The sequence below is a fragment of the Cucurbita pepo genome, chromosome 16 (genome assembly GCF_057944985.1).
Source record: "Cucurbita pepo subsp. pepo isolate OVF chromosome 16, ASM5794498v1, whole genome shotgun sequence".
Classification (NCBI taxonomy): Eukaryota; Viridiplantae; Streptophyta; class Magnoliopsida; order Cucurbitales; family Cucurbitaceae; genus Cucurbita; species Cucurbita pepo.
In genome coordinates this window covers 1,540,372-1,611,604 of record NC_141813.1, presented here as the reverse complement: position 1 = coordinate 1,611,604, position 71,233 = coordinate 1,540,372, and the positions used below count along the sequence as shown (strand labels likewise).

General features: G+C 36.2%; 7 protein-coding genes and 2 non-coding genes across 10 annotated transcripts; 6 read left to right on the top strand and 3 right to left on the bottom strand.

Annotated features, from left to right (window-relative positions):
• The first annotated feature begins 17,015 nt into the window (after positions 1-17,015).
• LOC111786347 (RING-H2 finger protein ATL78-like) lies at positions 17,016-17,839 on the top strand. Its single transcript, XM_023666648.2, has one exon. It carries the CDS (start codon positions 17,082-17,084, stop codon positions 17,727-17,729), a length of 648 nt encoding a protein of 215 aa, XP_023522416.1. The 5' UTR covers positions 17,016-17,081; the 3' UTR covers positions 17,730-17,839.
• An 8,819-nt stretch (positions 17,840-26,658) lies between these two features.
• LOC111777130 (actin-7) lies at positions 26,659-29,815 on the top strand. Of its 2 annotated transcripts, XM_023656591.2 has the most exons (5): positions 26,659-26,819; positions 27,861-27,932; positions 28,034-28,427; positions 28,513-29,126; positions 29,223-29,815. In XM_023656591.2, exons 2-5 carry the CDS (start codon positions 27,873-27,875, stop codon positions 29,286-29,288), a joined length of 1,134 nt encoding a protein of 377 aa, XP_023512359.1. In that variant the 5' UTR covers positions 26,659-26,819; positions 27,861-27,872; the 3' UTR covers positions 29,289-29,815. The 2 variants fall into 2 exon arrangements, with proteins under 2 accessions (XP_023512359.1, XP_086974644.1); XM_087118518.1 differs by having other exon boundaries at positions 28,513-29,815.
• A 2,561-nt stretch (positions 29,816-32,376) lies between these two features.
• On the bottom strand, positions 32,377-34,842 carry LOC111777166 (BolA-like family protein). The gene is made up of 3 exons (XM_023656633.2): positions 34,729-34,842; positions 32,797-32,819; positions 32,377-32,707 (listed from the first exon to the last, which is right to left on the bottom strand). The coding sequence occupies exons 1-3, from the start codon at positions 34,789-34,791 to the stop codon at positions 32,509-32,511; spliced, it is 285 nt and encodes a 94-aa protein (XP_023512401.1). The 5' UTR covers positions 34,792-34,842; the 3' UTR covers positions 32,377-32,508.
• A 1,315-nt stretch (positions 34,843-36,157) lies between these two features.
• LOC111777925 (small nucleolar RNA Z247) lies at positions 36,158-36,297 on the top strand. The gene has a single exon (XR_002812448.2). It is a non-coding gene; the product is annotated as a small nucleolar RNA Z247 (small nucleolar RNA).
• Positions 36,298-44,295: 7,998 nt separating this feature from the next.
• Positions 44,296-46,863, top strand: LOC111777121 (trihelix transcription factor DF1). Its single transcript, XM_023656577.2, has 3 exons — positions 44,296-44,355; positions 44,458-44,707; positions 45,336-46,863. The coding sequence occupies exons 2-3, from the start codon at positions 44,478-44,480 to the stop codon at positions 46,588-46,590; spliced, it is 1,485 nt and encodes a 494-aa protein (XP_023512345.2). The 5' UTR covers positions 44,296-44,355; positions 44,458-44,477; the 3' UTR covers positions 46,591-46,863.
• A 6,402-nt stretch (positions 46,864-53,265) lies between these two features.
• Positions 53,266-56,146, top strand: LOC111777153 (uncharacterized). The gene is made up of 2 exons (XM_023656617.2): positions 53,266-53,684; positions 55,261-56,146. Exons 1-2 carry the CDS (start codon positions 53,439-53,441, stop codon positions 55,849-55,851), a joined length of 837 nt encoding a protein of 278 aa, XP_023512385.2. The 5' UTR covers positions 53,266-53,438; the 3' UTR covers positions 55,852-56,146.
• Positions 56,147-59,257: 3,111 nt separating this feature from the next.
• On the bottom strand, positions 59,258-63,520 carry LOC147787713 (uncharacterized). The gene is made up of 5 exons (XM_087118736.1): positions 62,672-63,520; positions 62,481-62,576; positions 62,266-62,343; positions 61,921-62,169; positions 59,258-60,301 (listed from the first exon to the last, which is right to left on the bottom strand). The coding sequence occupies exons 1-5, from the start codon at positions 63,518-63,520 to the stop codon at positions 59,258-59,260; spliced, it is 2,316 nt and encodes a 771-aa protein (XP_086974862.1).
• Positions 63,521-66,314: 2,794 nt separating this feature from the next.
• TRNAK-CUU (transfer RNA lysine (anticodon CUU)) lies at positions 66,315-66,389 on the top strand. The gene has a single exon. It is a non-coding gene; the product is annotated as a tRNA-Lys (tRNA).
• A 790-nt stretch (positions 66,390-67,179) lies between these two features.
• Positions 67,180-70,851, bottom strand: LOC111777152 (WAT1-related protein At5g64700-like). The gene is made up of 5 exons (XM_087118734.1): positions 70,742-70,851; positions 68,565-68,811; positions 68,315-68,473; positions 67,467-67,618; positions 67,180-67,341 (listed from the first exon to the last, which is right to left on the bottom strand). Exons 2-5 carry the CDS (start codon positions 68,607-68,609, stop codon positions 67,197-67,199), a joined length of 501 nt encoding a protein of 166 aa, XP_086974860.1. The 5' UTR covers positions 68,610-68,811; positions 70,742-70,851; the 3' UTR covers positions 67,180-67,196.
• Between the last annotated feature and the right edge of the window lie 382 nt (positions 70,852-71,233).

Sequence of the window (71,233 nt, the reverse complement as noted above, 5' to 3'; positions counted from 1 at the left end):
CGTACTGAAGGTCATGAAACTAGTGTTGGACAGTTGCATTTTGCCTATTTTGTAGTCTTAGGTTAGACTGTGGGTTATTTTATTTTTCTTATGTCGTTACAAATGTTACATTATTTATTTTAGTTTTATATATTTTTGTGTTAACTTATTTTACTTCGAACATTTAAGTTTATGATATTGTTTAGAAACTATTTTAACGGAATGTTTCCGCACTTAATAGTTATGTCACAGTTTTATTTTGTATAATAGCGTGTTACAGTTTGTTTCGAAAATACACGGGAACCTGTAATAATATTTTGAAAATACTCTTAAACTTACACGGTTAACGAGAAGAACAAAGAAACCAGATTTTATTAATTTCTTAGTAAATGTAATACGATACACCGAGGTGAGGTCGGGAACTGTAATACGACACGCGGCGGCAAGAGCACGCCACCGAGTTACTTCGCATTGCGCTGTAGCTAATTTAGCGCCTCATCGTCGCCAGAATGGGGCGGCTGATCTGCCATGGCATCGAAGTTCGACACTAACTGGTTAGTTTGGGTTGGATTAGGCTGTCGGGTAGGGTTGGATCCATTTTTCTGAACCCGAACTCAATCGGTTCGATTTCGGGTTCGTGGGACAAAACCTTTGAGTTGGCCCAAGCCAAATAAAAATATATAAAATATATTAAGAACATTTTGATATTAATAGGTTTGATCAAGGTACTTCGGCCCGTCTAAGCCCGAGTTGGATGCCACGCAAATACATATTTCTTTTATAGATTTTGTTATTAAACTAAATAACTAATTCTAAATTCTAATGTATTTATTATTTATTTGTTTCAACATTATTATATCATAATGTATTTATTATCTATTTGTTGCAACATTATTATATGGCCGTTTATTTATATCTATATATATATATTTATTATTATTTTTTTTTTAATATTTTAGGGCTATTCGGTTAACCTTATGTATTTCATATTTTTTTTTATTTTAACCAATTCTCAAGAATGTTGCTATTTAGCTGTCTTTATTTTTATTTTTATGACAATGTTGAGATATGTTAATATATTATAATTTTCGTTTGTTGTTTTTTTTTTACTGATTTTTTTTTTTTGAATAATTATAGATTGATTTGTGTTTGTTTGTGAATTTTTAATATTTTTTATCTAATATTGTATCCGAATAATTAATTTTTTTTACAAACAACCCAACCCGAACCCAACTAAAAAATAGAGGTTTGGGTTGTGAAAATTTTCGGTTCGGTTGTGTTACCGAACCAACCTCAACTTTTGTGTTGGGTCAAACAAATCCCTTAACCCAACCCAACTCTGACCATGTACATCCCTAAACTATAGTTTTCATTTAAAATATTTTTTTAAGTTTAGGATATTAATAAAAATTTGCAAAATTTAAAAATATTCTTGGAATTACAAAAACAACAAATTTATTAATTCAAATGTTAACATAAAAAACATATTCAAGAGATTAACAAATTCAACCTAATTAGATTATTTTTAAATTTAAATATATTGATAATTTGATATATCCTCTCAATTCTCAACTTTGACTTAAATTTTAAAAATATTCGTAATAAATAATTAATTTGAATTACATAACTTTAAAAAAATTAAATAATTACATGTCTAATTAACTCTATGATTAAAATTCACCCTATTTTTCAAATAATTTGATGTCTAAATTACTAGTTCAAAATAAAAATATGGTAAAAATAGGTTTTTTTTTCATTATTAATAAAATATGGTAAAAATAGATTAATTACTGGGAAAATAAGTAATTTTATGGGTCTATTTTTTTTAAATTTAATTTGATTTAAAATTGAAAAGGATAATTTTTTCTTAATTTAATTTTGAAGTTAAAAAAAATTAACTTCTAAATTTTGTTTTAAATAAACATTAAATTTATATTTTTTAATCATTTAATTATTTTTGAAATTTTTAATAATTTAATCTATGACTTTTTGTACGTAATAATTTAATTTTTTTAAATTACATTAAAATCAAGTATCAATTTTTAAGATCTAAATATTTAATTAAATTTTAATAATTTTTTTCTAAATTTAAAATATTAAAAAAGAATGTGAGTTTAAATACTAAATTTATAATTTAATATTTTATTCCTCAACTCTGTTTTATTTCAAATAATAGAGTTAAATAATACTTTTTAAAAATTTTAAATAATTATTGAACTTTTTTTTTTCATAAATTCTTTTAATATTAAAATATATTTCATAAATTAGGTTTTGTATATAACCTTTTGAATTTCTGACGCTTATTCTTTGATCCTGATACAATTTATTTTAAAAGATTATTATGTTAGAATTATTTTAAAAAAAATTAGATATATTTGGATCTAATATAATGGTTTTATTTTTTTAAAAAAGAATGGGATATAAATTTGAAAATGATAATTTTTTTCTAATTTAATTTTGAAGTTAAAAAATACTCTTTTAACTTCTAAGTCTGCGAACAAAAATGTTGTATTTTCCGATACATCGATATGGATTGGATTAGTTTTTCAGGTGGGTATCCTTAATTCTCTCTCAACGAAAATTTTTAGAAAATGATGCAATTTACGAATTAATCGTATCTCTGTAACCTCTTCGTTTTTTATACAAAAATGAAACGATTCTCTCCTAATTCTTTCCAATTTTGAGACATCAAATTAAAATGCAAAATTCAAATAAAAAAATAGAGGGTGAATTCATTGATCAATAGGTCTTCGTTCATTTGAAAAAATTGAAACACTTCTCATTCTATGATCATGATACTTCCCAAAAATCGAAATTATTCATGAATACAGGGTTGACCTTTCTTTTTCATATCTTTGTTTTATCATTTTCGGGACGGAAAAAATACGAATCCCCATTAAACAAAAAGAGTTTTTATTGATTTTTTATTTTATTATATATTTTCTATATTCGAATGAGATAAAATAGTAAACTCAAATTATTTATTAAAAATTTAATGAGACCCTAAAATGATCCCATCAACCGGTTTTAATTCTATGAATTTTATTTCTTTTTTTGAAATCATTATTAAATTTTAATAACAGTTTACTAATTTTAAATATTAAAAATGGTAAAACATAAAACTCGTTACATTAGGACAGATTAGGAGAGGACAAAATTTCAAAATCTAAAAGCTAAATTTATAGTTTAATCTCTCATTTCTTTATTATTTTAATTATAAATTTGGTTATAAAATTTTTTCATAAATTTTTTAAATATTAAAATTATTATAAAATATATCTTATATAAAATTGAAAAAACATAAAATTTAATTTAATAAAGGCTATTGGGATTAATTTAATCAATTTTTTAGGAATCTATGTTTATTATTGTTTGCGGACAAATTTATGTCTCAACCTTATCACAATACCTCGCACAACTTTATTTGACGACTTTGTTTTCGAGTTTTATTTTTATTTATTTATTTGTATAAGCGAATTTTCAATTTCGGAAACCTTCTCCAATAATTCCTCCATTTTCGCCTCCTACCATTGCTTTCATTTGAATGACTCTTTTTTATGTTATATCGTATCAAGAACACATTTAACAACATTCTTACTAAATTTTTTTCATACAAAAATTTGTTGAGGTATCAAATTTCTGTTAGCTATTTTTATTGTTATTAGTTCAGTCATGTCCTTTTTCGTCAGTTTCATATATTTTTTCTATAAAAGATATTGGACCCTATAAATAAAAGATGATCATTTTTGGTATATTTGTCAAGTCTCTCAAATTTACAGATCTCATTTGGTATTAGCCAGAGCAAAACAAAGTGATCCAAGAAAGAAAATGAGCAGCGACAAAACACTCACCAAGATTCCACAGTTTGATGGTTACTATGACCATTGGAGTGAACGGATGGAAAACCTCTTGCGTGCCAAGGGTTTGTGGAGTCTAGTAGAAGAGGGTTACACCGAACCGGCAGAGGAATCGAAGTGACTGCAGCGCAGAAAAGGAATCTTGAGGAGTTCAAGATGAAGGATCATCAAGTGAAGCACTACATGTTCCAAGCAATTGATCGGGTTGTGTTTGAACAGATCTTGAATTGCAAAACATTCAAGAACATTTGGGATTCGATGAAGAAAAAGTTTGGAGGCAACGAAAGGGTGAAGCGGTCTCTTCTCCCAACTTTAAGAAGAGATTTTGAGGTTCTTGAAATGAAGAACGAAGAAAACATCGATGAATATTTTGGAAGAGTAATGGTTGTCTCCAACAAGATGAGAAGCAACAGAGAAGACATGTCAGATTCAAAGATTGTTGAGAAAATACTTCGAACTCTGACTGACAAATTCACATATGTGGTGATAGCCATCGAGGAGTCAAAAGACACAAGAAAGATGACGATTGACGAACTGCAAAGCTCTCTGTCTGTACATGAAAAGAAATTCAAGAAGATCAGTCATGAAGAAGGTGATCAAGCTCTCAATGTCAAAGGCAGAGGTAGAGGATCATACAGAGGTCGAGGCAGGGGCAGAGGACGCTCATTCAACAAAGCAACAATCGAGTGTTACAATTGCCATCAACTTGAACATTTCCAATATGAATGTCCAATTAGGTACAACGGAGCACATTTTGCAGAGATCGAAGAAAAGGATGAAGTTATTCTCATGACGTATGTGGAGCTTCAAGGCACTAAAAGAGGAGATGTGTGGTTCGTGGATTCTGGGTGTTCAAACCATATGTGTGGAGAAAGAAGTATGTTTTCAAGCTTGGACACTAGCTTCACACATAATGTCAAGCTTGGGAACAATCACAAACTGATGGTTGGTGGAAAAGGAGCAGTGAAAATAATACTTAAGGGAATAAGCTATGTGATCAACGATATGTATTATATTCCGGAACTGAAGAACAACCTGCTTAGTGTTGGACAACTTCAAGAAAGGGATTTAGACGTGCTATTCAAAGGAGGAGATCGAAACACATGCAACATTTTTCATCCCTCAAGAGGAAAAATAGCAGAATCTGTTATGAGTGCTAATAGGATGTTTATCGTGCCGGGTGAATCAAATAACAAAACAAAGGAGGAGAGATGTCTGCAGGTTGATATCTCAGACAAGGCAGAGTTGTGGCACCATCGATATGGGCATCTCAGCTACAAGGGACTTCACACATTATGCAGTAAAGAGATGGTTGTGGGTTTACCTGAAATTGAAGATGTGAAAACTATCTGCGAGGCATGTGTCAAAGGGAAATACCACCGTGTTCCATTTCCGAAGCAGAGCAAGTGGAGAGCCACTGAAAGATTGCAGCTTATCCACTCTGATCTCTGTGGTCCGATCAATCCACCATCCAGTCAAATAAGGTACTTTATAAGCTTTATTGATGATTTCTCGAGAAAAAACATGGATATATTTTGTTCTAGAAAAATCAGAAGCATTTCATCAGTTCAAGACATTCAAAGCGTTTGTAGAAAAGCAAACTAGATTGTTCATCAAATGTCTAAGAACAGATAGAGGAGAAGAATACAACTCAATTGCGTTCAAGGAATTTTGTAAAGCGCATGGAATCAAAAGACAGCTGACCACCGCCTTCAAGCCTCAGCAAAATGGCGTGGCTGAACGCAAAAACCGTACAATCATGAACATGGTGAGAGCAGCGTTATTAGAGAATGAGGTACCAAAGGTTTTCTAGCCAGATGCTGTGCGCAATGGGTGAATCACATTCTTAACCGATCTCCTACACTCATTGTAAAAGATATGACTCCGGGAGAGGCATGGAGTGAAAGAAAGCCATCAGTCGAACACTTTAGGATTTTTGGATGTATCGAATATGTTCATATCCCTGATGTTAAAAGAAGCAAGTTCGATGATAAAAGCGTGAAGTGTGTTCTGTTAGGTTTCAGCAGTGAATCCAAGGCCTTTAAGATGTTTGATCCAGTGGAAAAAAAAGTTCACATCAGCCGAGATGTGATATTTGAGGAAGATAAGAAGTGGAATTGGGAAGATGTTGGTTATTCTGGTGAAGAAAGCATTGAATTTGAGTGAGAAAATGATTATGAAAATGTTGAGAATGCAGAGGAAGCGGAAGAAGCAGAAAAAATACATTGATGACGTTCCTTCACCAAATGATCCACCAACGGGAGAAACAATAGCAATAACGGGCAGGGTGAGAAAAGCACCAATCTGGTCTGCAGATTATATCACAGGAGAAGGGCTATCAGATACAGAGGCAAAAGCAAATATGGCTAGAGTCGAGATTGAAACTCTAGCTTTTATGGCCATATCAGATTCGACCAGTTTTCAAGAAGCCGCAGGACATCAGAAATGGAAACAAGCGATGGATGCTGAGATACAATCCATCGAACGGAACCACACGTGGTCGCTGACTGCACTTCCCGTTGGAGCCAAGGCTATTGGGGTTAAGTGGATTTACAAGACCAAATTAAATGAACTTGGAGAGGTAGACAAGTACAAAGCTCGGCTGGTTGTAAAAGGGTATGCTCAAGAGTACGGAGTAGATTACACAGAGGTATTCGCACCAGTGGCTCGAATGGATACAATGAGGATGATCATTGCTGTAGCAGCACAAAAAGGATGGAAAATCTATCAGCTCGATGTCAAATCTGCTTTTCTACATGGTGAGCTGAAGGAAGATGTATTTGTTGAACAACCACAAGGTTATGAAGTAGCAGGGAAGAAGGACATGGTTTATAAGCTGCAAAAGGCTCTTTATGGACTAAAACAAGCGCCTAGAGCTTGGTTCAGTCGCATTGAGGCTTATATCGTCAAGGAAGGTTTGTAAGTAGCTCTAGTGAACAATCATTATTCATCAAACAAAAGGGAGGTAAAATTCTAATTGTGAGCATTTATGTTGATGTTCACTAGTAATGATGAGAAGTTGTTGAATGAGTTTAAGCGCTCCATGATGGATGAATTCGACATGACTGATTTGGTGAAGATGAGATACTTTCTTGGCATTAAAGTGATGCAGAAGGCTGATGACATCTTTATATGTCAAAGAAAATATGCTGCTGAGTTGATTGAGAGGTTTGAGATGCAAAATTACAACTCCGTTTGCAATCCGATGGTCCATGGACAGCAGATTGGCCGAGATGAAGCTGGTGTGAAGGTCGATTCAACACTATATAAGCAAATGGTGGGCAGCTTAATGTATCTCACAACCATGCGACCTGACTTAATGTTTGTGGTAAGTCTTATTAGTCGTTTTATGGCAAATCCTACTGAGTTGCACTTTGCTATTGCAAAAAGAATTATGAGGTACTTGAAGGGAACTCTGGAATTTGGGATATGATATCAACATGAAGGGAAGAGTGAACTCTTAAGCTACACCGACAGTAACTATGCGGGAGATGTGGATGACAGTAGGAGCACTTCAGGCTATGTTTTCTTAATGAGTGGAGGAGTTGTGGCATGGTCCTCAAGGAAGCAATCAATCGTCACATTGTCAACTACTGAAGCAGAGTATGTAGCAGCAGCTACATGTGCCTGTCAAGCCATTTGGATGAAAAGGATATTGAAAGAAATCCGGTATGAACAAGATGAAGAGATGATTCTGTTTTGTGACAACACGTCCACTATCAAGTTATCAAAAAATGCAATCATGCACGGAAAGTCAAAGCACATAAGGGTTCGATACCATTTTCTCAGAGAATTAACAAAGGAAGGTGTAATTAAATTGGTCTATTGCAGCACTAAGGAGCAGCTGGCCGACATAATGACAAAGCCTTTGAAGATGGCATCATTTCAAAGGATCAGAGAAGCGTTTGGGATGAGTGCTGTGAACTAAACTCTTGATCGATTATATTATTTAAGTTCAATTATAAATCAAATATATGTTTTTTAAAATTGAAGGATATATCAAAACAAAAAAAAAAATGAAGAAACAGAGTTTTTTTGGAAGATAAAATTCGATTTTGTATTTAATTGGTCTATAATTTTTTCGAAAAAATTGTGTAAAACATCTCGACAATATGTATGTGTCACACCATGCAATAACACACTTGCATCGAGTATTATTAGTGTTTCGTTTGTACCATCGAAACACTACAATTTGTATGCGTGTGATTAAGGTACCGACAACGTCTCAATATTGTGTTTTGTTCTCAATTTTGGAACATTAATGTCTAAATTCTTTCTTGTCTACCCTCTTTTTAACAAAAAAAAAAAAAAAAAAAAAAAAAACGTCATTAGAGATTTAACATTTTGGATGGTCAATAGAAATTCCATTTGCTACCCCTCTACTATTCGATTTTCTCTAGCCAACGCTAGTTGACTCCATCATCCGTACATGGGACGTTCTTTGAGTATTTAAAAACGGTCTACTATTGGATCAAAAAATGCAATCACATACAATTATACGGTTCATAGTGGGACCTAACTTTTCTTGACTATTCCTGAGTTCTACTTTCGCTTCCAGGTAGGGTTGGATGCGTAGTACTTCTTTATACACGTTCACGCATGCACACATGAACCCACTTGACAGACTCGTATACATACACTCTATGCTTGATTATGAGCTAGCACATGCTCATGCGGCTAGAAACCAAAAGAAAAAAAAGGAGAGCATATCATATCATAGGGTATGTGTCTGTACAAAACATATTGAAGAAGTATCGTGTGCTTGTGACCTACCATATGCATGAAGTCTAGATTTTCTAATCTTGGTATTGTGTTATGAAGCACATCATACTTCAATTTTTTTCATGACATAACTTTCCTACGAGACATGTATACATGTACCTGACATATCTTTTATTATTAATATATATGGCTCATTAGTGTCTCAGAGGCATAACGTGAATATGGTACCATAACATATATGGGTTTACATGCTTGAATTACATGCTATCACATAATGTTCAGAAATATAATATAACATATCATAACATCAAAAAAATAAAGGACATTGAATACCCCTCATTTATACAACAGTCAATTCATCTAAGCTAACTTGAAGGCGTTCCAACAATAAGTCTACTTGTTTGGCTAAGCTTAAGTCACTAAATACCCTTAGTCGGTGTTATTATGCTTTGCTCCTTAAATTCTAACTCCAACTATGAAGTCCGATAGCGTCATATTTAGGACATCTTTAAGAAAATTAATTCACATAACTAGTTCAAATTTGGCTCCAAATATTTTAAATTGGTCAAACAATGGTCATACTAACCATAAACGCCCCCATTTACTTAAACACAAAAAAAGAAAACTCCAAAATAATCCAAAATGGTAATACAAGGTCAAATTCTCCGATCCGAGCTAATTAAGCCAACTGAGTCGAGAGGAAGCTAGTGGAACCAAGTGCAAGCCGACTGTAGGGCGTGAGCTGAAATGTGAACCGTGACTGGGAGAGGCGGCTGGACTGAGTTGCTTGCATTGGGAGTCTGCTCGAGTCACGGATAGGTCAGCGCACGAGTCATAGATCGAGCATAGGTTGCTGGCAGGCTGACATGTTGGGTTGGGTTGGGTTGTCGTCGGGGATGTTGGGCGTCCGAGCCTAGCTGTTGGAATAAACTTAAATTAAGAAAAAAAAAAAGAAGGTAGTTTTTATTTTTTTGGGTTTTAAAATTTAGTGAAAAAGACAATATTTATTTCAGTAAGTTATGGTTTTATGGGTCAGAAAACGTGTGATTTTGATGACCATTTTTAGCTTAAAAAACTTATAAATACGTTTTGTTTGTCATGATAATAGCGGAGCAAGAGTCATGGAGTTAAAAAGAAGTACAGAGCAATAAAAAAAGGGTTTTGAGAATTCTTTGTCTTCTCATCTCTCCTCTCTCGACATCTCCTTCAAAGCTTCGTGAGAGTTATCTAAACGAGTTAGTTTCAGAGCAAGCGTTTATTTTCAACAAGTTGGTATCAGAGCGGCTTTTAATTTCAACAAATTGGTATCAAACCGAATTTTATTTCAACACAAGCATGATTCAATCTCAAGCGTGTGATTTAGATGGTTAGCCTACTTAGGCTGAGGTTCAAACTTAAGTTCGGTTTTTGAGGTTGAGGATTGGATCTAATGCTAACTTTTTACTTGATCGGTACAAATTGTGGAGGGGTGCTATGTCGCTATTGGAAAAGAGGAGCATAGATGTAACAATCCAAGTCCACCGATAGTTGATATTATCCGCTTTTAGTTTGTTACATATCATTGTCAGCCTCACAGTTTTAAAACGCGTCCACTAAAGAGATGTTTCCATACCTCTAGCTGATATTATCTGTTTATTAACTAGTTTGAGCGTTCTAATTCTGAATATGGTTCGTTACATAAAATGTTAGTGGTCAAAGAAGGCAAATAAAATAACCCAATCCACCAAAGGTTGAAGGTTATGTATAGATGAAGTTGTAAATAAAATATATGGGTGTATCCTTATCCTATTTGGTACCATTATCCATTTGTATCCTATTCTAAAATTAAAATATTAGTTTAATCCATAGGATCATCCTGTTTTAACATTTTAAATCATATTTAATGTTCTTTAAACAACAAACAAAAGGGGTTAACTTTTTAAAATAACTTCACTTAAATCTCTTACTTTCTAGTAAAGCTTGTAACACATTTTCGCTACAAAACGAGTATAGGTGCTACTCGGTGGAAATTAAATTATCGACTTTTGTGATGGTGATTGGTATCTTATCTATATTCAGACGGAACAGTATTGTGAGAGTCCCACATCGGTTGAGGAGGAGAACGAAACACCCCTATAAGGGTGTGGAAACCTTCCCTTAATGCGATTTAAAGCCTTGACGGAAAGCCCGAAAGAAGATAATATAGGCTAAAGGTGGTCTTGAGCTGTTACAAATATAGAGTTCATCTCGAATAATTTGTGTACTAAACATAAATTTTAAACATTTTAAAACTGTGAGGCCGACGACAATACGTAACCGGCCTAAACGGGCAATATCTGCTCGTTTTAAAAATCGTGAGGGTGACAACAATACGTAACAGGCCAAAACAGACAATATCTACTGGCGGTTGGCTGGGATTGTTACAAATATCTTTATAAAGGTGAAATCGTGAAGCTAATGACAATACATAACGAGCCGGCAATATCTGCTCGTTTTAAAAATCGTGAGGGTGACAACAATACGTAACAGACCAAAACAGACAATATCTACTGGCGGTTGGCTTGGATTGTTACAAATATCTTTATAAAGGTGAAAATCGTGAAGCTAATGACAATACATAACGAGCCGGCAATATCTGCTCGTTTTAAAAATCGTGAGGGTGACAACAATACGTAACAGGCCAAAACAGACAATATCTACTAGCGGTTGGCTTGGACTGTTACAAATATCTTTATAAAGGTGAAAATCGTGAAGCTAATGACAATACATAACGAGCCAAAACGGACAATATTTGCTAGCAGTGGGCTTGAGCCGTTACATATGAGCTAAACATATATTTCGATTAAGAAAATAATACATTTATTTTATGGAACTTTATGGTAAACTTAAAAATTAAAAAATAGTAGTACATAGAAGTACCAAATTGAATTATAATATAAAGTTTTTAAAGTGTTACCAAAGATCTTATAAATCTTCCTTTAAATATCATCCACATCAATATTTTTTCTTTATACAATCTTCCTTGATTGCAATCTCCTTACTTTGCATTCATTCAATTCAAAAATATATCTTCTCTTTTCATTTTTTTTTTAATAGATTCTTTTCCAATTAAATTATTACTTTCTTTTCCGCGTAAACTCAGCAAATTCGACACTCAAATCAACCGATCGAATGTAATACCAATTGAGTTGGGAAATTTTTATTAGACCCATTCGAAATTTCGGATTGATCTGATCGGTGACATCAGCACCTAAATATAGTTCATTATCCAACTCAACCCAACTCCATGTAGTAAGAGGAGTAGTTATGAACCCGCTAGACCATCCCCATGGGAGGGCCCCAATTGGTAGAAAAAACCCGCAACCGAGCGGAATGCTTAAAATGGAGTTCTCTCGAGAATGAACTCCGAGAAGGTAAAGTAGAAATTAGTATGATAAAATATGATAAAGTGGTCAAAACGAGCAAATATGTCCAAAAGAAAAAAAAATTCTTCTTCTCTTTCTTTTTTACGACACAGTGTCAAATCAAAATACCCGACAAGCATTAGTCAGTTGGGTTCGGTTCGGTTGTTTTTTTAACTAGTTAAGAAAATCATATTTACCCACCGTATATTATATTAATAACTAAAATCTCATAAACCTTAAATATCAAATGTTCACAAGTTACAATGCATTACTAACATCAGTTACAAACCTCAAATATTCTTAATATCCATAATAACTTTAAAAAGTAGGGTACGGTTCGGTTGAGTTGGATTGTAACTCTATGTCTGGGTTGGTCAGGTCGACTCGACTAAACAATGTTAATTTGTAAACTGGCTTAAATTTTTTCAGTTTTACAAAAATTTAACCCAACCTAAATCGAGAAAAAAAAAAAAAAAACAACATAGCTCAAAGTTTGAGTTGAATAATCCTCAGTGGTCGAGTTCTCGAGTCCTATGGACACCCCTAGGTAGATAATAAAATATTATTTATTATAAATACAAATCTAATCCCAACATCAAAATATGAACAAATAAATAAATAAAAGTTACAAAATCCATTACCTATAAAAATATATATTTTTAAATTATAGAAATTTTATGATTCAACAACATTTAATCTAATATATTCATAAAAGTAAAATAATAATAATAATAAATAAATAAAATAATAAGGAAAGGTATAGATATTAATTATTATCATATGAACTTTTAAATTGAAAAAGAAAAAGAAAAAAAACAAAGGTTATTGGGATATGCCGACAAGTGCTTTGTTAAAAGCTAATCCAACGAGACATGAACAAAATGTGGTATGTACTATTAAGCTTAGATCTTGCTTTCATTTTCAAATCAATTTAAAGCATAATCACTTATTTAGTCATAGTTTCATATATAATTGGTCGATTATTATGTTTAACATTTTTACTGGACAGAGCGTCGTGTATGGATGACAACATCAACACAGGAAGCCATAAAATGAACTCATTGATAGATAGTTTTCGACATTCCTATCTATAAGAACCCTAGTTTCTACTAACTTAAAGTTGCTATCATATGCATGGCACACTTCTTATGCCGAAACATTTTTATAAAACAATGTCATGGGCTTACATGTAGGATTAGGGTTAGGGTTAGGGTTAGGTAGGAACCTATCATTTAAAACCCTCGTAAACATGACTTCGCGTCTAAACAAAATGAATGTAAGGGTTAGCAATTAAAAAAAAATTGCGCAATCATTGGAAAATGCGAGAATTCCGATTTGACGTTGGAATTCTCGTATCCTCAACCAACCCACACTTCTCTCACTCTTCACACCGTTCACCAACATCAACTCTGCAGACCAAACACTATTTGAGAACGTGAGAGACAGAGAGAGAACGATGAACATTTGCGAAGCCTCTATGTACGACGTTGGCGAGAATCGAAAATACAACCAACATCCAATCGAGAACGAATCACGACCTAGGAGGAAACCATCGCCAACACAAAGTGAGTAATGATGAGTTTTGACGAGTTATATGTGATTTCGAGTATGTTGTTGACGTCGTCGAGATTGGGTTTTGAGAAGGAACCGTAAATAATAATTAACAAAAAAAAAAAAAAAAAGTAAATCGTCCCTCCCTCACCCTTCACCATCACAACTCTTTTTCCAAATATCTCTCCCCGGACATCTCCTCCAACCCTAATAGTGTGCAAAAGAAACAGAACATAAAGAAAAATGTCAGAGTTTGGGAAGAAAAATGGTAAATGTCCTTGCTTCCGCACATTGAATTGGGAAAAGGAAAGACATGGTTATATTTGATGTTGACAAGTGCCCTGTGGCTCTATACGTGTCATATATATATTGATGTGTGAATTGTTTATAAATCGATATGATTATGATATGATGTGTATACGTTATGATATGTGAATTGTATGATGATACTTACGGTACGATGTGTTTAATGATATGTTTGAGATAAGATACGAGAAGGAAGCGATAAACATATTGTAACGATAGGTCTAAGGATATGCATAAGGAAACGATATGATTAGGATAGATTGATAGAGCAATATGGTTAGGATACGTTCATGAAACGATATGATTTAGGATATGTTGGGAAACGATATGACTAAGGTATGTTCATGAAATGATACGACTCTGAGATGTATAAGGACGATAAGACTATGACAAGTTTAGAAATTGATATGGCTAGGATATGCATATGGAAACGATATGACTAAGATATGTTCATGAAATGATACGACTATGAGATGTATAAGGACGATAAGACTGTGACAAGTTTAGGAAACGGTATGGCTAAAACATGCATATGAAAACAACATGACTACCAACGAAAGGTTATGATTATGATACAAGTGAATGAGGTGTGTGTGCGGAGCTAGAAGAACGACCAATGTCAAAATGACACGTGGAGATAATCTAAATAATTAAAAGATTGGGAGATCTAATAATGTAATTTATGTGGTTAATATTTTCTTTGCTTTTTCCATTGGTTTACATTCAAATTAATATATGGTTTAAATTAACAACAAAACTTCGTTGAAATTAGTGAGCAACCTATTAATGCATTTAATATTCTCATTTAATTCTCTAAGATTTTAAGAAAAATCAAAATTAATGGAAAATAAGTAAACAAATTCTAATTATTACCACCATTAATTAATGAACCATTTAGAAATTAATCATTTTCGGAGTGTCTTAAAAGCTTGAGTGGAAGCCAAGAAAAAGTCAAAGAGAACAATATCGGCTAGCGGTGGGTTTGAGTTGTTACAATGGTATTAGAGTCAGACACTTGGTGATGTGCCAGTGAGGACGCTAGACCCCAAGAAGGGTGTATTATGAAATCCCCATATTAGTTGAAGAAGGGAACGAAACATTCTTTACAAGGGTGTAGAAACCTCTTCCTAGCATACAATATCTACTAGCAGTAGACTTGGGCTGTTGCACATCTCCTACGACATGATCACGTTCTTTAGTTTTCGCGCTTCGAAGAACGAAAACAATCCCCACAAACTAACACGAGTTATTCCAGCAAGTTTTGTCATCATTCACCGGCATCCTAGGAAAATTCCTAGGCAAAGCATGCTTAATTATGAAGATTGTCCCCCTAAGACCAACACAAGTACTTCTAACATGTTTTGTCGTCATTCACATACATCTTACGAAACTTTTTAGGAGATCAGCTAACATAAAATTGTTCCAAGCAAATCACGTTAGCTATAGAATTCTTATAATTAAGCTACCAAAAAAAGAACGTTCACTTTATTGGTACACGTAATAACTTTCATTTCTTTTAAATCTTTCTTAGTCATACTATCATTAAAACCGCTCTCATTCAGATATGGTATCAGTTAATTCATATACCCATCTTTCACCCGAGCGTTACACTTACGTCTCAAAATCAAATTCTCCTTACTAAATAGTGTACGGTAAGTTGGTAAGTTTTAAAAATTTGAGTACATTTAAATAAATAAATGATTATTAATATTTGGAGGTTGGAAAGGAAGCTTCGTAGTAGTGTGGGCCCCACAAAAAGTAGGTGGGCCCATCTTGATTTGAAAGCCCATTTAAAGCCTTTTCAGTGGAGGATCCATATAGATTGTCTACAAACCCTATCTCTTCCAAAACCCTCCACGTCACCATTTCTTTAATTTAATTCCATTTAATTAATTATTCATTTTCATTAATTCATTTTAATTAATAAATCTCTCCCTATTTCTTCCTTCCCGTACTTATATATACCGTGCGTGTAAAATACACGTATGCCTATAATTTTAATAATATGTTGTATGTAATTATGTACCATTATATATCAATAAATGTCGTTTTGAAGTACAAAAAAAATATCTTAATTTCTTATTCAACGATGTGTATTAGTTCTAATTTATTTTCTTTTTGAATTAGCTATGTAGTCCACGCTCGTTTGTCGAGTGATTAACTAATGTGCAACCTTAGTTTCTAGCGTGTTATAAGAAGGTTTAGTTATCGTTTTGGGATTTGAAAAGTCTAATGTTTCTGGGTCTCAAGTAATCTTATGATCCTTTTGGATAAACTCGAAATTTTAGGTTGGTTAGGTTGGTGACCCGAGCAACCTGAAGAGGGTAACAATCCATCTCAAGCTAACCCAACCCTCTATTTTTGGGTTGGATTGTCGGGTTATTTTTTAATTATTTAAAAAAATTACTGATCCATAATAATCTCATAAATATCAAATATCAAGCTTGTACAAGTTATAACACATCACTAACATCGATTACAAACGTCAAATATTCTTAATTTTCGCAATAATCTTAAAAGTAGGGCAGAGTTGAGTTGTGTTGTAACCCTATTTTCAGGTTAGTTAGGTTGACTCAACAAAAAAAAGTCAACCACGAACCAACCCTAAACTTGTAACCCTATTTCCAGGTTGGTTAGGTTGACCCAACAAAAAAAAAAGTCAACCCATGAACCAACCCTAAACCTTGGGCTAGGTCGGATAGTTTGGATTGATGGGGTTCTCACCCACGAACCAACCCTAAACCCTAGGCTAGTTCAGATAGTCTGGATTGATGGGGATCTCAGGTCATCTCCCCTAATCTAAGAATCACTCAAAGGTTGTCGTTTCTTAATTTCACTCATGAAATTAATCATATAGTCCACACTCGTTCGTTGAGTGATAGGCTGATGTGCAACCCTAGTTTTTAGCATAGTACACGGAGGTTTCATCATCTACGATTTGAAAAGTCTAATATTTTTTTTGTTTAAGAATCACTTAGAGATTGTCGTAACCTAAATTTATTGATGAAATTAGTCAACAACGACAAACAAGAACTTCAAGATATGTATAATACGTCCTAACGAGAATTTTAATACATTTTAAGAGTTAATAAAGAAAATCCCAAATTGAATTGATTGTGGGATTCCAAGGTGGATAAGCTAAGAGATCTTGGAGTTCTCGAAAGGATCAACCAATTAAGCAACAAAGCTCATATAAAGCAAATCCATTATCCCTATAAATACCTCTTCTTCACTATCTCAAACATCAAACATTCAAAATCCTTAAAAAACACACACACAAGACATGTCGGCTGTTTCCATTTCTTCACCTCATCAGCTCATTCACCATGGAGATCAAGTGTTCTATTATTCAAGAAAGCTCCTCCTTCACTCCTCCCTCCACGCGCTCACCTTCACCGCCGACGCTCCCTCCTCCGTCCTCCACCGCCCACTCGAATCCTACACCTTCGATACAAATGTCGTCATGGTCCTCTCCGTCCTCCTCTGCGCCTTAATTTGCTCATTAGGTCTCAACTCCATCATTAGATGTGCTTTGAAATGCTCTCGTTTTGTCGTCTCTGACGACCCTCACCCTTCCTCCACCACCTCCGCCCCCGTCGGAGTCCACAAGAAAGCTATCAAGAGCTTCACTATGGTTCAATTCTCCCCAGATCTCAACCTCCCCGGGCTCGACTCCGAGTGCGTTATTTGCTTGTCGGACTTCGTCGACGGCGAGAAGCTCCGGCTTCTCCCCAAGTGCAACCATGGCTTCCATGTTAAGTGTATTGATAAATGGTTGAGTTCTCACTCCTCTTGCCCTAAATGTCGCCAGTGTTTGGTCCAAACTTCTCAGAAAATCGCCGGGGTGAGCGGTCCGGCGTCTCCTCCTCCTCCGGCCATCAACTTAACGCCGCTAGATCCCGAAGCTCGGGTACGGAATTTATGGCTGTAATGGATGATAATATGAACTAGGCGAAGCCTTAGAGTTTAATGACATTGTATATATTTTGAAAAAAAATTCCTTTTTTGATGAATGAAAAACAAATTCTAACATTACTCCAATTTTCATTCATATTAAATAATATTTTAATGATAATGTTTTATGCAATATGATTATAATACAAAACAAAATAATTGGAAAATGATAATCTCACCCACTTCATGAATTCATGTATTAAATTAGAATGATCTCTAAGATGGTGTTTGGTTTGGACCCTTTCTTGCAATTTCTTATGAAATCAAAGTTGGCAAGTTGTTACAACAGGACATACCGACCGTTATAAGAAATACTTTGTTCTTCTCTCTAATAGATGTGAGATCTCACAATTTACTCTTTTCAAGGCTCAACGTCCCGATGTCTGGCTCTGATACCATTTGTAACAATCCAAGCTCACTGTTAGTAGATATTGTCTGTTTTGGCCCGTTATATATCGTCGTCAGCCTCATGATTTTAAAACGTATTTGTTAGGGAGAGGTTTTTACACCTTATAAGCAATGTTTCGTTCCCCTCTCTAATCGACGTGAGATCTCAAAGTTGAAAAGGAAACAAAAATATTAAGAGAATATATATAAAGGAAGAAAGATTAGATTAAAAAAAAGGAAGAATTGAAAGGCACTTTGAATGAATGGGGAATGAGGGGGAGAGCACTAACTAAAGTAATTAACACAACTCTATACAATTGGACACCAAACCCCTATTCATCGTACTATGTAAAGCCTTCTACTTCAATGTTTTTCTGGCAAATTAAGGTTAAAATTATGAATGTTTTGAGTTGTTTTGATATTAGTTTCATGAATAGACTCTAAATTTGATATCGTGCATGCGTGGAACGACATAGATGAAGTTGGACCACGTCAAAGTAGAATTAGTCGACCACCAGCTAAGAAGTGTATAGGAATATTTAGTTGAGCCTAAAGTGCAACTTATTGTTAGCATATGTATCGACCCGCTCTTTGAGGCTTCGAATTATGGACCATCAAGTACTGGCTAGGTGTAAATGTCTCAATTTGAGCTCTCATCAACTCACGATGCGTAGTACTCGGCTTCCTTGGAGCACTTCCAAACCCTTATGGGGTTCTTACTGGACTCTGGCTTATTTAGGTTAACCTATTAAAATTTTATTGTCCATGTCCTTCACTCAAATGTCAAGTATCTGTGAGGTGTGACCTTTAATTATTTTTTACTACTAAACTGCTATAACATGGGAGATATTGCTCGATATTGGTCATCTACAAGAATTTAGTTGACGTCTCCCTAATAGACCATGTAATGTTGTCTCAACTAAGAGGAGACGACCCTTGTGCTTGTCATACTATTACCCTCATGTGGTTTCTCACTCCTAAAGAATAGTTTAAGACCAATGAATAGTTGAAGATCCCTTGATGTCTCTCGGCACACTGTGTCTCAAGGCACGACCCTACTACTCCAGCTCTTGAAGGACTACTATGGATGGTTGTAGACCCCTATTCCCGTGATAGATTAGGTTCATTAGAAGAAGTTACTTACTTGACTACTATTCCCCACATTGTCATAGAACTCACAGGAAGTGATCCCTGTAACTACCATTACCATACCGGTCGTATATGTAACGACTCTAAATTTTCTACTTAACCTAAGGCCACTACTGTATACATATCATGAACATTTAATGCGAAATTAATTCATTTGAAACTTTATAATAAAACTTAACCTTGGTCTTGTATGTTTTGAGATTTATAAACCAACTAATACAAATTGAAATAAAAAAGCTCTATACTAACCTATATGCTACTAAATGGAAATGCAACTAACCTATAGTCTACCAAATTTAAATTACGAAACTATCATAAGTATGTGTCATGGTCTCGTAGTTGCGGTGCCACCGTTAGCTGTATAGGAGAGTCTTTCCTTTACCTAAAAAGTAGGGTAGCACATAACTTAGTATTTTAAGAAATACTCAATAAGCGACCCTTCTATCGGGGTTAAGTGCAAACACATACAATTACATGCATGAGACCTATCATAACAATTTATTTTCCTACGGCGACTATCCTAACAGGCAACTTGGATACGTACTTAATTTTCCTACACACGGGTCACACGTACGAGTATGGACCCACCAATCGATTCACACATCTCCTAGGCTTCTTTCTAGTCGGGCAAGCATTCTCTAGTAGTTGTTGATGTCGGACACCCGTTAGGAGTAACGACAATCACGACGGCATTATGGTAAACATAATATCGTTCGACTACCTCGTAGCAATGCTTTCGTACTATCATGAAGGAATAGGGTATCCCCTTATGCATGAGCACACAATAATGCATGAGGTTCCAACATTTTTCTTATTAACATTTAATACAACCTTGCTAGCTATTTCTTCATATCATAACATTTTTCTTATCATTTCTCATAACGTTTGTCATATCATTTATTATAACTTTCATGTGTATGTCGGGGTTGTATTTCATACTAGTTCATCGTTTTGCATGTCAATCATATCATATCGCTCATGTCTCACATATATCATATCATAATGTGCTTTCAAACATAACAATCCATATCATACACATATCAAATCATATGTCATAATAGTCACATACATAACCCGTGCATGTCTTCAACATATCATATCATAACATATAATATCATAAACATATCAATTCATCATATACAGCAGAACAATCACATTTCATAGCATATACATATCATTTCATAACAATTTACATATACAGACCTATGACACGTGCGAAGCAATGAGTATGTGTCGTCATACAACATACAATTATAATCAAACGACGGTAGGATCACTTGGTTGGTCTTAGCCGACGTTCTCTCTAATTCAAGTATTTTTGCTCCCGTTCCTCGAAATTGCTCCAATTTACCGCTGGTTGTTATTTTCTATTAGAATGTCCATCTCATTTCGTTTGTATTCTAATAATTCTTAACTCAATAGAACCTAAATTGAGAAATTTACCCTTCTACAGACCTTATTTGCAATTCAGCTTTGGGATGGTCGAAACGGTAGAAAATGACTAATTTTTCCTTTGCCGAGCCGAGTGAGCGATTTTTTAGCTGCCGAGCCAAGCCGAGGGAGTCATTCGTTGCAGGCATGCCACATGGCACAATAATAGGCCGACGCGTGTGCATACGACTTTGGGTCAAGGCGTGGGTCGCGCGCGGGTGTGCAGGTCGCGTGCGGGTACGCAGGTCACAAGCTGCTGGGCTGGCTGCGGCGCTTGGGCTGATCTGGGTTTTGGGCCATAACGGTTTGGGCCTTGGTACTTGGGTGTTACTCGGGCTGCAGACACACGTGTGCAGACTGCTGTAGACATGGGCTTAGCAACGCGTTTGGGCCGAGAAATAAATGGGTTGGGTCTCAGGTGCTGCTGCAAGTTGGGCTGCGTGTTGTGTCCGACCTGGATCCTGATCCGCCGAACCTTACCTTCTTCGCCCGAATTTTCACCAGGGAATAATCATGGGTTTATAATCTAGAAATACTATCTCTATTGGTATGAGGTCTTTTGGACAAGCCCAAAACAAAGTCATGAGAGTTTATGCTCAAAGTGGACAATATCATACCATTGTGAAGAGTCATGTTCATCCAACACTCCGTACACTGGACTTCGACGACGTTTCTATTGGAATCTTGACCATTGAGTTTTGGGTATTTTTGTATGGTGGTAGAGTGAAGAGATTTTGGTATATAGGCATAAAAATATATATTAGGCAAAAATAAATAATAATAAAAAAAAAATAAAAATTGCATGATATGTGCCCGCTCGGTAATTTAAGGTAGGTAAGGGTTGTTCATGAAGGGGCACCATCACTCTGTCTCGAAGACATTAGGGTAGTGCATCAAGGAGCTGCAACTATTGCGTAAACTAGAGATACCTATCATTGGGAAGGTGCTTAATTTTGAGACCTTTCATATCTGGCCCAACTTGCAACCAATTTTTTTGTAACGCTCAAGTAGATGAAGAGTACATGAATGAACGGATGAACGGATACCATATTTGAATGAGAGTGATCTTGAAGATAGAATGACTGAAAAATACTTAAATTACTAACTACACAACAAGCCACACCTTCTGTACTTAGAGACTCTCCACAATGGTATGATATTGTCCATTTTGCCAACGTAGGACTCACTCCCAATAATCCTCCCCTCGAACAAAGTACACCCTTTGTTCAACATTTGAGGATTCTATTGACATGGCTAAGTTTAGGGCATAGCTCTCCACAATGGTATGATATTGTACATTTTGCCAACGTGGGACTCACTCCCAATAATCCTCCCCTTGACATGGCTAAGTTTAGGGCATGACTCTAATACCATGTTAGGAATCACGACTCTCCACAATGGTATGATATTGTCCACTTTGAGCATAAGCTCTCATGACTTTGCTTTGGACTTCCCCAAAACGCCTCATACCAATAGAGATCGTATTCCTCACTTATAAACTCATGATCATTCCCTAAATTAGCCAACGTGGGACTCACTCCCAATAATCCTCAACAGGGAGATCCACGAAAACTCCAACCTTGGGGCATACAAGTACTGAATGTGAATTTTGAATCTTGATCCGAATCTCAAGCATGAGACGTCACACTTTAGCTATCAGAAGGGTTTTCAGCTATCGTGATAAACGACCCTTTTATGATACTAAAAAAATATTTAATTTTCGATATAGATCTAAAATGCTATAAATAACATTCCAAAAGTAAAATGTGCATATGGAAATTAAAAGAAAAAAAGTAATGCTTTGCCACTACCAAAAATAGGGCTCCAACTTTAAATCATAATCTTTAATATATATATATATATATATATATATATATATATATATAATATAATATAATATAATATAATATAATATAATATAATCTTCCCTTACAAAGTGGTGGTGCATAAATGTTGAGACAATTGGAATCCAAACCAGGTAGATAATAATATTTCAAAAGTGATGTATTTTTGGGAAAATTATATAAAAATATATATATATATATATATATATATATATATATATATATATTATATATCTTTTTCTCTCTCTTATGCATATAATATATGGTTATTAATAAATAGTATGGCCTAAAGGACTTTTAAAACACATGAGTGCACATGCACTACTCTTAAACACACAATTTTGTAGAATGTTCATGGAGTCAAATATTACGTCGCATCTATCTGATATCACGTCAACCGAAATTATATTGATTACTAATAAAAGTGTGAGTTTGATTGTTAGATGTTACGGTCATGTTTGTCTAACGCGTGTTGTCTGTAGCCACATGTTGAATGTTCTGATCATGCTTGTCCAAGACTTGTTGTCTATGGCCTCATGCCTATTATTGTTGTGTCGATATTGAGGTGTATGATTGGTAACCAAAATCATTTTTACCCGTGATACGGCTAAAATGCCCCAAGATGTACTATGAGGGGTTTTGACTAGTTGTTGATTCTTCATATCCGAATTTTATGTTATTAAAGTCATCGTTGTTACCTATTCGCTTTTGCTATTTTGGACTGTTCTCAAAACGATTTTGACCCAATCAAGATCGATAAAGGTCCGTATGACTACTGGTTTGGCCCGTTAAAATTGTTTAGGAATGTTTAGAGTTGATTTTAGAATAGATACGTAGAGTTAAGTCCATGATAAGCTCTACGTTAGATGTTGTGAAGGCATGAGATGGCGTCGGTGTAATTGTAAAGGTTGAACCTAAGAGGTAGAAACTTTCCGTTTCTTTAAGCTTTTCTTCGTCATCCTATCCTCAAGATCATTCTCATTCGAATGTAGTTTTGGTCCTATACTTGAGTGTCACATCTCTACCAGCTTCTAACTTTGTTCGTCTCCAAACCACATCTTACTTTGAGAGGTATCGGTCTGATACCATTTGTAAGGACCCATGCTCAGGATTCAAAATCTGAACGATATCTGATGACCCCGACATTCCCTTGCATCCCTTGCAACATAATCATGTTACCTACTCCTCCATTTTTAAGAATGAATACTATCTCGATAGACCAATATAAGTTCTTCCTAGTCCTCACTCACCTGTATCCCAGCATAATTCATAGGAGGTCACTCAACATAGAATCACTCCAAGTAAAGTACACTTAACTGTGGAGTTCTTATGATTGGGTCACTAAAAAGGAATGTGCATCTTGTTGGTATAGATAGTAATTTTCGTTTCTTTAAGCATGTCTTAGTCATCCTATCCTCAAGATTACTCTCGTTTGAATGTGGTTTCGGTTCATCCATGTACCCTCCTTTACTACGGTGTTATATGTCCATCAACTTCTGCCTTGGTTCGTCCTCGAATTACGTCTTACTCGGAGAGGTATCGCTTTGACACTATTTGTAAGGACTTATGCCCAAGAGATGGATCAGGATTCAGAATTCGAATTTGGCACCTATTGCCCTGAAATTTCCCTGCAACCTTCCTTGACATGGTCACATTACCTACTTCTAGCTTCTTAAGAGTGAAGACTATTCCCACAAACCAATACGAGTCCCTACTCATGCTTTTTCCTCACTCACATACAATTTTTTTTCCTTCACTCACATATATCCCGAAAAAAAATCCTCAGAGGTCACCTAATATAGAATTGCTCCAAGTAATGCCCGCTTAAACATGAAGTTTCTGTGTTGGTATAGGTAGTAACTTTCATTTCCTTTAAGTCTTTCTTAGTCATCCAATCCACAGGATCGCTCTCATTCGGATATGGTTTTGGTTCATTCATGTACCTACTCTTTACTCGGGTGTCACATGATGTTTTATTGATGCTAGTGCTCTTTGAAACATAATTCTACCGGATGAGTCTAACAATCATAATTTAGAATTCTAATACCGAAGAAATGAACTTATCTAACTGCACAAAAAAACTTAATTCCAAATAATTTAAATTAGCGAACAAGTAGTCATACTAGCCTTAAACGCCTCTAAAAGTATAAAAAAACACATCCCAAAGAGTCGAAAATGATTAAAAATGTCCGAGTGTATCAAACCCAAGCGGGATCAGCCGAAAAATCAAATTAGAACAGTAAAAAATGTATTCTCCGACTGGCTTTGAACCGCCCAAATGAAATGAAACGGAACAATTGTTGTGACTCAATAAAACCGTGAGACCTTTTATTTATATTCGAGTCTATCTCTCTATTTTCTCAACTTAAGCCAGGCGAGACAACTTTTTATATATATTAATATTATTATTATTTTTCAAATTTCGGGTTGTTACATATAATGTCTAAATATCATAGATTACTCCAAAACAAACGAAGTGATTTAGTTGTCTTAGTTGTCTGTCTCATGAGAATCTTGGATTCCTACGAAACAAACCGACCTTTATGACTTGGATTGTTTTTATATGCATGTCGAGAATGAAGTAAAATTTGATGAAAGATAACAACTTTCCAAGTATGTTAGATTTTTATTTGGGAACCAAAAAAAAAAAAAAAAAAAAAAAAAAAAAAAAAAAAAAAAAAACGTTACATGTAACGTAAAACACGAGGTTTAAAACTTGATAAAATATTGTAAAGAAAAAAACTCGACTTTCGTGACAACCATCGTTGACCATCTAGAATGTTCTTGCTTTTACTTTGAATTTTTTTAAAAAAATATTGAATATTAAAAATACGTAGTAAGTGACTCTACTGTTGAGGTTAGGAAATGCAAACACGTGCAATCATGATTTAAGCTAACATGACTATGGTGAGACCTAAAACCTAACCTTGTGTGCTCGGTTCTTTCCATTTCTTTAGGGTGTACATCATTTTTATGCATATGGTTTCTGTGAGATCCCACATCGGTTGGAGATGAGAACGAAACATTTCTTATGAAAGCGTGGAAATCTCTCCCTAATAGACGTGTTTTAAAATCGTGAAGCTGATAGCGATATGTAATTGGCCAAAGCGGACAATATCTGCTAGCGGTAGGCTTGAGCCATTACAATTTCATGTTCATCAAACCTAGTAGACGAGCATCACTCTCAATACTCTAGACCTCACTCGTTTTGCATCATTTTCATGCATAGATGTGCATTACTTTCATACACACTAACACTATGTAATGTGTTACTTTCCTTACTTTCGTGCACATAATGCTCTCGGGACATACATCACTTTTGTGAAGTCAAAATCCTACCGATAATTGGAAACAATGGTTGCTCTTGTGAAGTGATGGTGACGAAAGGTTAGGTGATGATCGACTTTCGACGACAAGCATTTATGTATGCGGATGACAACAATTGAGCAGACGCGTTTTAAAACTGTGAAACTGAGGGCGATACGTAACGGGCCAAAGCAGACAATATTTGTTAGCAGTGAATTTGAGCTGTTACTAATGGTACTAGAGCCCGTCATCATGTAGTGTGCAGAGAATGCTGATTGCCAAAGGGGACAGATTGTGAGATCCTACATCGGTTGGAGAGGGTAACAAAACATTTCTTACAAGGGTGTAGAAACATCTTAAAACTCTGAGACTGATGGGGATATATAACGGGTCAAAGTAGAGTTGAGCTGTTACAGGTGGAAATTGAGAGTGAGAGGAACAACCGACAGAGACGCAAAACACAACCGTGTTATGTTATACATGGAGATTGAAAAGTCGGAGGTTTAAATCTTGGTGTCGTTGGTAAAAATATATTCTGAGAAATAAAAATATCCACGTGGACATTAATTTAACAAATGTTAGGGAAGAAAAAAATTCTGACAAATAAAAATGTAATGAATTAAATCCCGAAGAAAAAGAAAGAAAAAATAAAGAAAGGCTGTCATCCAGGTCACACTATCTTTACTGGTGGTCGAAATCATTCACCCAAATTCTTCATTTCATCTGAATTTCATTTGAATTTGAATTTGCATTTTGTTCTTTTTTTTTTTCCATATAAATACCCTCATTTTCCCCTCCCTTCGTCCATTCCTTCCTTCTCTCCATTTTCGATCTCACCTTCTCGCCTTTGCAACCGGGAGAGACTGAGCCTGAAAACGGAGAGAGGCCGTCGATTCCCTCTCTTGGCTCTTACATCTTCCTTCTCTGCTTCCGTTTCTTCACTTCCACAGGTATGTTCCCCTTTCGATCTGGTTTTGTTTAGATCTCTTACTCTGATTTCATTCCAGATTTGGATTTGCTTTTCCTGCCATTTCTGGTTTTTTTATCACTCTTATGAACTTCGATCTGGTTGTTTTCTCTTTATTTTTACCAATGTATGCTTTGTTTTCGTTGATCATGAGTTTTTTTAGCTTCTAGTTCTTTGATTGCCTTTTTAAACAGTGGTTGCTTAGTTCGTTTGCTGTTCTGAGGTTTCTGATGTGAATCATGTGATTTGTAAATCGGTATACTGTTTCTTGCTGTAAAGGATTCTTTTCCTTTGTTCTTTTTATCTTTTGTTTTGGAATCTGTTTGGTTAGTGGACTCGGTGACATTTCGATGGCTATTTGCAATTAGATTCTGGAAGTACTGTTGCTGATCTTTGACCTTTTGCGTGTTGTTATTGAAATTTTGTGATACTGGAGCTAAGATCTTGTATTTGTTGGATATCGCTTGTAATTTTCTCGATGCAATTGTATTTTTATAACATCGTTTCTACTGCCATATTTACCTGGTGTCATGACTGGACTTGTGAAGAAGTTCAACTAAAGATCTCAGCTACTTGAATTGTTCTGTTGATAAGCGATGTTGAAAGTTGATTGACTGAGGATCGATTATTTGCTGACTTAACTCACATGATTTTTATATTAAAATCGTGTTGCTTACGATTATCCCTAGTGCATCATCTGTTTGGCCTCTCCTTTCCTTGTAATTTATCTTTTAATAGAATATATGTGTGATTTTGCCCGTCACCTTTCCCAAGAATCAATATTTTCTCTTGAAGCCGATCCATATCTTCCTGTAAAATTTGAGTCTTTTATTGTTTGGACAAAAGTAGAAGCTAGCAAGGGTTTTGGAGTTGAGCTATTATTAGGTGACGTCGTTTATAATTTCTACCCTGGGCCTTATTACAGATAGGATTGTGTGTTATATGCTTATAGCTTAGTACCAAAATTCAACAATGCATTGCACCATGTTTGGTAATATTTTTCTCATTTGTGTGTGTTTTTCAGTATTTATAAAAGATGGCCGATGCTGAGGATATCCAGCCACTTGTTTGTGATAATGGAACCGGAATGGTGAAGGTAGATCACTGCCCTTCAAACATGTACCCGTTTTTCTTGGCATGTTTGCTTCTGCCTTGAGACTGGTAATAGGTCTGAAGTTCTTAATTTTTAAATTGTAGGCTGGATTTGCTGGTGATGATGCTCCCAGGGCAGTGTTTCCCAGTATTGTTGGTCGACCTCGACACACCGGTGTCATGGTGGGTATGGGCCAGAAAGATGCTTACGTTGGTGATGAGGCCCAATCCAAAAGAGGTATTCTTACCTTGAAATATCCCATTGAGCATGGTATTGTCAGCAACTGGGATGATATGGAAAAGATTTGGCATCACACTTTCTACAATGAGCTACGTGTTGCACCAGAAGAACACCCAGTGCTTCTTACTGAAGCTCCTCTCAATCCTAAAGCCAACAGAGAAAAGATGACACAAATCATGTTTGAAACTTTTAATGTACCTGCCATGTACGTTGCCATTCAGGCCGTTCTATCTCTGTATGCCAGTGGTCGGACAACAGGTTCACATCTGTTTCTCCCTTCCATCCTAAATTTAGGACAAATAGGTTGTGGTTTGGATAAATATTTAATGAATTATTTGAATAGGTATTGTGCTTGACTCTGGTGATGGTGTTAGTCACACTGTGCCAATCTATGAGGGTTATGCTCTACCCCATGCTATCCTCCGTCTGGACCTTGCGGGTCGTGATCTAACTGATGCTTTAATGAAGATTCTCACCGAGAGAGGGTACATGTTCACAACCACTGCCGAGCGGGAAATTGTCCGTGACATGAAAGAGAAGCTGGCTTATGTTGCACTTGACTATGAGCAGGAACTCGAGACTGCCAAGAGTAGCTCCTCAATTGAGAAGAACTATGAACTGCCTGATGGACAAGTCATCACTATTGGAGCTGAGAGATTCCGATGCCCTGAAGTTCTTTTCCAGCCATCCCTCATCGGAATGGAAGCTGCTGGAATCCACGAAACTACTTACAACTCAATTATGAAGTGTGATGTGGATATCAGAAAAGATTTGTATGGCAACATTGTTCTCAGTGGTGGTTCTACCATGTTCCCTGGTATTGCCGACCGAATGAGCAAAGAGATCACAGCTCTTGCTCCCAGCAGCATGAAAATCAAGGTCGTTGCACCACCAGAAAGGAAATACAGTGTCTGGATTGGAGGGTCAATCCTTGCATCGCTCAGCACCTTCCAGCAGGTGAGACACTCCCTCCTTTCACTCTTAACCTCTCTCTTGGTTCCATTTCTCGCACAAGTTTCTTACCGACTAATACACTTCGTATGTTCTTACCAGATGTGGATTTCGAAGGGCGAGTATGACGAATCTGGCCCATCCATTGTCCACAGGAAGTGCTTCTAGGTTCAATATGTGCTTTGAATGGTGAGTTATTTCCTTTAGTTGGCTTTTTTTGTGTCATGTGTAATGTGAACTGTTTCGGTTGAGCACGGATATGGGTCATGGAAGAAGGGTATATTTCTGAGGTCATTCATTCATATGCCATTGCTTTCCACCGCCGCTATGAGTTTGGGATTAAGAAGTAATAGACCCTCTGGATGTTTATGTTGTTGTTGGTGGGCAAAAACAACTTTCCTTCCAAAATCTTTCCCTGCCTGCCTTTGCCAAATCTGTGACGCAACCATGTCTTTTCTCTTAGTAGGAGATGATTGTGATGCTTTTATTTTCCTCTATCCTTCTCTCTTTCTTCCTCCTATTTTATATTCCAAGTTCTTTGTTTATTTTTTTTTTTCGAGAACATTAATGTTAATAGTTATTGTAAGACAAATATTAGTCAGTTTGGTCCTTCCTTGCAGTCATAAACATGCTATGCAAAATGATATTTTATTATTTGGGTTGAAAGCTTTATAAGGGCATCATATTCATATTCATATTCACATTTTTTCTTCTTTCCATCCTCCTTTAGTGTTCTGTCTATTCATGGTTATTTCTCCAATTGTGCTCCTACAAATTTTTGGTAGGTTCATTGACATTTAGATTAAATACCCATAAATTGGAGGGCCATTTGAGAGCTATTGAAAATATATATATCAGTGGTTGATATTGATATGAGGGTTCCATCATTTTGAACTTCTTTTGACTTTTCTTTTAAGAAGAAAAGGAATCTATAGAAAATGAAAGAAATAGTTGGTCATAAATTGGTGACCTGTGGAGCCTTTGTATTGCTTCGACTTGTGTGTTGTAATGGGTTGGCCTTTGAATTATTTAGAGAGATTGATATATAATTGTCGACTTTTTTTAATACTAGTAGTTGAGGTGCATAATTTTGCTTCTTCATAACTGTTTCTTTATTTTTCTGTCAGTGCAACTTATTAGTTATATTCGGTAATTTTGAAGAATATATTAGTCAAGAAATATATTTTAGATATTCGTAATCAGTTGAATTTAAATAGTTGTAGATTTAGTTAGTTTATATTTTCTTTGTAGATATTATTTAGTATCTTGTATCGTATTTAAAGGTTGTGAATATTAATGAAGATTGAACATTCGATCCCAATTCTTTTTCTTATTTTTAAATCGTATTATTTAGTTAGTTTATACTTTTGAATGGTAGATATTGTGTCAGTTTCCAAGACAATTGAATCAAATAATATATTTTTATTTATTTATTGCTACTTATTAATGGGATTTCTCTCTTTTATGAGTTGGTGTCCATGCGTTCGAACTACAAATTTGAGTTCATTTACAGTTAATGGCCATTTTGTTAAGAGAAATTTGCTTAGTTTATAAACTACAAAACTAGTTAAATATACCAATAGATTGATTCGGAGAGAATTTGAGTCATAATTTTTTTTTTTTTTTTTTTTTTGAGGATGTATAGTGGAAAAAAAAGAAAGAAAAATTTATTATCCATTTTTACCATTAAAATTAGTCTGTTTGTTGTGATAATTTAAGGTTCTTTACTGGCTTTTATTTTATATTCAATGATTCAAAGTTTAGTTGAACTTTGAATAGGTGTATTGATTTTGGAACTGTGTGCCATTTTATGGAACTTTATATTTTAACTTTTTACTTTTTAATGCTTGTTGGGTTGCAAATGAGAAAATAAGAGTATATATATATATATAAAGTTGTTTTTAAATTGGGGTTCTTTCCCAACTTTAGATAAGTATTGAAATGTCTTGTATTTATGTTTAGACGTACTAATGAAAAGAGATTTTCTATTTATCTAAAGTTTTGATATCTAAGGAGAGATTAAAAAAAAAAAAAAAAAAGAGACGTGAAGGAAGTTTTTAGAGTGAGGAATAAAAGAAGGAATGGCAAGTTATTGTTTCTTTTAAAGTAAAATTATTACTATGTGCCTGTTATAACTATGAAAGTTCGATGGAAAGTTGAAAGTGATACCGAAAGTGATATCGAAAGTTCTAATGATTTAGATGGAACTAAAAAATACAAACATTTATGGGTTCATGCTGAGTCAAGAAATGCAATTACATACGGAATACGGCATAGTTCCTGATTAATGAGACTTACTTTTCATGACTGCTTCTTGGGCTTTACTTTTTTTTTTCGGGTAGGGTTGGATGCATAGTATTTCTTTACCCATAGTTCATGCATGCACGCATTAGCCCACTAGGTGGGCTCATAAATCTGCCCAAAAAGCGGTGTATAATATCATGGTGTATGCATTCGTATTTAACATATTGGAAAGTAATTCATGCATGTGACGTACAACATGCATGGTGTCTCGCGCTTTAGATCATGGTACAATGTGCACAATGTGATGATCCAATCATAAACTAAGTTCCTTCCCTCCCGAGTGAGTAGATCTCCTGCTTTCTCTCTCTCTAAGAAAGATATCTCTACTCCCAAGATGCTAGTCATATTCATCTATACAAATCAAAAGATAAATTCTCATAGACAAGATTTCATAAGTCACTCAAGATTAAAATCGAGTCGTAATATTAATCTTCTCTATTAACGAATTTATAAAGAGAAAATATTTTGTAATTCAATCCTATATCAATTTATGGTATAGAATATCCTCGTTCACATGTCTCCACATTAATGATTTAGATAAAAACATTTGAAACAATAACAAAGTGTCACCCAAACTATAGACTTTTTAGCTTAGAACTTCTCAGTCCCATCAATCGAATCATTTTTTCAAGAAATAGGCTATTGGTTGGAGAGATGATTCAGTCTTAGGCTATTGGTTGGAGAGATGATCTTAAGCTGACGCATATAAACCAATCCCGACACGCTCCTTAGATTTATTTATGGCCCTCAAGGAGCTGTATGAGGTGAAAATCTCATGTACAGTTCTATAATAGTGATGAGAACAGTGAACACGATTAATCATTTAAGTTATACCTGAACATGCTTCTTATCTCAAACAATACTATTAAATCGCTAAAACTAAATCATTAAACTTCATTTAATTAGATTTTTTACCCAAGATAAATATTTTTTTAAAATTCAACAAAGAACAAACTCAAAAGCAGAAATTTTCATACATTAAGTACAGCAGAATCAGAATTACACCATTACTTTAGTGGCTATTTAGTATGCTTTATTTATACTATCATCAGTGTCTCTTACTTCACTTATGAATCATGCTCTTTTAAGCACCAGATTTTGATTTTTCAGATTCTTCTTGCTGTTGCTTCCACTGTTGTGGGGTCAGAGCCTTCTTGATGGAGAGAGCATGAATCTCTTTCATTTCCTCCTCCAGAGCTGCATTCACCAACCGATGTCGTTCAAGCAACCTTTTCCCTTCGAATCGTTCCGAGACAATATCAATTACGAAACTCGCCCCGCACCTGGTGGAGATACCATTTGTTTTATGCTTCAGGAAAATGGCTGTAGAAATGTATCATAAAATTTTAATCACGCGTGGTTTAGAACTTACCCTCCAGATGTGTCAGTTACCTCCTGAAACAATCAAGGAAATAATTAGTGATTCAAGATGCTGATTTTGCAGTTCATGTAGTATACTAGAGAAATTTTTAAGTGATTTACAAGAAATTATATTTAAGCAAACCTATAGATTAATGATAAAGTACTCTAGCAAACCCGGTGAGTAAAGGTAAAGCATTGTTGCAACTTAGGGAGTAGAATAGAGTAAGATGTATCGTGCAAAACTGTTTGTAATAACCCAAGCTCACCGCTAGAAGATATTGTTCTCTTTGGGGTTTCCCTTCCAAGCTACCCGTCAACGTTTTAAAACACGTCTACTGCTTGTAATAGCCCAAGCCCAATCTCATTGCTTCGTTCCCCCTCTCCAAACGATGTGGGATCTCACAGTCCACCCCCTTTGGGGGCCCAGCATCGTGGCACACTGCTCCATGTCTGGCTCTAATACATTTGTAACAGCCCAAGCCCCACCGCTAGCAGAGATTGTCCTTTTTGGGGTTTTCCTTCTAGGCTTTCCCTCAAGGTTTTAAAACGTGTCTACTAATGAGAGGTTTCCACACCCATATAAGGAATGTTTCATTCCCCTCTCCAAACGATGTAGGATCTCACACTGTCAACCAACCATGGGTTAAGCTTAGCTAACTTATACTCCCCACTTTTAGAATAGTGAGCTAAACGCTCCTCTAGTGGTAAAGAATTTGTATATCTACTAGAAAATTCTAGCACTATGAGCAAAAAGTTGACCATCCTCACCTGACCTCCATGTTTGAAATAAAAACTTATTAAAGTGAGGTGCTTGAAAACTTGTGTGCGTTTCTCTAAAGTGGTAGCATAGTAAGGACTATAACAAGAATAGCGTCCTTCGAAGGAACTGTTCCATTTTCAAAAAAATGTGCCGATCCTTGAGGTCATTGGTTTACATACTCAATCCCACATTGGATGTAAATGGTATATTACTGTTCACTTTCTATAAACCCTTCAATTACACACAATCAATGAGCATCAGGCAAACTTCAGAACCGTTGCTTAAATATCAAATTTACAGAAAATCCCTTCAAGACATGACCATGGTGACAACGCTTTTTTTCCTCTTGTTAAGTTTCTGCTATACATTCAGTATTCAGACTCCAATGAATTGCTTATAAACCCCCAGAATACTTTGTTCACAAAAGCAGTCCCCAGTTTTGAAGTTTTACTTCTATTTTGGAACTTCTAGTATTAAGTCCAAACACATTTCAGGGAAAATTCACAGTGTTCGTCTGGTAAACCAACAATAGTACATCACAAATCGTAACATATCACTAAGTAAGAATAATACAAACAATTTTGTTTTTAGTTCTCTTAAGAAATACAGTTTTTTATTAACATTTTTGTTTGTCATCAAGTTTCGGAGAAGTTTCGAAAAACTTAATTTGTTTCTCAAACTTGAACATTAGTGATTTCTATAAGTAGAGAACAAGGCAGAAAAAATATCAGTAAGTCACTGAAGAAAACAGGAAACTAAAACCAAAATCCTTACAAAATAGCAAATAAACCATGCCAATTGAACAAAAAACAAACCAAAGCCTCTTTTAAGATAAATACTCTCTGAATAACTTCACTGTGAATGGAACCAATCAATATCATACTCCATAAGGAAGGCTTTCAGATCCACCACTCAAACACCATAAAATCTCCAAGTAAAAACAAAAAGCAGAGAAAATCATCCATTGGATCGGAAGATAACACTTCCAAATCTCTTCTCAGTTCCACTATCTCAATTCAAAGCAATGAAGTGAACTAAGACTTAGAAAAGCTAAACTAGCAAGAACACGATGCCAATTTTTGGCTCAATACTAAGTGAACGAAAAGGAAAACCGCAGGTGAACAGAACACGAGGATCGATAATCAGAAAAAAGTAGAGAAAGAGCGTGAAGAAGAAGCAAACCAGATGCTGAGGATTCAATTTGGAGGTTAAAGTAGATTCGAGTTGCTCCTTTGTGACTCCCATCTTCTTCAATTGCCTTTCTGCCGTTTCTTCTTTGCTTTATATACTTTCTCAGAGAAATGCAATTGACTTCTTAAAAGGAGCAGATGGATTGTGATGGACCGCTGTTGCCAAAGCCCACAATAACCATAATTTTAATGGGCCCAAAGCCCACAACGACCATAATTTTAATGGGCCCAAAGCCCTTTTTTTCTTTTTTCTTTTAAATAAAAAATGGATCTCTAACCGAAGGATTCATATGACCAGGGAATCCGACCAATCGAAACTATCCAACTCAAACCCTAGAAGTTGGGCGGGCTTAGATATATATATATATATATATATATATATATATATATATATATATATATATATTTTTTTTGTTTGGGCTAAGTTGAATTTTTGAAAAAAATCAAATATTCACGTCGATTCACGGGTTGATATTTTTTTGTATGGTTGACCTGACTAATCCAAAAATAGGGTTACAACTCAACTCAACCCTACCTTATTTCTAAGATTATTAGGAAGATGAAGAATATTTAATATTTTTAACTGATGTTAGTGATACATTATGACTTGAAAAATGTTTGATATTTGAATTTTATAAGATTTTAGTTATTAATATTGTTAAACTAAAATAGGTCATATCTATAGTAAGATAATCTACTGATTTACTGTTTTGTTATATAGATAAAAGAGAATCTATGATATTCTGGTTTGTTATCATAGATCAAATCTATGATTTCCTGGTTTGTTATTTGTATCGATCATGTAATCCTTATACACATCTATAAATACATGAGATGATGACCCATATAGGTCACAGTGTCATTTAACCTAACATGGTATCAGAGTATTGACAATGTCTAACATATCTTCCTCCTCCCCATCTACCATCTCCAACACAATCTCATCTACCATGGCGTCGACCTTTGGCCCAATCTCTCTCCATCAGGTTGTCACAATCCGTCTCACAAAAAATAACTTCATCATATGGCGTGCCCAACTCCTCCCCTACCTACGGAGTACGAAGCTTATGGGCTACCTCGATGGCACCATTGTTGCACCTGCCAAGCTGGTCCCTTCCTCAACCACTGATGGTGCTGACCTGGTCTCTAATCCGGCCTATGATCGGTGGTATGTTCAGGATCAACAGGTCCTTAGCGGCCTTCTCTCCTCCATGTCTGAGGAGATTCTTCATGATATGGTTGCCGCTACTACGTCCAAGGAGGCGTGGGATACCCTGCAGCAGATGTTTTCGTCGTTAACTCGTGCTCGCACTGTTCAGATCCGTGTTGAGCTCACCACGTCCAAGAAACGCGATCTATCTGCTGCAGATTATTTTCGCAAGATCAAAGGGCTAGCCACCGAGCTGGCTGCTGCTGGCTCTGCCTTGCAGGATGATGATGTGATCGCGTATCTCCTCGCTGGTCTTGGCCCTAACTATGATCCTTTCGTCATCTTGATGACTACCAAGAGTGAAGCCCTCACGCTTGATGATGTGTTTGCACATCTAATGGCGTTTGAAGCTCGTCAACTACAACACCAGGCTAAACTTCAGTTAAATCCTGGATCTTCAGTTGATTATGCTGGTTGTGGTGGTCAACAGAAGAACTGTGAGTGTAGGGATCGTGGTCGTGGGCGTTCTCAAGGTGGTGTGCCCTCTCGTCTTACTGGTGATCGTCGTGACCCTTCTGCTCGTCCTACCTGCCAAATCTGCGGTAAATTGGGGCATACTGCCGTTCGCTGCTGGCATAGGATGGATGAGTCCTATTAAGATAAACCTCCTTATGCTCGTCCTTCCTGCCAGATCTGCCACAAAGTGGGACATAATGTCGTTCGGCATAGGATGGATAAGTCCTATCAAGATGAACCTCCTCTTGCTCCTTCTGCTGCAGCACTGACGACTACTTCCTCTTACAAGATTGATCCAAATTGGTACAGTGACATAGGCGCCACTGATCATATCACCAGTGACCTGGATCGTCTCGTTGTGCGTGAACGCTATCATGGAGGTGGACAAGTTCAAGTCGGTAATGGAGCAGGTTTACGTATTTTGCATACTGGTCATTCTTCAATTATACTGGCATTGTGTATGCCTGAAATTTCCAAACATTTTCTTTCCGTTCATAAATTTTCTTGTGATATGACATATTTTTTAAATATCATCCTTGGCATTTTTATATTAAGGATCGACAGTCGAGGAAAAGTCTTCTAGACGGGAGGTGTGAGTCTGGTCTCTGTCCAATTAAGCCATCTAATGTTGATGATCTCAAGCACGCCTTAGTAGCGGATCTACTACTCATGCCCAATGACATGCGTGTCTTGGACATCCTTCATCTCAAGTAGTAAAGTCAATTTTGCGTCTCAATAATATTTCGTGTGCTAGTGAGTCACCTTTGCCATTTTGTAATGCGTGTTAATTAGCAAAAAGTCTGTTACCATACACTAGTTCTTTTCATAGGTCTTTGCCACCTTTGGAATTGATTTTTTCGAATGTTTGGGGCCTGCACCTCCCTCTGTTGGCGGCTTTAAATATTATATCAACTTCATTGATAATTTCACTAAATTTTCATCGATCTATTTTGATGCATGATCGTACATAAGCTCCTCGTATACTTGTGCAGTTACAAGCTCATGTTGAGCGCCTCCTAGATACTAAAATCAAGTGTGTCCAGTCTCATTGGGGCGGGGAATATCAGAAAATTCATAACACATTCTTTCGTTTCTTTGGAATTGCTCATCGTGTTTCGTGCCCTCACACGCATCAACAAAATGGGTCTGCTGAAGGCAAACAACGTGATATTGTTGAAACTGATATTGTTGAAACTGGCCTAACTGTAATAGGAATATATATATATAATAATAATAATAATAATTAATTAATAAATAACTTACCTAAAAAATAAAAAAATAAAATAAAACTATCCACCTAAAAAAATGTCAGATTTGAGAAAAAGTAAAATTGGGAGAAGGATTTGAGAAAAAGTAAAATTGGGAGAAGGATACGATGGATATTTAGTTGGAGAGAGATTTTGGTCCCTCCGTAAATCCTATTTTAGATTTAAGATCTTCTCCTTTATCCAATATTTTACCAGATCAGATCTTCTCCTTTATCCAATATTTTACCAGATGGCCTCGAGAATCAGATCTGGTTTAGAATCAATAAAATAATAAGGATCTGGTTTAGAATCAATAAAATAATAAGGACTTCTCTCCTTTATCCAATATTTTACAAGATCACTGTAAGAATCAGATCTGGTTTAGAATCAATAAAATTTTAAATTTTAGTTGGCAATTTTATAAATACATTGAAACTGGGAGGTAAGGAAAGAAGAAAATAAGGAAATAAAGGACGAAAAGGAAATATTGAGGAAAGAAAAGGTAAATGTTGGAGGTAAGAATAAACAAAATTGGCCAATAATATCCATTTACAAAATGAAAATAAATATAGAGGGAGATTAATATCTATTTAGAAAATGAAAATAAATACAGAGGAAGATTAATATCTCTGTTTACAGAATGGAAATAAATACAAAGGAAGATTAATATCTGTTTAGAAAATGAATACAGAGGAAGATTAATATCTCTGTTTACAGAATGGAAATAAATACAAAGGAAGATTAATATCTGTTTAGAAAATGAAAATACATCTGTTTACCCAATGAAAATAATTACAGAGATGAAGAGGGAAGATTAAGAAAATATTTGGTGAACAGAATCTAAAAATAAAAGTGGAAAGATTTGACGGCAAGAAACTCTATTAAATTTTGTCACATTATACATATATACGGCATTCCAAGAGTCTACTAGTAAAGTCTCTGATGCACACATGAAGTCCAACACATGGACCATTGTAAAATTTAGAAAATTGAAATTGATGTCATGGTTTTGACTTGGATACAAATGACAAAATCGAATTTTTTTAAGGATAAACTGGTGACACTGCCTAAGCTAATTAGGTAAGTGGCCTTACTATCGGCATGGTTATATTTGATGTTGACACGTGCCATGTGGTTCTGCACGTGTCATATATATTGATATGTGTGAATTGTTTATGGTTCAATATGCTTATGATATGTTATGTATATGTTATAATATGTGAATTGTATGATAATAATTACGAAACGATGTGCTCAATGATATGTTTGAGATAGGATACAAGAAGGATGCACAAAACGAATGTAACAATAAGAGTAAGATACGTTCATGAAGCGTTAAGGTTAGGTTACATACCGAAGTGCTATGGATATGAGAGATTGATAAAAGAATACAGTTAGGTTATGGGTAGAAATGGATAGGTGTGTGATAGATTGATAGAACAATAGTGTTAGGATACGTTCCTGTGATGATATGACTAAGGTACGTTCATGTAACGCTGTGATAGGTAGAAGAACGTTAAGGCTATGATAAGTTGCGGAATGACATGACCACGAAATGTTTACGATATGATATGATTAGGATACGACATGTGAATGACGGATATATATATGTTGTCATATGATATGAAAATGATATAAAATATGTTATGGTATGAGATATGTGATAAATTGACATGTTTATGATATGAGATATTGTGATGCAATATGTTATGGTATAATATGTATATGATGAAATGTTGTGTTAAAAGCATGGGACATTATGTTATGTCTCTTAAATTGTGTGTACACACCATGATATGTATGACACGAAATCATGATAAATGACATGAAATATAACCCCGTTAGTATTAGGTATGATATGAGAACTGAAGAATGAGAAACGATATGATATGAATGATGAACGATATGTGAAATGATATGAAAAACAATATGATATGTATAGAACGATTAAATGATAATGAAAATGGAAAAATGTTGGGACCCCTATTCCATTGGGGGATACCCCTATTCCATTATGTGTGCTTATGCATTGGGGGATACCCCTATTCCATCACGAGGGTACGGACGCGTACATACATTAGGCAGGCGAAGCATCGTTATGTTTTACATAATGCTGTCGTGATGGTTACTAATTCTAATCGGTGTCCGGGAAAAGTTGAGCTACCAGAGAAGACTCGCCCGACAAGAAAAGAGGCTCAGCGGTATGCGAACTGTCTGGTGAGCCCATACTCACACGTATACTCACACGTTCGCATTATGATAGACAGTCGTATTATTTTCAGGTTATGTTTTATGAAAGTTTAAATGAAGTATTTTCGCATTCAATGTTTATGATAGAGATACAGTAGCTACCTTAAGTTAAGTAAAAAATTTAGAGTCGTTACCTAACCCTTCTAGCTCATGTTGATGTGCCAATTAAATTTTGGGATGACGAGTTTCTTACCGCCACATATCTCATCAAACGTCTTCCTACTCGTGTCATTGATAACAAATGCCCCTTAGAGCGTTTTTTTCATACCCCACAAAATTACTCCTTATTAAAAGTTTTTGGGCGTGCTTGTTGGCCTCATCTTCGCCCTTATAACAAACAAAAGGTATCTTTTCGATCCAAGGAATGTGTCTTTCTAGGCTACAGTTCTTTACATAAAAGGTATAAGTGTCTTGACAACGATTCTGGTCGTGTCTATATTTCTAGAGACGTCATATTTGATGAGAATGTTTTTCCGTTCAAGAGAGCCCCACCCAATTCTTCCCCAACCTTATAGTCCACGCACAATGCCCCTAATTTGTGCACCTTGCATTTGGGTAACAACAGTACTAATTTGGAGAATGACCAAAGGCATATATCTGTGCCTACTAACTCTTTGGACGCAGAATCTGGTGCCCACATCAGCTTCGGGATTGCCGCCTCAATCCTCCGCGTCGTTGCCACGCGAATCAGCATCGGTTGTTCCGTCAATGATTGGGGCCTCGGATCCTCCGCCTGTAGATGATATTGCACAATGTCCGGTCGAATTCTCGGCCGCTGGTCGACCAACTGTTGTAGCACCGGTTGCTCCCCTCGCAATGGCTGGTACGACTGTCTCCTCAGTTGCAGATCCTGCACCTACTACTCATCTGTATGGTACTCGATTGAAGCACAATATCAAGAAACCCAAGGTGCGTACAAATGGAATAGTAACATATTCTGTGGTTTGATCTTCTGCCTCTAAACCTACTTCACATATTACTGCTATGGAACATCCCCTCTAGCGTCAGACAATGAATGATGAATTTCAGGCACTTTTTGAAGATAAGACATGACACTTAGTTCCTCCTCGTGATGGTCTTAACGTTATTGATTGCAAATGAGTTTTCAAACTCAAGCAAAAGCCATATGGCTCTATTGATCGCTATAAAGCATGCCTGGTTGCTAAAAGATTTAAACAATAGTATGACGTTGATTATGATGATACCTTTAGTTTAGTTGTTAAGCCCACTACCATTCGGCTCTTATTATCTCTTGCTATTTCTCGTGGTTGGGCTATTCGGCAGATTGATATTCAAAATGCTTTTCTTCATGGTTTTCTTAATGAAGATGTTTATATGAAGCAGCCCGCTGGATTTGTGGATTCTCAACATCCTAGATATCTCTGCAGGCTGGATAAGTCGCTTTATGGCCTCAAACAAGTCCCGCATGCCTAGTTTTCTCGCCTTAGCTCCAAACTATTATGAGTTTTACACCTTCAAAGGCTGATGTCTTTCTTTTCATTTTTAACAAGATGGGCATTCAAATGTATATCCTCATCTATGTTGATGACATTATTATCATCAGCTCATCTTCTACCGCTACTAAGAAACTTCTTACACAGCTTTGGGATGATTTTGTCGTCTTGAATCTTGGCATTTTGAGTTATTTTCTTGGGATTGAGTCGCCATACTTCCAATGGACTTGTTCTGACACAACATAAATACATTCAAGATTTATTGTCCAGAACCAATATGCTCACCTCCAAAGGTGTGCTCACACCTATGCTTCCTAGTGAGAAGTTGTTATTAGATGATGGTGAAAAGCTCTCGCCTGAGGATACTACTCGCTATTGGAGTGTCGTTGGTGCTCTCCAATATTTGTCTCTGACACGTCCTGATATATCCTTCTGTGTCAACAGAGTGTGTCAGTTCATGTCCTCCCAACTTTTGTACATTGGGCGGCAGTCAAACGAATTCTCCGTTATCTACATGACACTATTGATATGGGCTTGTGTCTTACAAAGTCCAGCACTGATTTGCTGAGTGCCTTCTCGGATGCTGATTGGGTCAGGAATCCTGATGACCGTCGAAGCACTGGAGGCTATGCGATCTTCTTTGGTGGCAATCTTATCTCCTGAAGTTCAAGGAAACAATCGACAGTTTCTCATTCTAGTACGGAGGACGAATACAAGGCGGTTGCTAATGCCACTGCCGAATTAATCTGGATCCAAGTCCTCTTGGTGAGCTCGAGATCTCGCAAGCTCGAGCGCCTAGCCTGTGGTGTGACAACATTGGTGCCACCTATCTGTCCGCCAATCCAATCTTTCATTGACGAACGAAGCATGTTGAGGTTGATTATCACTTCGTTCGTGAATGAGTATCAACTCATCAGCTTGATGTGCGACTCATATCTTCCAAGGATCAGCTCGCCGATATCATGACAAAGCCACTGTCACTCCTTCTTTTAGGAGTTTTAGGCGCAATCTAAACTGGGTAGTGCATCGTCCAAAAGATTGAGGAGGTGTTAAACGTAGAATAGGTCATATCTATGCATATAATCTACTGGTTTGTTACCATGGATCAAAGGAGAATCTATGATTTCCTGTTTGTTACTATGGATCAAATGTGTGATTTCTTGGTTTGTTACCTCAAGGCCCACCATGTAATCCTCGTTATACACATTTATAAATACATGGGATGGTGATGCATATAGGTCAGAGTGTCATTCAACCTAACAAATATAACATATTTGGTAAATAAGTAGAGTTTTTTTTAAATAATTAAAAAAATAATCTTATAACTCAACCGAGGTTTTGTTAGGTTAGATTGTGAACTGTATTTGGGTTGCTTATGTTGAGGATTGTTGGGAGTGAGTCTCACGTTCCCTAATTTACGGAAGGATCATCTCCTATGGGCTTTGTAGGAAGCCCAAAAACAGTTGAGTCACCAACCAACTAAAAATTTTAGGTTGGCTCAAAAGATTTCATTGACGTCAGAAGGGGAGAAGATTGTTCCGTCTTATCCTGTTACGTATCGTTGTCAACCTCACGGTTTTTAAAACATGTTTAGTAGGAAGAGGTTCCCACACCCTTATAAGAAATATTTCATTACCCTCCTCAACAGATGTGGTATCTCACAATCCACCCTCTTGGAGGCCAGCGTTCACACTGACACACGCCCAGTGATACCATTTGTAACAATCTGAGGCAACTGCTAGCGAATATTGTCTGTATTTGTCCGTTACAATTGATATGAAATCTCACAATTTAGTCACCCTTGACAGCCGTATCTTGTGAGAAAACACCAACGCCGGAAAGCGGAAAGATCGGCTGCGCTGGACCATCAGTCAATAAAAATAGTAATAAAATAATAATAATAATAAAAAGGGAAAATTCAACCGCAGCCAATTCTTACCAATTTGAATGGATAAGTTTTTGTTGACTTTTGACCATCCAATCACCTGCTAAAGATATCAAATTTCCCATTTTGCCCTCCATCATTATCAACATTCCTCTATGTCATCGCCTCCTCAAAATAGTAAAATTACCTTTCCTACTTTTATTTATCTTTTTTATTTATAAGTTAAAAAATTTACTAATTTAATTAAAATACAAAATTTAATATATATATATATATATAATTGAAATGTAAAATACTAGCCGCTTAAATCATTATTACATTGTTTTTATTTTAATAATTAATTAAAAATTACATTTAATTTTTTTTTTTTTAATGATATAAGTTAGAAATTATGGTAGGCATTGGATTTAGGTTATATTTGGGGGAATATTGATAAGATTTGCATCATTATCCGTATTTAATTTCATGATTTTGACCCAAAGTCACAGGTGGGTGATTTTAGATGTTTTGGAGCAAAAGTCAATAGGACAATTATAACCAATCAATTTAAATTATTTTCCTTTATCTAAAAAAATTATATGATTAAAATTAGATTGAATTAGATTAGATAAATCTTTTAGATTAATTAGAAATTTTGAATTGGTTGGATGGGTGACTCGAGCCATTCAAATAGCGTTTACAACCTGACCCAAACCCAACCCAACCCAACCCTTATTTTCGGTTTAGGTTAAATTAGGTTGTCGAGTTGTTCTTTCTTTTTGTATAATTATTTTTTTTTATTAAAAAATCATATTTATCCACGGTATATATTAGAGTAATAACTAAAATTTCAGAATATTAAATATTCACAAATCACAACACTTAATATCAATTATAACAGTCAAATGTTTTTAATATTCATAATAATCTTAAAAGTAGGGGTATAATTTGTTGGATTGTAACCCATTTTCAGGTTCGTCGAGTTGACCTAACAAAAAAAAAATAAATAATAAATAATAAATAATTAAAGCTAATATATTAATGAAAATATATTTTTTAATTTTTAAAAAATTTTTAGTTATAAAATTATGAAATTGTAAGGTAAGGATGAAAAAAATGGCGGATGCGAAGCTTGAAGGTAAGAGTGAGCTATGGAATCCCATAGCTTAAAATTTTTATTTACATTTCTTACTTTTCATCCCTCCCTTCGCACTTTAATTTCTTTTCTCTTCTTCGGAAGCTGTAAAATCCCTGTAACTGATGCGCGAAATTTCGCCTTCACCGGAAATTTCTACCGCCGTCGTGAGCCGTGCCTCTGAGGATGATGGTGTGGCGGCTTCCGCCGGACTTGAGGAGGAGGCTGACCGGAATTGGACCGGTAATCGGTGGCCGCGAGAGGAGACTATGGCGTTACTGAAGGTGCGGTCTAGAATGGACTCTGCGTTTAGGGATTCGAGCATTAAAGCTCCTCTTTGGGAAGAAGTATCCAGGTTAGTTCGGATTCGAAGATTTTCTATTTGTTGATTACTCTCTATTTGCTTGGAACTGTTTGGAATTTGGATTGAATTTGGATGCGAACTGTTCGAATTGTTGATTACTCTCTATTTGCTTGGAATTTGGATTGGATTCTTACTTCTGTTCATTGATTTTCCTGGAAAATTGGTTCGTTCTTCTGATTAACTTGTGATGTTCTATGCTCTTCTGGTTTGGAATTTGTTGTTCCCTAAATTGAATGTTCTGAATCGAAGCTATGGAGTTTTGAAACTGAATCTTATGTGATAAGGGCTGCTAGGATCCTTGCAAACTTTCACAAGTAAAACTAACTTAACGGATGAAAAACTCTTGGATCGAACTTGGAATTTATGATGGTCACTCTTAGATACCAAGATGACTCGCTACAGAATTAGCTTAATCAAGACTAATCCAATGAATCGGTTTAACATCAAACCTAAAGCAAGGTTTGAAAAAGAATAATGGTTTCAAGAAAACACAAGGTTTTTGTATTTATTGTCATTCCATTCTTTTCTTGATTTGATACTTAAATCTACTTTGCCTTACTTCTTGTTATTGCTCCTTCGGTACATGCCATTGATTAGTGGTTGGATTCATATCAACTAGGAAATTAGCTGAGATCGGGTATAATAGAAGTGCGAAGAAATGCAAAGAGAAGTTTGAGAACATTTATAAGTATCACAAAAGGACTAAAGATGGCAGATCAAGCAAACCGAATGGAAAAAATTATAGGTATTTTGAGCAATTAGAAGCTCTAGATAATCATCCATTGCTTCCCTCTCAAGCTGATTCAAAGGAAGAAATCCCAAACAAAATTGTTCATAATGCAATTCCATATTCCATAGTAAACCCGGATTCGAATTTCGTTGAAACTACCACCACTTTGATATCGATGTCGACCACGTCTTGCTCGAGTAAGGAGTCGGGTGGGACGACGAAGAAGAAGGAGAAGAAGAGGAAGTTTGTGGAGTTTTTTGGGAGGTTAATGAAGGAGGTGATTGAAAAACAGGAGAAATTGCAAAAGAAGTTTGTGGAGGTTTTGGAGAAATGTGAAGAAGAGAGGTTAGCTAGGGAAGAAGAATGGAAGATGCAAGAATTAGCTCGAATCAAGAACGAGCGAGAGCGTTTTAATCACCAGAGATCCATTGCAGCTGCAAAGGATGCAGCTGTTCTTTCGTTCTTGAAGGCGTTTTCGGAACAGGTCGGCACGGTGCAGTTTCCCGAAAGCTTGATTCTGATGGAAAATTTGACTGGCAGGGAAGATCATAGCAATGTTGACAGAATTACAAGTACTCGAGAGAACGGAAACGATGGTAATTCGAATCAGATTAGCTCGTCTCGATGGCCGAAAGACGAGATCGATGCTCTGATTCAGCTTAAGACTAGCCTGCAGATGAAGTACCAAGAAAATGGCCCTAAAGGTCCTCTTTGGGAGGAAATATCATTGGCCATGAAGAAACTTGGGTATGATAGAAATGCAAAGAGGTGTAAAGAGAAATGGGAGAACATCAACAAATACTTCAAGAAAGTAAAGGAAAGCAACAAAAAGCGACCCGAGGATTCAAAGACATGTTCGTATTTCCAGCAGCTCGACGCATTGTACAAACAAAAATCCAAGAAAGTCGTCGACAATCATCCGAATCACGAACTGAAACCCGAGGAACTATTGATGCACATGATGGGCAGCCAAGAAGAAGGCCACCAACCCGAATCAGCAACAGACGATGGCAAAGCTGAGAATGCGGATCAGAACCAAGAAGACGATGACGATGACGATGACGACAACGATAACAACGACAAAGACGAATATTATTACATTGTAGCCAACAACAACAGCAATCAAGTGGAAGTAGGCACCTGAAAAACAGATGAACAGCAAAATCAAATGGCTCAAAAGGTCAGATCCTTCAAATCTCTGTCTATATATATATATATATGATTGTATATCTTTCTTTGTTTCTTGCATAGATGATGATACTTGTAAGCTAGAGAGAGATAGAATTGTTTATTGTGTGCAAAAGTTGAAAAGTGTTTGTTTGTCTCTGTATCAATAAACAAAAAACCTGCATTATTTTGCTGGTAAAATGCTGTAGTAGGCTGTTTAATGATAATGCAAAAGCTTCTATTCATCTTCCTTTTGTTTCTCCTCTTTTTGTTTGCTCTTTTAAGAGAGAATTTAGAATGGGAATGGTGCTAATTATAGCACTCGTGGGAAGGGAAAGGAGCTGAAAAGTAATAAAACCTTTTGACATTTTGCATCTCTCATTGTATGGAAATGTAATCATTAAATATCACTAATTCAATGGGTTTAGTTGTTGATTGACATTGACCTTCTACTATTCTTTACTCATTTGAAAAGGATATTATAAATTTACTCCAAAAGCTTTAGAGAATTAGTGAAGTTATTCTTTAGTTTGAAATTGTGAGATCCCACGTCGATTGGACTGGGGAACGAGTGTTAGCGAGGATGTTGAACTCTGAAGAGGGGTGGATTGTGAGATCCTACATTGGTTGGAGAGGAGAACGAAACATTCTTTATAAGAGTGTAGAGACCTATCCCTAGCAGACCCTTTTAAAAACCTTGAGGTGAAGCTCGAAAGGGAAAGCCCAAAGAGGACAATATTTGCTAGCAGTGAGCTTGATTTATTACAAATGGTATCAGAGCTAGATACTGGGCAATGTGCTAGTGACGACATTGAGCCCCTAAGGGGCGTGTACACTAGGCACCGAAGGGGGATGGATCGTGAGATTTCTCATAGGTTTGAGAGGGGTACGGAGCATTATTTATAAGGGTGTAAAAATCTCTCCGTAGCAGATGTGTTTAAAAAATCTTGAGGAGAAGCCTGAGAAGAAAAGTAAAAAAAAGACCGTATCTGCTAGCGGTGGATTACAAAAATTGCTTATTTAACAAAATTTTGAGGGCCAAAACCCAACTTTCTCAAGTGACTAGAATGAGTCATCACACAATGAATGTTAATGTGGCTTGGATCTTAAATAAATTCAAAGTTTCAATTTAGAACTCCCAACTAGAGTGGTAATCGTAGCGAAACGCTGCTGTTGTGCGGCTACTCTTATGCTAGGATGCCGCAATCTGTGACTTGTGCCTACCGTCAAGGTACATTGTCGATGTTGAATTCGTGAGGAGCTATTGAGGTCATAGTCACACGAGTGCTACTACATGTAAGATAACATAACGGAATACAAGAAAACTTCTCCTATCCGTGTTAAAAAAAGAAATGCAATTGTCTTACCCTAATTTAAGGGCTACAACTTAAATGCAATGTTGTCATCCGTACATGAGAGTCTTGTTAAACATGGTTTAACATGGTTGAGCATTTAAAAATATTCAATAAGTGACCCCGTTATTGGAGTTTGAACATTGCTTTCTATGACTATTCATTGGACTCTACTTTCTTTTGGGTAGAGTTTAATGCATAGTATTTCTCTACACATGGCTTACGCATGCAAACATTAACCCACTAGGCGAGCTTGTACACGTACCTCCTAGGCTTGACTATAGGCTAGTACATGTTCATGTTGCTGGAAACCAGCAAAAAGAAAGGAATGCATATCATATGATGGTATATGTATTCATATGAAACATACTAGAAAAGTATCTCGTGCTCGTGATATACAACATGTATTAGATCCAATCACGGTACATAGTTATGATGCACACGAGACTTCCATACTTTTTATGACATAATCTTCCTATGAGACACACATACATGTACATGACTAACTGTTCATTCTTATCATACATGACCCGTCAAGTGTCAATAAGGCATAATATGAACATGGTATCATATCATACATACATCAATATACCCGAAGTGCTTGCAACATAGAAAATTCATATAACATAACATATTACAATAAATAATTGGTAGATGAGTCGCAAATAAAGTGGTATTCATACAACATATAATTCAAAATTAAATTTATAATTAATAATAATGAACTACTAAGTAAATTAATTAAATATTCTATTGTAATAATTATTTTAAACCTATTATATAAGTTCTTTTTTACTATGGGAAAGGATAATTTATTATAATTATATAAGATTTTATTTATTCTAAATACACGATATTTTATTTTTAAAATATAATTTATATGATTAATTATTTAATGTAATTATTGTACCAATTATTTTTTTATCGGGAATAAGAAAATGCTTGTTTTCAGAAAATTAGATGATCAATAAGGAGTCCAAGCGAACAGTGAGAATGCAACAATAAAATTTACGAAGAAATGAATAATTATGTATATACAAAATGGTGGTGATCATGACGGAATTGAAAAAGACGATTCGAGAAGCGAAAATAATCTAAGTATTAATTAAAAGAAATTCTATCAATATTATTTAACCTTAAAATAAGCTAAGACTTAGGTGTATGAAATGGTCAAAATATAAATGGTTGGAAGCATGTAATAAGATTATGATCATTAAATGGAAGCATGAAGTTAGATTATTAAAATTAATGTATAGTTATGAATATTAATATTTGTGTATATATATATATATATATGTTGTGGAACATAAGATGCATTATTAAATATAATGTGCATGGGATGTTATGAATATTATTTTGGATTTAAAATAGTTATATGTTTGGTAATATATATTTTATTAGTTAATGTTAGTATATATGTTTCCAAGAATTTAATATTAGTTTTAAAATCCCCCTTTATTTATAATTTATAATCACGAGAATATTCGTAATAACTTTATTTTTGACTTAAAAAATATGTGAGTGAGAACAAAACGTGTTGAAACGACTCATGGTCTTTCGTAACCGTTTTCACTCTCAGACTCTTTTTCACATTGATGCTTTTCTTGTATGAATAATTCTTATTATGTTTCGATTAAAAAGCTAAAGATTAATGGAATTTACGTGTTCTAAAATAGAATAGGTTGCCATTACGTGCGTGACATGTCTATTATGCGCAGAAAAATCATTTTAGAAATCAAGTAAACGGTGTCATGGACTTAAATGTTTGTAATAAAAGCTTTAAAACAAAACAGCAAAAAATAAATAATATAAAATTTAAATAAAACAAAGAAAATAATAAAATAATGTCGTGATTGTTGGATGATGGATGTCCTACATCGATTAATTTAGGGAATGATCATGGGTTTATAAGTGAGGAATACTAACTTCATTGACATGAGGCCTTTTGGGGAAGCCCAAAGCAAAGCCATGAGAGCTTATGCTCAAAGTGGACAATATCATACCATTGTGGAGAGTCGTATTCGTCTAACATGGTATCAGAGCGATGCCCTAAACTTAGTCGTGCCAATAGATTGGTAAATCCTCAAATATCGAACAAAGAACTCCTAAAGAAAAGGAGTCGAGCCTCGATTAAGGGGAGGCGCACTTTGTTCGAGGGGAGGTGTTGGATGATAGAAGTCCCACATCGACTAATTTAGACGAGTAATGAAATAGAGAGTTAGTTTGAGTTGTGAACTCTATTCGGGTTGCTCGGGTCACCAACTCAATCAACAGAAAATTAGTTTCAGGTTAATCTAAAAGATGTTTCGGATCAAACCCGAGAATATATTATTGAATAAAGTTAGAAAGATGTTATAAATGGGGTTTAGTTGTGAAACACTAATGATTAATAGTAATAATAATGGGAGGCACGACCTCATTATCAACCCTTCCACCTCAATTCAAAGGAACCAACTCATCATTATTTTATCAAACATTAATAATTATAATATTATTTAATTTAAATTATTTTAATTTCAATATTATTTTAGTGTTTATGTTTTAAATATATAACAACTGCTTTTCTTACCTCAAAATTATTATTATGTATTTAATTAATTTATAATTTTAAAATATTTTAAAAACAAAATATTAACCAATTCTATTCTAAATTAATTTAAATATTAAATTTAAAGATATTATTAAAATAAATAAAAAATTTAATAATGTATTTTTTTAAAATTTAACTCTAGACTAAATTCAATCGAACTAAACCCGCGATCATAAATAAATAACATAATACAAAAACAATTAAAATTAATTTAAAACATAAACTACAAATTAATTAATGCCAACGTTTTTCTATTGATTTTTCAAGAACACACGTCTCGTCCCCAAAAAAATTAAACAAAAAACCCTAGAGTTCATCAAATATTTTAATCCTTGATCCAAAATTACCCAAGTTTTAAAAACAAAGTTGTTTATGGGTATATATATATATATATATATATATATATATATATAATTCATTTGACTTTCAACAATATCCACTATTGATTTTTATTTTGTTCATGGTTGAATGCTTGAATTTTGATGATATAAAATGAGGTTTTTGACTGCGAATAGATATCTATAAATTGACTTCGTTCATCTTTCGTGTAAGAACGTATAATCAATAAACTATTATGCGCTCGGTTAAAGATGGCTATTAATATCGTTCTATTAATCGTTTTCTTTAAACGTGATTCAAGTAAAAATGTCCATTTAACATGCGGGCTTATAAAATATTATTACATTGAAAAAAGAAATATTTAAAAAAAAAAAAAAAAAAAGTTAGGTAATTATTAGATACTATTTTGTGTGTCTCTATTATTGCATTTAAATTTTTAATTGTTGATAAGTGATAATGTTAGGGAAAAAGACAAATAAATAAAATTAATTAATTATAGTGATTTCCAATCATTCAAATAAATGTTTTTGCAATCTAATTTTAGTAATCAAAACCCATTTGAGTTTTGACCAATCTAATACCATTTTATTAATTTAATTTCTTTTTTTTTTTCTTCCCAATTATAAATCTCCCCGTGTCTCGGGTGTGTAGTTTTATGTTAGCTCTACGCTTTCTGCATCATTGCTCGTATCTTATAGACGACATCGTTTATGGTTTGGACCAACTTTATTCCTAAAAGTGGACGTTATTCGACTTCCTCCTCCAATAGGCTGGTGATCGACAGTTCCTTCTATACAACACTTTGATTTGTGACATGTCAGTCTGATAACTATTGTTATAGGCAAATTCTATTCGGTGTAAGTGGTTGTTCCAATTCCCTATAAAACCAAAGACACAAGCTCAAAACATGTTTTTTATGGTTTGATTCAACATTATGTCTGTCAGGTTGCACTGGAATCCAACCCGACCACATTTCCTTCTCCAAACTCTTCCAAAAGTTGGAGGTAAATCGAGAATCTCTGTTTGAAATGATTCTTATTGGTAATCTATGAAGCCTCGCTATCTCTATCGTGTAGAACTGTCTCCAAAGTAGATAGACTTAGTGAGTTGATCGATGATGACCTAGACCTAGATTATTGTGAAAACCCTAGCAATTCTAACCATACTGGCCTTTGCCTCGATGCTTTTACCAGCTAGCACACCATATAACTTACTAATATAGTCTACTATGTCTTTCATCACATAACGTCACCAATAGAAATGCTTCAGATTCTGATATATCTTGATGTTATTAAGATATATTGAAATTGACGAGTAGTGGGCCTCTTGTATAATCTTGTCTTTGACCTCCTACAACTCTAGTACATGTAATTATCCTTAAAACATAAATTCACGGTCAGATGTCTTGGAGATCTTATCCACTGGTTCCATTTTCAATCGACTAATGAACTTGACGAGGTTGGAATCCCACTATTGATAATTTAAATATATTTTCATTACGTAGTTATAGGCGTAATTACTAGATTGATAATGATTAACATGATAATTTCTTCAGTGACGCAATAAAAAAGTTGATTAGGAACGTATTGATCAGTTGTAATTACACCAATAACTTATTAACTAAGATACACCGATGGATTGCAATCACAAACAATGATTAGTTGACACATGAACGTGTAAACTTTGAAATATTAAAAGGGAATGTTTTAAATTTCACACTTTATTTTCCTCTCGAACTTTTAATAAATAAATATTTAATTTACCATTCGAGTTGACAGAAGATCAGGTCGTAGTCCATTGACAACAGATGATAGTTTAATTTTCTATTAATTTTAAATTTAAAATTAAAAAAAAATATTTTAATTATTAATATTAGGAGACCAAAAAAAAATAAAAATAAAATAAATAAATAAATCTCAAAGCTAGAACCATAAAAAAAGATAAAAGCAAATAATAATTAAAAAATAAATAAATTATATTTAAAATAGATTAATAGATTTTAATTGTACAAATAAATTAATGAAGTTTTAATATAATTTATTTATTAGGAGAGATTTATTAGGTGAAAAAAATATAAAAATTGAAAGGGTAAAATTGTAATTTTAATATAATTTATTTATTTATTTAAAAAAATAGAGAGGGTGTCGGGTGACAAATCGTTGGTCACAGATTAATTTATTTATAAAATATATGCTGAGGTGTACATTGGACGACTTGGAATTAAGAAACTCCACAATGATATAGCCAGCTCAGATGACGCCAATGCCTAGCTGTAATTTAATTTCATAATTAAATAATAATAATAATTATTAAAATAATAAAAAAATAAAAAAATAAAAAACCCTCTCCTCTCCTCTCCTCTCCTCTCCTCTCCTCTCCTCTCATCTCTCTGTTTCGCGGTAGAAAAATTGTTGGAAAACACGAACAAATTCATTCCTTATAAAATCCTAAATTCTCTCGCAAATTTCTCTCCAACTCTCTTTCTGAACTTCTTCTTCTTCTTCCTTGGAGAGAAACTAGGTGATCCAATCAAGCCGAGGAGAAATGGGAGCTTGTGCGACTAAGCCGAAGGTTGACGCCGGCAAGGCTCCGGCACCTGAGCCGGAGAACAAGGATGTTGATGCTGTAGTCGCTGTTCAACCGGAGAAGAACGTTGAGGTTCCGGTGGTGGAAGTTTCCGGAGAGGGAAACCAAAGCGATAAAGGCAAGGAAGTTGTTGTTGATGACGACGACAATAAGGCGGATGATCAGAGAGTTAAAACCCGCTCACTTAGCAACTTGTTTAAAGAGGTATTTCGCAATCATCGTCTGATTTTGTTTCGATTTTCTTCCGATTATCGATTGCTAATCGTTCTTTGAATGTCTGTTGAGAATCTGATGCTGTTTTTGTTGAGTATAATTAAATATATTGTTTAAGGAATTCATCGTTGTTCTTTTTTTTTTTTCTCTGTTTATCGTTGAAATTCTTTCTCGCTATTTGTTGTTCGTTGAATGGATTGTGCTGGTTGATTTTGAAATTAGGGGACTCTCGGCTGTTTGGTTCTTGAGAAAGAAATGGGAGAAAAAGTATAGGAAAATGAAGAATCTGCTATTGATACCTGGAGTTTCTCTGTTTCTGAATTGAATTTTTTATAGCTTTTTCATTTTTTCATTCGGAGCCTCTGGAGTTTATTCGCGAATCACGGCGGTTTATCGGGAACCAAACAGATTTGTTTACTCTTTTCCAGAAAAAAAACCTTTATCCTCTTTTGGACGTAAAGCGAACTGAACAGTCGTCCCAAAGGTAAATAAATAATTGCAATTATATTTTCCAAAATGGCCCACTTCTTCGTAATTCATGACTTGTCGGCATCCTAGAATTTAGAGATTCAAACTTTCAAGGAAAAATTTCACCTCATTTCCAATGGTTACCTTTTCGATTCAAGAACTCTGTTTGTTTGATTGGACGTTCCGAGACTTCGATAATTTAGGTTCGAATCTTTTGCACTAAAGAATCAATACATAGAATCTTCCATAATCCACAACACATTCGTTTGGTGACAAACAAAAGTGTCTTTCCTTGAGGGGCCCCCCTTTTTCCTCATCTTTCTTCTATGGCTGTTTCATGGCTCATTGAACCTTACCTGTTTGGCTGCACCTTATAGAGGTTTCTTTCCTTCCCATGTGATCTTGATGGGAAAAGGGTTGATGCATTTTTCACCCGCACGGTCGGATTCTTTCCTTCCCAGGGCCCTAGTTATGCATTCCTGCAACCAGCAAAACACAGTTGGATTCGAGTAAATATTGATCTGTAGGTTATGTTCATAGTTGGCCTTAGGATCAGCTGACCTTCCATGGGTCGTACTTTTATTGTCTTTGCTTGTAACCACCCTAAGCCCACTGCTAGAACATATTGTCCTCTTTAGGCTTTCCCTTTCGAGCTTCCCCTTAAGGTTTTTAAAATGCGGATACCAATGAGAGGTTTTCACACCCTTATAAAGAATACTTCGTTCTCCTCCCCAACTGATGTGGGATCTCACACCGCTCCTATGCGGGGACCCTGGTTTGCATGTAGAATTTTGTTAGTCTCTCTTTTTACTAATAGTTTGTTGTTTGTGCATTGCTTGGAAAATGACTGTTGATCAATATAATCTTGCATTGCAAATTGGTGGGTGCCCAAATTGATTTTGTATTATAAATGAGATGTGTGTTTGTAAATGGTTAGCTAGCTTAGCTGTAGCTGTGCTTTGAAGTTGTCGGTTTGAACTGCTTCAAAATATGGGACACAAAGTTTGGTTTGATCTACTCAGATCAATTTTGTTTTGAAAAATATGTTATGGCAGCTAAAACTTTCTTTGCTTATAGTCTAAATCTGAATATACTGCAGAAAGAAGGGAGTGAATCAAATGAATGTGAGAAGACAGCAGGGGAAATAAAGGCACCTCAAACTGAACTACAAACTGAAAAGTGTATAGAAGAGCCCCAAACAAAGGTGCCTCAAACTATAGTAGAAACTGAAAAACATACTGAAGAAGCCGAGACAAAGGTGCCTCAAACTGTTGTCGAAACCGAAAAACATATCGACGAAGCGGAGACGAAGGTGCCTCAAACTGTAGTAGAGCCTGAAAAACATACAGATAAAGCCGAACCAAATGCGCCTGAAACCGAGTCGGAAAGGATACAGATCGCTGATGTTGTTCCCACAACTTCTGAGACCCTTCCTGAGGAGAAAGTAATCTTGCCTTCACCACCTGATGAAACTGAAGTAGTGACATTAGTTGAAGCAACACCAGCAGCAGATGAGACCAAAGCATCTGAGAAGAAAAAAGAAGATATCATTGATGTCGAGAAGACCGAGACGGAGACACCGAAAGAAACCGAACCGAAGCCCGCTGCTCCAACGGAAACCAGTACCGAGCCAGCACAACAAAACGATGAAGTAGTGAAGGTAATTGGTGAGGAGAAAATAACAAGCTGATGAAAAGTGAAGTATTGAAAGTATAAGAAGACGCCTTTGTTGTTGGCTGTTTAAATTTATGATGTGGGAGAAACTTTGCCCAAAGAAGAAGACGTGGCTGCAATCTGCCATGATGATCAAGGTTAGATTGTTGTGTTTGGAGGCTTTGTTTCTATTGTTTTGTTGTATATCATTTGTTGGTTTTTCATTGAATTGCTCATCCTCTTTCCTTTGCTTTGCATGTAGACATACGAGTTTGTAAGATTAATATGAACATAGAATGCCCTCTTTTAAATGTGAAATTTACAATTCTTCAGAGAATTTGCCTCAACTTTATGCTCATTTCTGTCTTTGAAACTATTTCTAGAAGGGTCAATTAATTGTAGCAATGCTATATATTGGAGATGCAACTGGTTTCATTGGTATGGGTCATAACTTCTTCAATTGTGCGGCATCGTGATTTTGACACGCTTGCGACAAGCCTTAAAGGGGACTCAAGCCCTATTTACATTTTTTGCCATTTGTGGTTTTGTTGGACCTTAGGCAAGGTTTGTTTTTGCCAACTAAACATCACTTGTGTGGAATCCAACCTTGTTCAGTCACATACGCCGCTTGCGTGTGCATGTTCAATTGTCTGCGACACAACTAACTTGCCTTTACACTAGGCCAAGTCATTTGTTGGGAACTGACCCATGTGTCGATCATCTCATCCGAATATCCTAAACATCCATCCATCCAGGTTCTCATTGGGCATTGGACTCTCCTGTGTCCATGCTAGACCATTTATGGCATTCGTTCAGAATAACTGGTGCATAATCTAACCTCCGACACATGGGCTGCGATGCCGTCTGATACTGTTTTTGAAAAACCCATTTCAAATGAAGTCGCTCAAGACACTTGTCTTGAAACGTTTTCCCTCACTATGACACACGTATGTGCCATATGGTAGCCACTTAGGCCATAGGACCCATGGGTGGTGGAGAGCTAATACCATACCTCCCATAAAGAACATTTTGAGGCATTTTTAAACTAGCAGGTGTAGATTTGATTTTGGCGAATGGATATACGTGTTGTGGAGTGTTCGTCTAGTGTCCGAGCATTCGTATTCGTCTAGTGTTCGATAGACACCAAATTTACCAAATTTGGCGAGCTTTCATATTTCATATAGATGGACTTACTCCAGAATCACACCCACCCATGGGTCCTATGGCCACTCTAGGTGGTGACGACACTAACTTTTGTTAGATTTCAATCTAGACTTTTATTAGATATAACTGTGATTTTGTTCGTCTTAAATTACACCTAACTTTAGGCTAACTTTTATTAGATTTCAATCAATTTTTATTTTACCTTTATTTTATTTGCTTTTGTCACGACTATTTTAAATCTACGTGAGTTCAATTAATATCTACAATGTTACTTCATCTAAATCTCCACGACTTTGAGGAAATCTGTTGGTACATCTCCATATTTATATCTAAACATCCCATTTTTTCCATGAGTGTGGAAACATCACCCTAGTAGACACGTTTTAAAACTATGAGGTTGACGACGATACGTAACGGGCCAAAACGGACAATATCTTCTAGTGGTTGGAGAGGTAAACGAAGCATTCCTTATAAGGGTGTGAAAACCTTTCCCTAGTAAACCCGTTTTAAAACGATGATGCTGATGACGATACATAATGAACTAAAGCGAACAATATCGGCTAGCAGTGGGTTTGAGCTATTACGAAAGGTATAAGAGTTAGCCACTGAGCGGTGTGCCAGCATGGGTGGTGGATCGTGAGATCTCACATCAGCTATAGTGGGGATGAAACATTCCTTATAAGGGTGTAGAAACCTCTCCTTAGTAGACGCATTTTAAAATCGTGAGGCTGAGGTGATACATAACGTGCAAAAGCGAACAATATCTACTACTAGTGGGCTTGAGCCATTACCAATGATTGGTTGGAATAACTCAGTTGGTTAGTGTGTGTGGTTGTTAATCACAAGGTTGGAGGTTCAAGCTCTCCTTATTATATAAGGGTTTAGACACCACTAATCTCTTAGCCATTGCTACAAGCTCACATATGGTCGGTCAAACTTGCTAATTAGGTAAGTGGCCTTATGATGAGTGCCATATGTGGAAATGGTGAGGGGGTGATGGACCTCATAGAAAGACTCTAGCAAGCATTTAGGGACAATATTGTGTAAGAGATATGATGAGGTTCGACCTCAATCTAGGATACTAGTCCTTCACAAAGGTGACAATGCACCCTATAGATGAGTCGGTAGATCCGCAGTGCTAAAACCCCATAGAGACCTTGAGTCTAGCACCTTAGACTACTTGGTCATCCTAATTGCTTATTGTGATATCGCACATTTGTTGGAGAGGAAAAAATAAAGCATTTTTTACATGGGCGTGGAAACATCTTCCTAGTAGACGCGTTTTAAAACTATGAGGTTGATGACGATGCGTAACAAGCCAAAACGGACAATATCTTCTAACGATTGGGGAAGGAAATGAAGCATTCCTTATATGGTATGAAAACCTCTCCTTGGTAGACGCGTTTTAAAACGGTGATGCTGATGGCGATACATAATTGGCAAAAGCGGATAATATTGCTAGCAGTGGGTTTGAGCTATTACGAAAGGTATAAGAGTTAGCCACTGAGCGGTGTGCCAGCATGGGTGGTGGATCGTGAGATCTCACATCAGCTATAGTGGGGATGAAACATTCCTTATAAGGGTGTAGAAACCTCTCCCTAGTAGACGCATTTTAAAATCGTGAGGCTGAGGTGATACATAACGTGCAAAAGCGAACAATATCTACTACTAGTGGGCTTGAGCCATTACCAATGAGTGGTTGGAATAGCGAAATAACGGAATAGCTCAGTTGGTTAGAGCGTGTGGCCTTAGTCACAAGGTTGGAGGTCACTTCTCTAAATGTTGATTGAATGGAAATTATTGTGGAAGAGTCTTAACCTTTACATAGATGTATTTATACTCAATCTATTTATACTCAATCTAGGATACAATAGTGACAATGCAAGCCCACGCCGTCTCGCGCTTTAGTCACAAAGTTGAATGGCACTGTGACTTATATGGGTCACAGCCTCATGTATTTATAGATGTATAATGAGATTACATAACAAACCATGAAATCATAGATTTGGCAGTGGCTTTGTCATAATATCGGCGAGCTAATCTTTGGAAGATATGAGTCGCACATCAAGCTGACTCGTTCACGAACGAAGTGATAATCAACCTCAACATGCTTCGTCCGTTGATGAAAGATTGGATTGACGGCCAGATAGGTGGCACCAATGTTGTCACACCACAGGCTAGGTGCTTGCGCTTGTGAGATCCCGAGCTCACGCAAGAGGACTTGGATCTAGATTAATTCGGTGGTGGCATCAGCAACCGCCTTATATTCGGCTTCCGTACTAGAACGAGAAACTGTTGATTGTTTCCTTGAACTCCAGGAGATAAGATTGCCACCAAAGAAGGATCGCATAGCCTCCAGTGCTTCGACAATCATCAGGATTCCCGGCCCAATCAGCATCTGAAAAGGCATTCAGCAAATCAGTGCTGGACTTTGTAAGACACAAGCCCATATCAATAATGTCATGTAGATAACGAAGAATTCGCTTGACTGCCGCCTGATGTACAGAAGTCGGGGAGGACATGAACTGACATACTCTATTGACACAGAAGGATATATCAGGACGTGTCAGAGACAAATATTGGAGAGCACCAACGACACTCCGATAGCAAGTAGTATCCTCAGGCGAGAGCTTTTCACCTCCATCCAATAACAACTTCTCAATAGGAAGCATAGGTGTGGGCACACCTTTGGGGGTGAGCATATTGGTTATGGACAATAAATCTTGAATGTATTTATGTTGTGTAAGAACAAGTCCATTGGAAGTATGACGGACCTCAATCCCAAGAAAATAACTCAAAATGCCAAGATCCTTGACGGCAAAATCATCCCGAAGCAGTGTAAGAAGTTTTTCAGTAGCCGTAGAAGATGAGCTGATGATAATAATGTCATCAACATAGATGAGGATATATATCTGAATGCCCGTCTTGTTAAAAATGAAAAGAGAGACATCAGCCTTTGAAGGTGTAAAATCCAGCTGTAAAAGTTTAGAGCTAAGGCGAGAAAACCAAGCACGCGGAGCTTGTTTGAGGCCATAAAGCGACTTATCCAGCTTGCAGAGATAACCAGAATATTGAGAATCCACAAATCCAAGGGTCTGCTTCATATAAACATCTTCATTAAGAAAGCCATGAAGAAAAACATGTTGAGTATCAATCTGCCGAATAGCCCAACCACGAGAAATAGCAAGAGATAAAAAGAGCCGAATGGTAGTGGACTTAACAACTGGACTAAAGGTATCATCATAATCAACGTCATACTGCTGTTTAAACCCTTTAGCAACCAGGCGTGCTTTGTAGCGATCAATAGAGTCATCTGGCTTTTGCTTGAGTTTGAAAACCCATTTGCAATCAATAACGTTAAGACCAGCACGAGGAGGAACTAAGTGCAATGTTTTATTTTTGAGAAGTGTCTGAAATTCATCAATTATTGCCTAACGCCAGAGGGGATGCTCCATAGCAATAATATGTGAAGTAGGTTCAGAGGCAGAAGACCAAACTACAAAATATGTTACTGTTCCATGTGTACGCACCTTGGGTTTCTTGATATTATGCTTCAATCGAGTACCATACGGATGAGTAGTAGGTGCAGGATCCACAATTGAGGGGATAGCTGTACCAGTCGTTGCGAGGGGAGCAACCGGTGCTACAGCAGTCGGTTGACCAGCGGCTCAGGATCCGACCGGACATTATGCAATATCATCCGCTGGCGGAGGATCCGAGGCCCCAATCATTGGTGAAACATCCAACGCGATTCGCACGGCAGCGACGCAGAGGATTGCAGCGGCAATTTTGAAGTTGATGTGGGCACCAAATTTTCTGCATCCAAAGAGTTAGTAGGCACAGATATATTCATATGATAATTATCCAAATTAGTACTGCTGCCACCCAAATGCAATGTGCACAAATCAGGGGAATTGTGCGTCGGCTGCAAGGTTGGGAAATAAGATTCGGATTACCTTGTTGATCGAATATCTCAAGGCAAGAACATTGTTTGAGATTCGAATCACTCCACAAGCAAGATCGATCATGTCTAGCTTGAATGATTCTTGTTGATTAAATATCTCAAGACAAGAACACTTGATTGAGATTCGAATCATTCCACAAGCAAGATTGATCATGTCGAGCTTGAATGATTCTACATGCAACCTAAACTACATAGAATTGCAAAGAAACTTAGCCATTGGCTAAAGAAGAGCACAAATGCTTCTTTGACTGTGTTTTCCAAGTCTACTTACAAATACAACATACATGGTTTTATATAGTCTACAAAATGAAAGGCATTCCAAGAGTTTAACATTCATACTTTATGGCCATAATTAGCCATTATGTAAATGTAACCTAAAAATAAAGTTTTAAAACACAATAACTCTAAATTACTCTAAATTGTAACCCACCCAAAATTTATAACAATCAAACTTCATTCTTCTTCAATGTGGCATGAATTGAAACATTCTTTTGATAATTTTGACAACCTTTTCTTCACATCTTCATTGAAGTATATTGTATGATTGATGTTTTTTTGGTTCATATCAGTACTGCTGCTACCCAAATGCAAGGTGCACAAATCAGGGGCATTTTGCGTCGGCTGCAAGGTTGGGGAAGAATTGGGTGGGGCTCTCTTGAACGGAAAAACATTCTCATTAAATATGACGTCTCTAGAAATATAGACACGACTAGAATCAGTGTCAAGACACTTATACCCTTTACGTAAGGAATTGTAGCCTAGAAAGACACATTCCTTGGATAAAAAAGAGAGCTTTTGTTTGTTATAAGGGCGAAGATGAGGCCAACAAACACACCCAAAAACTTTTAATAAGGAGTAATTTGGTGGGGTATGAAAAAAACGTTCTAAGGGGCTTTTATTATCGATGACACGAGTAGGAAGATGATTGGTGAGATATGTGGCTGTAAGAAATGCGTCATCCCAAAATTTAATAGGTACATCAGCATGAGCTAGAAAGGCTAGGTCAGTTTCAATAATATGACGGTGCTTGCATTTAGCAGACCCATTTTGTTGATGCGTGTGAGGGCACGAAACACGATGAGCAATTCCAAGGGAACAAAAGAATGTATTATGAATTTTCTGATATTCCCCACCCCAATCAGACTGGACACACTTGATTTTAATATCTAAGAGACGCTCAACATGAGCTTGGAACTGCAAAAGTATACGAGGAGCTTCTGTACGATTCTGCATCAAATAGATCCACGAAAATTTACTGAAATCATCAATGAAGCTAATATAATATTTAAAACCCCCAATAGATGGAGGTGACGAACCCCATACATCCGAAAAAATTAATTCCAAAGCTGATGAAGACCTAGGAGAAGAACTAGTATATGGTAACTGATGACTTTTTGCTAACTGACATACATTACAAACCAACAAAGGTGACTCACTAACACAAGAAATATTATTGAGACGCAAAATTGACTTTACTACTTGAGATGAAGGATGTCCAAGACGTGCATGCATTGGGTGTGAGTAGTAGATCTGCTCACTAAGGCGTGCTTGAGATCATCGACATCAGATGGCTTAATAGGATAGAGACTAGACTCACACCTCCCGTCTAGAAGACTTTTCATCGACTGTCGATCCTTAATAGAAAAATGCAAAGGATGGTATTAAAAAAATACGTCATTATCACAGAAAATTTATGAACGGAAAGAAGATGTTTTGAAATTTCAGGCACATGCAAAATATTACGCAATGCAAGAGGATGAGCAACAATATTAATTAAAGAATGACCAGTATGCAAAATACGCAAGCCTGCTCCATTGCTGACTTGAACTTGTTCACCTCTATGATAGCGTTCACGCACAGCGAGATGATCCAGGTCACTGGTGATATGATCAGTGGCGCCTATATCGCTGTACAAATTTGGATCAATCTTGTAAGAGGAAGTAGCCACCAGTGCCGTAGAAGGAGCAGAAGGAGGTTCAACTTGATAGGACTCATCCATCCTATGCCAGCAGCGAATAGCAGTATGCCCCACTTTGCCGCAGATATGGCAGGAAGGACGAGCAGAAGGGTCACGACGATCACCAGTGGGACGAGAGGGCGCACCACCTTGAGAATGGCCATGACCACGATCCCTTCGCCCACGGTTCTTATGCTGGCCACCACGACCAGCATAATTGGCATAAAATCCAGGATTTAACTGAAGTTCAGCTTGATGTTGTTGTTGGCGAGCTTCAAACGCCATTAAATGTGTGAACACATCGTCAAGCGTGAGGGCTTCACTCTTGATAGTCATCGAGGTGACAAAGGGATCATAGTTAGGGCCAAGACTAGCGAGAAGATACGAGATGACATCATTATCCTGCAAGGCAGAGCCGGCGGCAGCCGGCTCGGTGGCCAGCCCTTTGATCTTGCGAAAATAATTTGCAGCAGACAAATCGCATTTCTTGGACGTGGCGAGCTCAACACGGATCTGAACAGTGCGAACACGAGTTGACGACGAAAACATCCGCTGCAGGGTATCCCACGCCTCCTTGGACATAGTAGCGGCAACCACATTGTGAAGAATCTCCTCAGACATGGAGAAGGCCGCTAAGAACCTGTTGATCCTTATCATACCACTGATTGTAGGCAAGATTAGAGACCAGGTCAGCACCAGCAGCGGTTGAGGAAGGTGTTGGGTTTTATGTCCTAAAACTCATAGTTTGTAAACAAAAACATATTCTATTTTCAATAAAGTTATTATTATTGTTTATTCAGTAAGGATTGTTATTGAATAAAGTGAACTTTACGATCATTAATCCAAATCCAATAAACTAAGAACACTCTTGCTAAAGTATGATTACTTGAACTGTATGTAGAGACATAAGAGTGGATCAAATTCAAGTATTAGTCAAAATAATCTATAGTATACGGATAAGGCTAAGTACCTTATTCTAGGGACACTATGGATGCGACCCACTTTTGTATATGATATAAACAATGTGATCACTAAATTGTACATATTGAGACATGTGAGTGGGGGCGTCCTATGCAATGAGTATTGCATAAGATCGGACCATGAAGAAAACCACTCTCACTTAATAATGTCGTTTACTGTTGAGACTGATTTTCTTTTCATTCGATAACCTAGGTAACTCGGTTTTAATCCTGAGCTAACCATGAACTCCTGTTTATTCGGAATTATCCTTAGATTTGCATGGGTGAGAGTGGCTCTAGTTCGCCGACTCAATAGGCCTCCCATTTCAGGGGTAAGACTGGGTAAATGGCTGGGAACGTGGGGTGCAAGACGGAATTCACTCCTACTCACTTTTAGGGATAGAAGAGAGGTAGTTCCCTTAAGCACTTACTCCAGGTCTTGAACAAGGGGCCCCACCCTCTCATTGGCCTGAGAGGGATTCGGTTTACTGGTTGGACCACAAACCAATTGTTCATTAGAGGATCAGTGAGACATAAGGAACAAGAAGTAACTTCAGGAGTAAAACGGTAAATTGACCCAGCTCTAGTTACGAACAACCTGTGAAGGATCGACTTACTAATCATGGTTAAATGGACATAAATATATCTATAGTGAGAGGAGTGCAACTACTAGGCTATAGTGGAGTGTCCTAGTAGTTAACGAATGTTGGTTAACCAGGTTAATGAGTTTAACCGGTTAATCTTGGATCGTTGGAGCCCATGATCTATAGGTCCATTAGGTCCCTCCGCTAGCTCATATCGGACTAAACCATAGAACAGTGTGACGAGTGAGTTCGAAGTGTTCGAATTCAAATTAGGGAATATGCGCTACATATATACGATATATTTAACCGCATTTTTGTTTTATTTACGAATTAAACAAAAAGAGAGAATCTGAGATATTTTCAATTATGTGTATTGGGATTGGCATTTGAATTAATATTAAATATTAATTAAATAGTTTAATTAATGATTTAACGTTACTTTAATTTGAAATTAATTATTCAAATTAATTGTTGAATCAAAAGGAAGAAAGTCAAAATGTTGACTTCATTTAATGGAAAAAATCCATGTTAGTGGAATTTTGAGGTGTCAAAATTTGGTTTAACTAAACTTGCATGCTTCCAAATAAACCCACAAGTTTGAGTGGAATTTTGAGTGTCAAAATTTGGTTAACTCAAACATGCATGCTAGCCACATAATCCCAAACATTTGAGTGAAATTTTGAGTGTCAAAATTTGGTGATCTCAAATTTGCATGAACATGCAAACATGACTCTTTAAAAAGAGTGATCATGGTACATGGAAGGTCTTCTTCTTCTTGGTGAAAAACCTTGAGAAAAACCTCTCACAAACACTCTCTTCATATATACAAAATTCCTCCCAAGTTTAGTCACTCAACGGATTCCACAATCCCGTTCTAAGGCCGGAGAATAGTGGAGAAGACACTAGTGGTGGTTCGAAACCGGTTTATGAGGAAAAATGAGTTTGAACTACAAAAGGTTAGTATTCAAACTCATTAAGTTTTAATACTTATGAATATGCTAGTTATTTACTATAATTGATGTTCTAAAAGTGCCTAAGATCCAAATTGCTTCCGCATGTGTTATATTAACACCATCAGAAGGGACCAGCTTGGCAGGTGCGACAATGGTGCCATCGAGGTAGCCCATAAGCTTTATACTCCATAGGTAGGGGAGGAGCTGGGTGCGCCATATGACGAAGTTGTTTTTGGTGAGACGGATTCTGACAACGTGGTGAAGAAGGATTGGGTCAAAAGTCAACGCCATGGTAGTTGAGATCGTGTTGGAGATGGTCGATGGGGAGAAGGAAGAAGATATGATAGACATTGTTAATGAATAAACCTTGGCTCTGATACCATGTTAAGTTGAATGGCACTGTGACCTATATGGGTCACAACCTCATGTATTTATATATGTATAATGAGATTGCATAACAAACCATGAAATCATAGATTTGGTAACAAACCATAAAATCATAGATTTGGTAACAAACCAGGAAATCATAGATTTGTACATATATGATCTATTGTACGTTTAATAGAAACATCTTCCTAGTAGACGCGTTTTAAAACTATGAGGTTGACGACGATACGTAACAGGCCAAAACAGACAAGATCTTCTAGCAGTTGGAGAGGGAAACGAAACATTCCTTGTATGGTGAGGAAACTTCTCCTTGGTAGACGCGTTTTAAAGCGATGATGCTGATGGCGACACATAATAGGCAAAAACGGACAATATCTTCTAGCAGTTGGAGAAGGAAACGAAACATTCCTTATATGATATGAAAACCTCTCCTTGGTAGACGCATTTTAAAACGATATGCTGATGGCGACACATAATGGACAAAAACGAAAAATATCTACTAAAAATGGGCTTGGGCTATGATAAATGATTGGCTGGAATAGCTCAGTTGGTTAGAGCGTGTGGCTCTTAACCACAAGGTCAGAGGTTCAAAACCCTCCTTCTAGCAAAGAGATAGACAGGTACCTATATTGCTTTCGGAGTGGTAAAATTAACATGAAAATGGATAGCCACCCAATGTCGTCGAAACCCACGTGAAAAACACACCGTGAGGTTGACGACGGTATAATGCTTATGGCGCCCATACATGATAGGCCAGTTATGTCAATATTAATCACGACCCTTGGAATTATAAGGGGGATTTTGGTTTATTATTAGGGATTTTAGGTCTTTATTGGTGGTGGGCTTGAGCTATTACAAAAGATATCAGAGTTAGCCACTGGGCGGTGCTAATGTGGGTGGTGGATTGTGAGATCCCACATCAAGGTATCAGAGTTAGCCACTGGGTGGTGTGCTAATTGAGCTATTACAAAAGATATCAGAGTTAGCCACTGGGCGGTGCTAATGTGGGTGGTGGATTGTGAGATCCCACATCGGCTCGAGTGGGGATGAAACATTTCTTACCACTGGGCGGTGTGCCAACGTGGGTGGTGGATTGTAAGATACTAGAAACCTAGTAGACACATTTTAAAATCGTGAGGTTGACCGCGATACATAACGTGCAAAAGCGAACAATATCTACTAGAGGTGGGCTTGGACTTAGCTGGAATAGGAGCGTGTGGCTGTTAACCACAAGGTCGGAAGTTTAAGCCCTCTAACGAAGTTATTACAAATGATTGTTTAGAATAGCTCAAGCGAAAAGAATTATTATTTTTTATTAAATTGAAGAAAAAATAATTTCAAAATAACAAAAATTATAAGATTTATCTAAAATGAAATGAAATAAAATGAAAGCCTAAAGGAAAATAGTGAGTTGTCATGATTTAGTTGTGTCGCTTCCTTTCACTGGCAAACTGCATTCTCTGTCTATTTCTTTTGGCCCTAAATTGAGTTTCAGCTCTTTGCTCTTTCCCCATAGCACACTGTACAGACCTGCGATCAATAACAGCCCTCCTATACCACTGCAACCGAACGAACGAACGAACGAACAAATTATTAACACGTCTAATTATTAAGCTTACATCTTTTAATAGAATATTCAATTTTGGGTCGAATAAAACAAGTATGAATCAAACCCTTAAGTTACCTTCCAACGCTGATATTCTCGCCAAAAAGAAAGGCCGAACCAAGAGTTGTAAGAACAAGAACAATTGGTGTTGACATGGCTAAGAAAACGGGTCCTTTCTTCTTAATGAGCCACGTTTGAATCGAATATGTAGCCCCAGTTGCCACTATTCCCTGCACCAAATATTGTTATCGTTATTCGAACACTTTGATGTTTTACTCTGTTGTATGAGATTTAAGCATCATAGAAGCGACAAATAGGTGACATGGTCATGTCATAGGAAACATGTCAAAAAAGACAAAAGCATGCTGAAAAGACGTGTTAGTTTGTGGGGATAGACTTCACACTTAGAAGCGACAAATAGGTGATGTCACAGGGGATGCAGGAAAATGTTGGTACCTCTCCTGGTAGGACATAATTCAAGGATGAACCAAGGAGGAGTTGGTGGGTATGTGATGCCCGAGTAAATAAAGGATACATGAATGAATCGAGACCCCTGTCTGAACGAAAGTGATTCTAAGGATAGGATTCATGAGAAATACTTAAAAAAAAAACCGAAGTTACTACCTATACCAACTAGGTACACCTTTTTGTCTTAGATTTTCTTAGAAGGTGACCTAACACGAGCCATGTTGGCTTTACGCTAGACGAACCAAGGTGGAGTTGGTGGGCATCTTAGAAGGTCACGAGCAATCCTATGTTGGGTGACCTTCTAAGATTTTCTTAGAAACTATGTGAATGAGGACAACATGGCTCGTGTTGTTCTGTGGGGATAAGTTTCACTCTTAGAAGCAACAATTCGTATATGCAATCATGGGGATAACTTTTTTCACATCAACAAAATTCAAGTAAAGAACGAAATAACTTACACAATATAAAACTGCAAGAAGTCTTAGATCCCAACCCAATTTCCATTCGTCAAGGTCTCTCTCCAAAGCAATGGCAACAATAAACGATTGAAACGAGCTAACAAGACATTGAAGGGTAGTGAAAAGAAGCGTTGAAGGATAACTTTTCAGTACGAACGCCTGTATTAAACCAAAAGACTCGATAATTAAAAACAAAATCGTTATTAAACACGTGTTGACTCGTAGAATTACAAAGAAATTACGTAAGTACCTGAAGAACAAGTGATAAAGCCCATAAGATATTTGAAGCCATCATTAGGAGGCAACCCTTTAACCAAGTGTGGGTTGAAGCATCATGAAGTGGATGTTGATTATGTATAGTAAAAAGGTGGTGATTGTTAAAGAGAGTGAGTTGAGGGCCTTTGTAGAACACCAAAACCAACACACCGCCCGTACAAAACACTATTCCTCCAACCTTTGCTAACCCTACTATTGATCTTAACCTCAACACCTCCAACCTGCCAAACATTTGTGTCTTAGTGATAAACAATGAAGTAAAATTTACCATTTTGTAATAAACAAAGTTCGAATATGTAACGGCCCAAGCGTACCGCTAGCAGATATGTAAGGGTCCCACTCGTTTCTTTCCCTACGTCTCCCCCCCCCCACCCCTTCAAGGTCCCACGAACGACCCAAGCGTACTGCTAGCAGATATGTAAGGGTCCCACTCGTTTCTTTCCTTACCCCCCCCCCTTCAAGGTCCCACGAACGGCCCAAGCGTACTGCTAGCAAATATGTAAGGGTCCCACTCGTTTCTTTCCCTACCCCCCCCCCCCCCCTTCAAGGTCCCACGAATGACCCAAGCGTACTGCTAGCAGATATGTAAGGGTCCCACTCGTTTCTTTCCCTACCCCCTTCAAGGTCCCACAAACGGCCCAAGCGTACTGCTAGCAAATATGTAAGGGTCCCACTCGTTTCTTTCCCTACCCCCACTTCAAGGTCCCACGGCCCAAGCGCACCAGTAGCAAATATTGTCCTCTTTGGGCTTCCCCTCAAGGCTTTAAAACGTGTCTACTAGGGAGAAATGTTCATACCCTTGTAGAGGGTGTTTCGTTCTCCTCCCCAACGGGACATCACATAATAGGTTGGCTTCCTAAAACCAAAACTGGTCCATGAAAAATTAAAAACGATCTAACATTTCCCTAAACTTATAATTTTGTGTCTAGTAGATCCTTGAGAATTAAAGTGTCTAATAGGTTTTTGATTTTTCGATTTTGTATCTTATAGGTTATTGACCAATTTAACGCTTTTAAAATTTACAAATCCACGGGACACGAAATTGAAACTTTAAAGTTTCATTAGACATAAAATTTATTTTTATATAATTAATAGATCAATTAATTTTTTTTAGATTCAAACTTGATTTATTGTATAAAGAATTTCAAGTTTAGAAATTTCTAAAGTTCATAAATTTTGTCGTATACAATTTAGAGTTTAGAAAGCTATTAAACCCTCGTTAAATTTTAAAATCAAATAGATATAATGTGAAAGTTTAAGAATTAAATGTGATACCAAAGTAAAGGAGGAGTACATGAAATGAACCAGGACTATAATTGATTGAGAGCGATCTTGAGCATATGATGATTAAGAAAGACATCAAAATAATTGAAAGTTACTACCGATACCAATAAGGTGCGCCTTTCTTTTTTATGGCTCAATCATAAAAACTCTAAAGTTAAACGTGTTTTCCTTCGAGCAATTCTATGTTGGGTGACCTCTTGGAAATTTTCCTAAGGATCTGAGTTACGGAAAAAACAAGGATAGATTTTGGGGATAGTCTTCACTAAACGTAAATAAAGTCACCATGTCGTAGGAAAATGCTGAGGCTATCATGTGCTGACTTTAGATTCCAAACCCTAATTCGTCATCGGGATATAAAAGCTAAGAAAGGCTTAAATTGATGGAAAGTTACTACCTATACCAACAAAATGCACCTTATTTTTCTGGTGGCTTAATCGTATACCTTCAAAATTAAGTGTGTATTGCTTGAAACAATTCTTTGATGAGTGACCTCCCGTGAGTTTTCATAAGAAGTATGTGAACGAGGATAAAACATACTGAAAGAATTTGTATTGGTTTGTAGCTGAAAACACCTATGTTGATTTGTTGGGATAATTTTCACTTTCAGAAGGAAGAAGTAAGTAAAGTGATCATGTCACAAGGGGTGTAGAGGAATGTCGGACCGAGCATGTGCCGTATCTGGATTCCAAATCCTAGGCATGATTTATTACACAAAACTTCCAATTTAACCTAAAACTATTTAATAATTAAGTCCGATTAGATACCTAATGAATCTTTTTGAAGTTTAAGAACATATTAGATATTACTCCAAAATCATACGTACAAAAACTTGAAAGTTTAAAGACCAAAATTTAAATCGATAGTTACCTGAATAGAAGAGCGAAAAGAAAGGTAAAGACCGGAATAGAATTTACAGTTGCTGCAGCTAAACTTGCCGATGTATAAATAAGAGCAACCCCCTGAAGATCGAGACTTGCAGTGATCCTACGAATAGAATAACGAATATTAGAAAGATTTCTCTCTATTACCTAAACAGGGTCGGAGGTGAAAATTATTTTCTTCATCCCCATCTCCGTCCCCACCTTGACCCCACCCAAATCCCCTATATATATATTATTTTATATTTAGTAAATGAATAAATAAATATTTTTTTTAAACGTGGAACATGTATGTTAAAATATTGAAATTAGAGTCTTTTAAAAAATAATATTCTACACTATTTTTGCATATAAAATATTAGTGCATGAAATATTCTTTAATTTATTAGAATATTTTATATTTACGAGTAGAAATTTATTTGAAAATGAAAACTATATATCATATGTTCTTTCAAACGAATTTCATTTTGAAAAAAAAATA

Excerpts from the sequence above, each read along its gene's own strand:
- LOC111786347 (XM_023666648.2), top strand. The coding sequence starts at position 17,082 with ATGTCGGCTGTTTCCATTTCTTCACCTCATCAGCTCATTCACCATGGA.
- LOC111777130 (XM_087118518.1), top strand. The coding sequence starts at position 27,873 with ATGGCCGATGCTGAGGATATCCAGCCACTTGTTTGTGATAATGGAACC. Across the intron at positions 27,933-28,033 it reads ATGGAACCGGAATGGTGAAG|GCTGGATTTGCTGGTGATGA; the intron begins GTAGATCACTGC and ends TTTAAATTGTAG. Across the intron at positions 28,428-28,512 it reads TGCCAGTGGTCGGACAACAG|GTATTGTGCTTGACTCTGGT; the intron begins GTTCACATCTGT and ends TTATTTGAATAG.
- LOC111777166 (XM_023656633.2), bottom strand. The coding sequence starts at position 34,791 with ATGGGAGTCACAAAGGAGCAACTCGAATCTACTTTAACCTCCAAATTG. Across the intron at positions 32,820-34,728 it reads AATTGAATCCTCAGCATCTG|GAGGTAACTGACACATCTGG; the intron begins GTTTGCTTCTTC and ends TGATTGTTTCAG. Across the intron at positions 32,708-32,796 it reads GTAACTGACACATCTGGAGG|GTGCGGGGCGAGTTTCGTAA; the intron begins GTAAGTTCTAAA and ends TATCTCCACCAG.
- LOC111777121 (XM_023656577.2), top strand. The coding sequence starts at position 44,478 with ATGCGCGAAATTTCGCCTTCACCGGAAATTTCTACCGCCGTCGTGAGC. Across the intron at positions 44,708-45,335 it reads CTTTGGGAAGAAGTATCCAG|GAAATTAGCTGAGATCGGGT; the intron begins GTTAGTTCGGAT and ends CATATCAACTAG.
- LOC111777153 (XM_023656617.2), top strand. The coding sequence starts at position 53,439 with ATGGGAGCTTGTGCGACTAAGCCGAAGGTTGACGCCGGCAAGGCTCCG. Across the intron at positions 53,685-55,260 it reads TTAGCAACTTGTTTAAAGAG|AAAGAAGGGAGTGAATCAAA; the intron begins GTATTTCGCAAT and ends AATATACTGCAG.
- LOC147787713 (XM_087118736.1), bottom strand. The coding sequence starts at position 63,520 with ATGTCTGAGGAGATTCTTCACAATGTGGTTGCCGCTACTATGTCCAAG. Across the intron at positions 62,577-62,671 it reads CATTGCGTAATATTTTGCAT|GATCGACAGTCGATGAAAAG; the intron begins GTGCCTGAAATT and ends TTTTCTATTAAG. Across the intron at positions 62,344-62,480 it reads ATGATCTCAAGCACGCCTTA|TTAGCAAAAAGTCATCAGTT; the intron begins GTGAGCAGATCT and ends AATGTATGTCAG.
- LOC111777152 (XM_087118734.1), bottom strand. The coding sequence starts at position 68,609 with ATGATGGCTTCAAATATCTTATGGGCTTTATCACTTGTTCTTCAG. Across the intron at positions 67,619-68,314 it reads TTCTTGCAGTTTTATATTGT|GGAATAGTGGCAACTGGGGC; the intron begins GTAAGTTATTTC and ends TATTTGGTGCAG. Across the intron at positions 67,342-67,466 it reads GAGAATATCAGCGTTGGAAG|TGGTATAGGAGGGCTGTTAT; the intron begins GTAACTTAAGGG and ends GTTCGGTTGCAG.